The sequence below is a fragment of the Lygodium microphyllum genome, chromosome 13, assembly GCF_053477565.2.
Source record: "Lygodium microphyllum isolate KBCC chromosome 13, Lygodium_microphyllum_v1.1.10, whole genome shotgun sequence".
NCBI classification, from domain to species: Eukaryota; Viridiplantae; Streptophyta; class Polypodiopsida; order Schizaeales; family Lygodiaceae; genus Lygodium; species Lygodium microphyllum.
In genome coordinates this window covers 37,242,188-37,314,276 of record NC_141147.1, presented here as the reverse complement: position 1 = coordinate 37,314,276, position 72,089 = coordinate 37,242,188, and the positions used below count along the sequence as shown (strand labels likewise).

The 72,089-nt window shown below is 41.8% G+C and overlaps 1 protein-coding gene across 7 annotated transcripts; it reads right to left on the bottom strand.

The window, feature by feature from the left end:
• Window positions 1-44,464: 44,464 nt before the first annotated feature.
• LOC148026515 (homeobox-leucine zipper protein PROTODERMAL FACTOR 2-like) lies at window positions 44,465-70,866 on the bottom strand. 7 transcript variants are annotated; one of them, XR_015692844.1, is made up of 11 exons: window positions 70,411-70,866; window positions 69,719-69,836; window positions 69,390-69,572; window positions 68,793-69,185; window positions 68,285-68,389; window positions 67,803-68,009; window positions 67,370-67,538; window positions 57,314-57,585; window positions 57,136-57,225; window positions 56,773-56,974; window positions 44,901-45,039 (listed from the first exon to the last, which is right to left on the bottom strand). XR_015692844.1 is itself a non-coding variant. In XM_087690960.1 (10 exons), the coding sequence occupies exons 1-10, from the start codon at window positions 70,647-70,649 to the stop codon at window positions 44,662-44,664; spliced, it is 2,106 nt and encodes a 701-aa protein (XP_087547086.1). In that variant the 5' UTR covers window positions 70,650-70,864; the 3' UTR covers window positions 44,465-44,661. The 7 variants fall into 7 exon arrangements, 6 of the variants coding, with proteins under 6 accessions (XP_087547086.1, XP_087547087.1, XP_087547090.1 ...); XM_087690960.1 differs by lacking the exon at window positions 56,773-56,974 and having other exon boundaries at window positions 44,465-45,039; window positions 67,418-67,538; window positions 70,411-70,864; XM_087690961.1 differs by lacking the exon at window positions 56,773-56,974 and having other exon boundaries at window positions 44,465-45,039; window positions 69,719-69,843; window positions 70,411-70,642.
• Between the last annotated feature and the right edge of the window lie 1,223 nt (window positions 70,867-72,089).

The following is a 72,089-nucleotide window of genomic DNA, read 5'->3' as shown; positions in this document are numbered from 1 at the left end:
GTGGGGAAAGCATTTAAGTCTCTAGCGTGCATCCATTGGGCCTCTTCAATAGGATGGTTTTTAAACTTGACCAAATATCTAGAATATCTACGGCCAGTTCTAGTGGTCATAAAGTCAGTATCTATAATAGCTTCAGGCTCAAGGATTTCAGTCTCTTCATCTAACAAAGACAGGTTTTCAAAAACAGGGTTTGCTTTCTTCATGTTGGGGTTAACATTATCCCTCTCCTAGAAGAGTGCCAGTCCCATGGCACTCTGCGTCGAAGGTAGCATGCCGAGCTTGCACCGAAGACGTGGGTGGAAGGACTGTTGTGGTTTGCCTTGGAGGAGTTCTGATGTTGGTGCGGATGAAGTTCGTTGGGGGCACTTTGCTGTTTTGATTGGCTGGTGATATGATTGTTGTAGGTGGCGATAGGGCTACTCTGTGTTGGGAATGGTCACTCATAGCTGGCATGGGTGTTGGTGTGCGTGGGATACTCATGGTGGATCCTGCTCGTGATGATTCTCTGGTGGTTTGCATGATGAAGTAAAGGACAAGAGTTTAGAGTTGAGTGTTGATGTAGCGCTGACGGCACTTTCGTTGGAGTCTTTAATACCTGCAATTGGAAAACCTCTCAGGTGGTCTCTCCCAAACTAATCCAAATATGTATTGTGCACGTCGAACTCTAAGCAAGCTTGGAGTATCATCCTGCACTTGAGGACCCAAACTGTGTATAGACTTTGGTGCAGATACTATGTGAGTGCTCGTGCATACTTAGATATTATGTAGGTAGAAGATTGTGGCCTGGTTTCTCATAACCTCGTGTGGATGAAGAAAAGTGATTTATGACAGAAAGAAGTACGCGTGAAGGTGGGTGCAACATCCTGTGCATTGTGATTACACGACGTAGCAGGATAGAACCCAGGGATAGTGTACTATCCTTAAGTGGTAGACATGGGGCTTGTGCGATGAGGAGGGTGTACTGTGCATGGCCATTCGTGCAGTGCATGCCCCAATTGATTGCCATGGTCTTAAGGCAGAGTGTAAGAGGAAATTGTGTGAATGGTTCAGGGTGACAGGTCTAACCACAGGAAAGACAAGCTCCCTAGGGTTGTCCTGCCCTTGATGTGCCCTGAACTATTGTGGGGGATGCTAGGGGGCTAGGGGACTAGGGACGGAGCCAACCGACCAAGGTCACTGGACGCACCTAATTTGAGGACCCCTAGGTGCGGTGCTATGATCGTGGGTGCTTTTTTATTTTTTCGTCTTTTGTTTTCTTCTCGTTTCTTCTTCTTTCTTTCTTTTTTTTTGCCACAGTACAACCATTGCAATATGCGGAGGCTATGAGCCTTTCAATGGGTCGGGACATGTCAAGCTTCGAAGGCTCAGGAAATGGATATGACCATGATAATTTTGCCCAGCCGTTGTTGCCAAATTGGTGCGATTGCAGTGACACCCGTCGTGAGCTCACTATAGAGCTTAGCCCAAGAAGAGAGTGTAGCCCATGACTATGCGTTGGTTCGTGCAATGTGGGCACTCGCAAGGGTGATTGTTCGCATTCAACAGCGTGGCTTTGTTGCGGTTCATGCATGGTTGCTGGTTTTGCGGTGACCCAGGCGTTGAACGTGTTTGCACGAAGATCTGTATTACCTTGTATCCACTTGTCACTTCGTGAGAGCACATGCTTGATTTCATTAAGTAATTCAACAAATGCAGTTATATTAAGGCATGACTTTTCAAAATGCTATGATGTTAATTGCAATGCCCATGCGATTGCTTGTAAAAGACGTGGAATACATTAGCAATAGAGGCAGAAGAAGTTGTACAAGTGGGGAGTTGCCCTTTTACCCATCAAAAGACAAAAAGTTATGTCCTGATAACTTGTCAAGCTACTTGTACATCATAGGGGCTTAGTTGATTTGTACTAGGCAGGATGAGTCTGATTGGTTAGGCGATTCGGGTGGTGCTGGTGCGGGACTCCTGTGAGGTCGGGCAGGGCACATGTCGGCTGGGACATGAATGGTGTAGTCCCGGGCCGCCACCATTTCCAAAATGCCTTTAAATAATTCATTGAACTCTTCCTTAACTCGGGCCGCCTTTTCTGCCCTTGAGCATCTGGTGCTTGAACGTATGTTGGGGGTTTGTGCAAAGAGTGTTGCCACATCTTGTGCGCTTCGTTGAGCTTTGACTTTCCAGGCCCGAGGATTTTTTGGCCTTCGTCCGGGGCGGTGTCGCTTAGATCCTCGTCTCTTTGCATATCTTTTGAGAGTGGACACGTAGCACACCGACGGAGGGGCGTGTGCTGCATGTTCCCATCGTCCGAGAAAAGCGTCTCTGCAAGCCATCTGCCCGTGGTTCTCCATGTTTTCCTTGTGGGGGGCCTGCTAGATGCAACCCAAGGGTTAGGCCTTGATACGGAATAAGATCGTTCGCATGGGATGGATTTGAGTGTGGGTTATCAAACGCATGTGACTAGAAGAGGAGGGGTGGAACGTGTTGTGCTCGTTGTAGCAGAATGGCCCCCGTGATGATGTTGACTTAGCCTCCTGCCATTAGCAGATCTTGGCTCACGCCGAGTTACATTGATCGGTGGTCATGGATTTGGGGCAGGGCTCATCCTCGGAAGGATGGACTGGAAAGGGAAAGGTGTATAGAAAGGGACTGCACCCTGCTTGCATCATTAGAGACGTTGGTCATGGCTTTCCATGGGGTTAATGCGGGGTGCACATCCTTCGCCCGGAGGTGGAAATGCTCATGTGAGAGGGGGACCAGACGAGCCTAGCCTGTTGGCCCCATGTCTTCTATCTGCGCTTGACTATTATTGCCTGTGTGTGTTGACAGTGTCTATACAGGGTGACAAAAGTTATTGTTTATTTATATACATATCCATGGATCCAAGTCCCTTTATGAGGATAAAAACCAGCTATAGAACTCCGGATTGTACTGGAGCGTGGCGCACGCATCCAATACTCGTGGCAGCTTACTCAATACCGATAAATATCTTGCGACATCGAGTAGCATGGAACCTTGTCCGAGTCTACTGGCAACATGTAGCTCCTCCTCAGTGAGGACCTTATCGAAAAGAGAGTCCTCTTGGCTAGGTTCAGCTAGGTCTGTACCCCAAATGGCGGTCAGCACTCAAAGGGAGGTTGGTGCCACATAGGTGGGGTCTCTTTGAGACCGCCACTTCGTCAATCGCTCCTCAGAGACTATCATGATCTGAGCTCCTACTTTGGCCATTGCAACGCGGTTTTCAAACCAACGCTGTTTAAATTGACTTCGGCCTTTTGACAGTCACTTTAGTTGCTCTATCTCTAAGAGATTTGGTTGGCAGAGCGCATCATTGAATGTGATAGTTAAGCGCAGTTCGTCGGCTTCCTCGCCTGAGATGAGTAGCATGCGTTCATGCAGGAGCCTGCTATAGTGCTCGTCAAGATGTTCTTGATCTTCCCAAGATAAGGGAAATGGCAAGTATTCTCCGAGTTGCTCTTTAGGGAGTGCACGCATGTCTTCCAGGACATAGACACGTGCGAACACCTTGAGCTTGGCATCCAACTCAGTTAAGCATTCAGTGACACTTCTATGTTCAACGAGGGCTTTCTCGATTGCCAACTCATGCAAGGTTCTAGAAGTTAGCCTAGGCTTTAGCGTAGCTGTGGGCTCAGGCCTAGATGAGTAGGGTCGGTCCACACTAGGATGTCTGACACTCTTGGGGTTTCCATGTTTCTCCTAAGGCTTCGTTATTGCGTCATGGTTTTCCTTGGATGTGATTGGTACAGGTTTGTTACCCTATTGTGACAGTGCTATATCCACTCTTGATTGGTCAATGCAAGTTCTATTGTCGGTGGATTGAGTGTTGCAAGCAGCCATTGACGGTAATGACTGCTTTGATTTTTCAGAGCACGCGGATGTGTCTGAGGTTCCACCGCTATTAGGGGAGGCGTCAATGGGTTCATTGGTGGGTAGACTCGATGCTTTATTCATCAACTCTCCAGTGCTCCTTGTCTCAATGTTCTTGGGATCCACAACCACCTGCAACTGTTGTTGTTTTCTCTATATTCTCCTCTTTTTCCTGGTCAGTGACGGTGTATCTTCCAATGACTCAGGACCCTAGACTAGGTCAACCGTTGTTGTGCTTGGTTGGGCCTTAGCCTTTCCTTTCTCTAGTATGTCCACATGGGTCATAGCCGTGGCTTGCTGATTAGCATCGCCAGATTGTGAGGGTACAACTATCTCCCTTCTAGAAGAGCCTAGCTCTTCAGCCAATTCCCATGTGTGTACCTCCTCCAGCCTAGGCTTTAGGCTCTTTGGAAGTGCTGGAGTTGTTAATGAAGTTGGTTGCGACACCTCCTCCACAGGTAAACTACTAAGGACACATTCCGCAAGGGGCATTGTCGCGGCCAAGGGCTGTGACTAATGTGATCCTTGATTTGAAGTACTAGCAGCTAGTTCGGTGGACTTGCTACTATTGGTGGAGTGCGGTGTCCGGTCCTTAGGGTGATCGGAAGGGGTCGCATCTTTTTTTTCCCTTTGAGCCTTCATCTATGTAGATCGAGCATGAGTTGATCTGGTCATATTGGGTTGCACAGGCATATCCTTGGGCCGAGAGCTACGGCTAGCGTCATGTCCCCCCTCTTGGACATCTGAAAGCTTTGATGGAGATAGAGATTGGGAGTGAGCAGCCGCTATTGATGACCGTTGTTGTGCTTCCTGTGTTCGTTTGGAGAAAGAGGATGTAGGAGATCTAGGACTCTTAGGTGGACTTGGCACTGGCTAAATGGTTTGCTCGTGATTGTTAAGCGATTGTGTCATTAGCTTTGTTGAGCAATCTGCCTTATCATGAGTGATGTTGTGCCTATGGTGCTTATTATCCTCTTGGGAAGTCAAAGGCTCCTTGGGCACTAGTGGACCTCGTGCATGCTCGACAGTTACCTCTGATATTTGCTTGCTAAGCACGGTAGGATGAGGATCTAATTTTTTATAGGTCCTGTTCGGTTTCTTGATTTCAATCGTGAGGGGCTCAATCGCTCCAATATTTTTGGTTCGAGACTTGAATTTTCGTTCAGGTTTCCTCCCATGCCTCTTTACTTTTGACATTTTTTGGGCTTCTGGCAGAGGTGGTTTAGTAGGGATTTTTGGTACCCAAATCCATTGGTTGCCTGCATAATACCCTTGAGCACAAAGCAACGCCTTGGAAATCCATCGAGGCGTTGTGCTAGCTCTCCATCGATGCCTTCGTCTATAAGGCTTGGGCTTCTTTCGTGGTCTTCTACGATATTTGTAAGTCCCAATTCTATCCTTGGCCTTGTCTCCTGACCTTTTTGTTTCAAGTATGGCCTCACTCACTAGTTCTCTCCGTTCAACCTGTGCTTGCATCAACTCTTCCCACAACTCCTTGCTCTCATTATTAGTCTTGGCTGTTACGTCAACGCCTTCCTTGCCTTTCCCCCGAGGTTCGATGAGGTCACCCTTGCTAAAGGTTGTGACTATCCTCACACCCGGTAGTGTCAGGTGTATCCTCTGAGCTACGTAGTCAACCTCACATTTGGTCACCCTTTTGAAGTGTCTTCCCAGGAGGGTTTCCTTACCATATTTAGCACTATTTGGAGGAACGTGAAATAGGATAAGCAAGCTCTCAGTTTCAATTGTTGCAAGGATATTGCACTTCCCTATGAGTGCTTGTGGAGATCCCCCATAAGGGCTAAGAGTTGCATTAGTCGGTGTCAGCTCTATTTGGCCTAGTAGGGTCCATGCCTCATAGGTCAAGACATTGAAACCCGCTCCTTCATCAATCAGAGCATCGATAGTATGCTCTCTTTTCGCGGTGAGTTTGACCCTAAGATAAGCAGGTGGTACTATGTCTTCATCTTCCAGGTCTTGGCTTATAAATTTAAGCCTTCTGACAAATGCCCTTGAGTCCCCAACTACACGACCGGATGCGGAATTTCCGCTAATGTCTTGGCTCGTCAGTGCAGTGCTATTCAAGGAGCATCTATTGTCAGGATTGTTGTATCTAGTCATTCTTGCTATTATAGCTTGATGTTGTTGCTCTCCGCTTTGACTAGATGCAGTCCGAATGCAATACGTATGTGTTTCTGCAGTGTGGCCTTTCTGCCCTTGTTGGCTAGATTGGCCCATTGAGGTTCTAGGGTCTCTGTTTCTCTCGGTCCGGGCATGGGCTTTTGGTTGCTCTTTTGTCAATGAGAATCCATGTTCATGTAGAGCCCTTACTATGCTAGGGTCGAATTTGGAGGACCTGTCATGATGCGCGTTTTCTCTCCAACCTACTTGGGGGAGGCGCAGAGGGGGCAGAGCCCCCTCTGCCCCCTCTACGAGGGTCCGGGAGGCAGTCCCCTCCCCGGCCCGCAGGGCCGTTACGGTAAATACCATGCACAGTTTGGAGGACTGTTCAGCCAAATCTTGAACTACTTGCTCTAAGTTTCAGCCCAGTGATAGATCTGTGATGTGCCTTTCACTCTATATAGCATGTGGGGTCGATTTCGGGGTTCAAAGTTTTTCTAATTTGTTGCCTCGTTCGTCTTTGGGTCCAATTATGCTTTTCCACTCAGCGGTTTGCATCTAAGTCCCTGGTCTCGCAACTGCCTACTTCTAGCTGCTAAACGGTTGCGCCCTACGATTTTGCCTATTCCGTGTGCCAGAATCAAGTTCTGAGCGTCCTAAGGGATTTTGACAGCTTGCACTGCTGAGTTCTGACTGGGTCAAGTCAATTTTCTGAGAATTTGATGAAAATCTACACTCGGTCCAGCTGGTCCGAATTATAGGGGCCGAGCGTCCGATTCGGTCCAGCTGGTCCGAATTATAGGGGCCGAGCGTCCGATTCGGTCCATCTGAGGGCCGAGTAGAAGGGGCCGTATGTAACTGTCCGAATGACAAATTTGGCCAGTCTGAACCTAGATATCCGAGGGCCGAGTGGGCCGAGGCCGACTCAAGAGGGCCGAGTGGGCCGAGTTCCAAGTTAGTCCAAGTGCTCGATTTGGACGAGCTGAGTGGGCCGAGTTCCAAGTTAGTCCAAGTGCTCGATTCGGATGGGCCGAGCGTGGGCGTCCAACTGGTAGTGGCCGAATGGTTTGAGGACCAAGTGACCGTGGGCCGAATGGCCGAGCGGTCCGAGGGCCGATTCTGGGACTCGGCCCAGAATCGCCGTCATTCGGACATGCCGAATGCGGCTCGTTTTTTTTGCCGAGCTTCACAAAATTCGCCGTGCTGGGTGTTGGAGGCCTTCCCCCTAGTCAAACAGCTCCATATCGATCTACTCAAGTAGGGGAAGGTGTAGAATTACCTAGGTTGGGTAAATATCTCCCGGATGACAAGATCGAAGCGGATCCACTCACGAAGCTTTCCTCTTCTCTCCTGCTCTCCTGAAACCCTACAGTGCACAATGTGGCCTTTCTTGCCACTTTTGGCCCTTATACCCCTTCCGGGGTATGGTATTGATGTCCCCTATCACTCACTTGGTGACCTTAGGCATCACAAGCGAGCTTTTTACCATTTTTTCACGATTTTTGCCCTATTTTTGCCATGTTTTGCAACAGTAAACCCTAATGCTTATTTTCTTTGTTTTTCTTTGTTTTCTCCTACTCAAATGCATCCAAATCACAAAGTAAATACCTACACTACTCCATCTCACAACATAAATCTCAAAAAATAAAAACCTACTTGCCAAGGAGATCGAATACCATCTTCAACCCCCTCCCTTCCTACCTATCTCAAGCACCGGTTTGGGAAAAACCCTTACTTCGATGCTCGATTTGAAGCGCGCAAGCGCTCAAGGCTTGAATCCGTTGTCTCGGCAATGGAACCAAAATGTGGGAGCTTTCGCTCAACCGCCAAGACCCACGGACCGCTTATTGTTTCAAGCGTTCCAAGCCAAGCACTAATGTCTACCTCTCACATAGCCGACCCGCAATCCATATCTACGGGTGTAGTGAGCTTACCTCCATACCATTCGAGTTACCTCCTCTCCCGCGCACTCCGGTAGCTCCACAATCCAAGTGCAAGCTTCAAGCAAGCTCCATCCTCAAGCTCCATGCTCCAAGCTCCATCACTGCGAGCAAGAGAAGAAAAGAGAAGAGAAGAGAAGAGAAGAAAGAAGAGAGGAGAAGATGGAGAGCTTCTCCTCCTCGGTCCCTTACCCTCACACACTCACTTTCTCACACTCTCATACTCCCTCTCTCAAGCACAAGCTTAAGCAAGCCAGAACAACAAGAAGAAGGAGAAGAGGAGAGCCACTTTTTGCCACACACAAGAATGAGCTTCTCATTCACTTTTCAACTTTATATACAAAACCTTAAATCCCTTTTGGGCGGTCATCCCCTTTTCCCTTTTTTACATAGCCAGCCGTAGCCTAGGCCATTTTTCTCATTGTCCTTCTATCTTTCTAGCTTTCTTTCCACCGCCCATCTACATTTACAATTTGCACGGGTGAGAGCCTGGTGCTCCTTGAATTAAACCATGATGCGCTTGCGCTCTTTTACAAAAGTTTTGACTTGCGCTTTTCCTTGTGCGTCTTTGTCTTTGTCTTCTGTTTTAGCTTTCTGGATTTTCCACCGCCTGGCACTCTTTTACAAGATTTCAGGGTGTGCCTTTGTATTTTACAATGCACCTTTCCCCTTTTGCAGTTGCCTTGGACTTTTTAAGATTGCCTTGCGCTTTTGGCATTTTCTCCTCTTCTTTTTTCAGTCGAGCTACCTTTTTTTCGACTTTGCCCTATGTCTTTTTTATTTCCTTTTGCTTTCTTCATGTTGGGGTTAACAATGACTGAAAAGAAATATGTAGGATGAGATGAAGACATATGGTTTGATGGCTGCAAATGAAGGTGTTTAAGGGCTATTTTTAGGGATAGTTCATATTGATACAGTGGCTGAAATTTCTATAGCAATTAATGTTTAAAATAGGGTAGAAAAAGAGGTTATTTATGTTGACACTTTAGAGATGTATGAAGTCATTCAAGAGTTTGTTGAGCATGAATGTTATGGGCTGAAATATGGCTGCAAAACAGGACTAAAGCAATATAGGCCTAACGAATGAGAGAGCTAGATTCTAGATTCATGTGACATGAATCTTTTAGCCATATCTTGGCCCAAATCTTCCCTCAACAAATAAAATAAAGGGAAATGTGGAAAATACAATGCTGACACTTCCTAGAAGTTTGTGACTTGAATTTTCATTTTCTTATTTTTTTATGTTTGACTTTTCATTTCTCCCCTTTTCAATTTCTCCCTCTTTCTTAGGCGGAGCTCAAATTTATCATATCTCTTTCTGCGCTTCTTCTTTCTGACAAAATCTTATAGCCTCATTGTTGCTTGCCCTATTTGTAACCCTGTGAAATTTCATTTCCTCTACACAAACACAAGGTGAGTTTCATATGTTTTATGAGAACGAAGCTTGTTCTACCAAAGCCCTAAGATTTTCTTCACAAAAATTTACAGATTTATTGTTCTCTTCCATGGATGTTCTATGGTAAAGTTTTATATCGTTTGGAAAAAATCTGTGCAAGCTATGTGCATTCTCTGACATGTAATTTCTTTTGTTTTGGTACTCTAGGAGTCTATTACAGTCAAGAACAATGATCTTTTGAACACTCAACTTCTTCTTCAACATCTTACGGTTTCTTTGTAAACAAAGTTTCAAGTATGTTGTCTTGTTTTTTTGCTACTCCATAGTTAAATTTTATCTCATTTGGACAAAATGTATGCAAGCTATATGCATACTGAGATTTCCTTTGTTTTTTTACTCCAAGAGTCTTCGAGGGTGCAGAACAATGATTTTTTAAAAACTTAACTTCTTCAACATCTTTGGGCTTCTTTGCAAGGAGAAACACAAGTATATTGCCACTTTTTTGTATTGCTCCATTGTTAAGTTTCAACTCATTTGGACAAAGCCTATGTAAGTTATATGCATGCTTTGACTCCATATTTCTTTTGTTTTTGTACTTTAGGAATTTATCAATGAAGAAACAATGGTCTTGTTATAAGTCAACTTTTTCTTTAACATCTCTGGGCTTCTTTGGGGAAAGAATTATAGGTACAATGTTTTTTTTCTAATTGCTCCATTTAAATTTCATTTCATTTGGAAAGAACATTTGCAAAGTATACACATGCTGATAGGTAACTTTTCTACTTTGTTATTATAGATATCTTCACAGAGGAAAAACATCAGTAACATACTTGCAATGGAGGTTTTCAATAGGAAATATAGTGCTGGTAATTGAATTTATGATAAGTACTATAAGTTGGATTGGATTTTAATGAACCCAAGTGCTCAAGGAACTTTCAAGATCAGGTGTAAGGATATTGCAAACCATAGCAAACATTAGAAAGGTAGAATTTTAGAGTTCAAAAAAGTGTTTAATGGAACAAGTACATTAACATAAGTGTTGATCCAACATGTTTATACGCACAAACAAATCTCTATACATGACAAGAACTACATTCCAAATTATAAACAAAACAGTAAGTTTTTACATTTTATCATTGTTTATTCTTTTGCATCAGAGTTATTTTAAAAGATCTTTACTACTGATAGCTCTAAATCCATCAACTTTGCATGAATGGCAAACCTTGGAATATTTGAGCGACAAGATACATGTTTGGCATGAAGACATATGTTCTTTGATCTATGATAATAACTCTACAAGTCAATTTGCAACTCAAAATATATATTTTTATAATTCATTGTATGTAGTAGCAAGCCATAGATTGCAGCATGTCCCATTGCTACCACTATCTAGTAGTGAATGGTTGATTGGTAGCTTGGAGTTGTTAGGAGCATGGAAGTCCAAGATAAAATCTGACATCAATAGTGCTATGGAACCCACCATAGGCTCCAAAGATATGCATCTTAGTTGGTTTATTCAATTCTCATTGTTTGCACATTTGTTTGATTCATGTGATGTTCTAAAGAAAATAAAGATTAGTTATTAATGCAAGTGTCCATCCGAGGAATTGATGAGTTAGCTATTGCGTGAGTCTTGGCAAGTCAAAAGAACACATTTTGATGAGACAATTGAATGGAAGGTTAACCAATCTGATCTCACATTCAAGTAAATATTATTTACTACTTTGAATGCCTTGATTTAATTGATATAGGTCTTGTTTAGATGAATTGTTGTGTTATTTGCATTTACTTACAATTATTTTTGTTTTTATTATAGGTATTTCATTGCTAGACAAACTCTGTGCATTGCTTTTGATATAGAACATGGTGACTTTTGCGAGGAGAGTGGATCAACTTGGATTAAGATACCCGAGATGAGACACATACAGCTCTCATAGATGTGGTTATCTTGTGGAATGGTCATAATCCTTTTGTGGTCAGGGCAGAGAGCCATTGGCCCATTTCTTTTCTGAGACAAGAAATCCAATTAATGTCCAATGAGCCCCTCTACAACTTCTATTTCAAGTTGAATAATAGAAAAGTCAAGATTCGTAATGAGCAATCCATGACATGTAAACAATGTGCTTCTCCACATATCCTTGAGATAGTGGAATCCTTTGTTTTTTTTTTATAAAGAATGAATATAAAAAAATTTTAAACTTCTGAGTACTTTCAATTTAGATAATCTTAGTTTATTGTGATCAAGTGTGCAATAATACATACTATAATTAGTCAATCATATTGGTTAAAATTATAATTAAATTGTAAGCTGGAGTTCTATAATCTATGCAATATTGTCTTTGCATAATGATATATTGTAGCTCCTCTCTTCTAAATATTTATTAAAATTAAATATTAAATTGGATCTAAGGGATTTTGAAGGTATTTTAGATTTCTTTTCTTAAAATTTTCCTGGATTTTCAGTAGTTAGACTTGGATATACTCAGCGAATCCAAATATATTTCAGGATATAATAATGTAGAACAAAACATTTGTCTGTATGAGTAATTTTAACGTTTACTTTAGAGTATTAAAATAAAGAAACTAAGGTAAGAGTTTTAATTTGAAACTTTAGGGGTAAAAAAGAACCTTTATTTAAAACCCTAGATATATAAAAGCTGTAACTCCAAACACATTTTCACTTTCATTCTCTACTTCCCTACACTTGTGCTCTCCTTCACTCTCTCTTTGTGTGCCATGGCTAACACTCCCGCCTTTGCCGCATGGATTAGCTCCACATGCTATGCACACATAGGAGACCAGATATACCCTAGGTTTTGCATGACCTTGAGTCTAGAGAGCTTGCTTTCTGTCGTAGACCCTAGCTCTAGTATAGTGGCATCATTTTGTGATGTGGCAAACCCTCTCACTTGGTCTATTCTGGAATCTGCTCTCAGATGGGTCCCCATAGATTTCTTATATAGTTTATGTGCTGGATGATCAAGCCATGCAAAGGTAATAAATGAAGTCCTCGTGCATGTGGAGAAACATCTCTGCACCAGAGCAATGCCCACCACATCCCAGGACCACGCCATGATGGATCTCATCAAGTGCGATGCAGCATTTTCCATGTATGTTTTATGCACTGAGGTGCAAGAGGACAGTGAGGAAGACATCAACACACCCTCTCGGTCACAGCTAGAGTATTTCAAGAGAGATCCTAAGGAGATCACACTCGATTCCAAAGTAGAGGCAGCACAAAGCTTAGCCATTGTGCACCCACCTCCTTGCCCTGATGAGATGCTGATAAGCGATGAGCCACCCCTCGCTTCTATCCATGCTATCATCATCGAGGGGGTGGAATATTTACTTATGTAGGATGTTCTAGAATTTTTGGAGCTAAGTGAAGACAATCTATATTGTATCATGGTGCGTAATGCACCTGATGATTTTATAGATTTTGATATACAAGATGCCCCAACACATGTTGATGAGGTGGCTCGATATGATGGCATGAGTGTCGATGATATCTCTGCCCATTTTAAGCATCCAAGAGCAGATTGAGTTTGCGATGCCACAATATGATATCGTAGATGAGGAGTTTGAGCAAATGCAAGAAAGCATTTGTGGACCTCGATCCGACTACGCAATACCTTCTCAAGAGAGAGACGAGGGCGGCCCATTTGCAAGAGTAGACATGGATGCTCCATTACAACAACAGATAGATGATGTAGAGAAGGTAATGTTATTGGATTAATATTATCGGATTTGCACAAAAATTTACCAGTAGGGCCTTTAGGGCATCGAAAGCATGGAGAAATTATTTTTTCGGTATTAGACCCCCAGAACAGCCCTAGCCGGAGGCTCACGTCTAGGGATCTGAATCTTCATCTAGATAAGGTGGCAGATCTGGTAGCCAAGGAAGGGTACAGGACTCGACATCGAAGGAGTATATCGGCCAGCTTGTGAGTGACATTATTTTATTCCATAAAACATACTCTCTAGCTTTTGATAAGAACTTCTTGAAGTTAAGGGCACTAATGAAGGCTGGCCCTTCAAGACCATCCCAACAAACTCTACCTTGGAGAAAGTAGTGTTGCTTCGATGTTCAAAGCTCCTCTACTTATTCTCTAGTACTAAGTCTAGGCCACTTTTTTCCATGGTGGCCCATGGCATGGTTGCTAGTGTTAAAGATCCCAATGTCATTAGGCAGCAGGAACTACTAGGGAAAAATATGTTGCTGCCTATGATCAAGAATAGCTCTGACCATGGGGAGTGTAGCTCAAAGAAGCCTAGGAGAGAGTAGATGTACTTAGTGTCAAATGATATCTCATCACCAATGTAATGTAATTTATAATCCTCTCTTGAAGTAATGAAAACCAATATTTGTTGAATTTGTGTGCAATGTAGTTTGTCATATGTGTTGTTTATTATTATTTTTTACTTGAATGTTACGTTTATTTCAAGTTTATACACAATACAATTCGTATCCTAAATGTAATACGTAGTGCTTTATTGAGTTCGTGCGCAACATGTATTTGTTTGAATGCATGTAACGATAACTCAAAGATATAAATAAAACAAATAACAAATGAATAAACAGAAATAAGACATGCCAAAAAAATTATATTCATATTCATAACATTTTACATGGGCTCCATTATGACCAGGATTTTACAAAAACTCTTTGGAAGCTACATTCCGTATATGTTTTGGTAGTACACCACTATCATTGTTGATCTCCGCGAGGACTATCCTTACATCATTGGAAGAGTCTCACTATCTGCAAATCCCTATTGGTGACAGTGGCTCTCCTTGCATGTAGTGCTTATAGACTAAGTCTCCGAACAAGTTGATGAGGTAAGCTTCAGCAGCTTTCTGTAGTGCAAGGAGGGCTTGGGTAGTCGAACGATCGAGTTGTTGCAAGCGTGATCCATCTAGGAAGTGCTTCCTATTGTTCTTAATGAGTATGTTTTCCATAATCTCACACTAACTTCTGGAATGGAGCCTTTGGTATCAAGAGATGCATGGTCTTCTAGTAATGGCAGACAAAGAGCCACTATGCCTGGCTTCCATCAACACTTGTGATGTTGGCGTGGTGGTGGTGGTGGTGGAGCTGGGGGAGGTGGCCTATGCATAGGATTTCTAGGGAGGTGTCTCTAGGCCACTTGCTTGGTGTATGCCATGTCTTCTAGGAGAGAAAACTCAAAACTCAAATGTGAAACGTGTAAAGTGAGATGAAACTTTAAACTTATAGCAAAACTTTTTAAAAACCCTTAAACTTGAATTAATGTATCCAAGCTTTGGAAAAATATGACCAGCGATCCGATTGACGATAAATTTTACCTTTGAACCCCTCTAGGATACATCAACTACCAAAAAACAAATTGGCCTCATCAAAAGTCTCTAGGACACCTGTCCAGAGGCTCACATCTAGGGCCTTGAATCCTTAGATTTAGGGCCCCAAACGCAAGCCTCCGAACAGGTTTGTCCCAAAGACTTTTGATGGGGCAAATTTTTTAATATCCATGAGTTTTTATGATGCCCGGCATGTGGGTGAAGTTTCACCAGATTTAGATTTATAAAATTGATGGTTCAATCATTTTTTGAAAATACATTAACTAGATTATACTTCACTGATGAATAAAAAAACTCACCACCACACCAAGTGTGTGTAACTACATATTAAATGTGTTGTCAATCAAACTATGTGAAATATTAAAAACTTAAAAATTCACAAAAAATAATTCATGGGTCAAATGAAATATCGCATATCGGATATAGTGTTGCCAAACCGCTATATGCAATAAAGATATAGTGCGTCGGCCCATGTACAACTAATCACTAATGTGTGCATGATTGCGCATTGAATTTATCCTCAACAAAAGTGCTTTCAAAATAAAAAACTTGAAAATACGCACAATGCAAATCATGGAAAAATAGAATATCAAATATCAGATTTGACATTATGAAACCATGAAATACATGGTAGATAGTGCAATGCACCAAGCACAACTAGAGCTAGGCAAATTTTAGCTCCATTTCATAGACCATTGCTATCAAATGCTTGAAGGTCTACCAAAAAGATAAACCAAAACTAAGCTCCTTACAATCTATAATCAAACCTGAGCTAAAAACATAGATCCAATTACAAGGTAGCTTCTCAAAGCATATTGTTGACATTAAAATTAAATGCATCCTTGTTGTTGCGGATCCTATGAACAAGAACCATATCTGTGGGCTTATCTATGAGCTTAATAACGATACGTCAGGCATGAATGGCTAAAAGTTGACAATCACCCATTAAATCAATCAAGTAACTTTCAGCTGCTTCTTGGAGAGCAAGCAAGGCTTGGCTTGACCATCGCCCTACATTCCTTGCCTGGTTCCTTGAAAAGAACTTGTGATGATGCCCCAATTGCAAATCTTGTAGTATTTCTCGCACCAACCTAGAGAATGGTGCCCTAGGAATAATCAAGTTGGAACTCTTCTGGAATTTCCTTATCTCATGTAGCGCAATTGTGCATGGTCTCCATCTTCACTTCTTATGTGTTGGAGGACGTGTATTACTAGCTCAACCAGTAGTGGGAGGTGGAGCAAGTGGAGCATGTGGACCACCATTTCTGGACAATGGTGAACCATCATTATTGACCACACTAGGGCCACCATTGTTGGACATAGAAGCGCCACCATTATTAGCTACAGTAAGGCCACCACTGTTGGCCACCAAGGGACCTTTGTCACTCACAATACGCTCACTAGATTTAGAAGAGCGTTGAGCTCTTGCTCTTGTAGGCGCCTTCTTGATAGAAAGCTTAGAACGTGCCATGGTTGTGATGATAAAGGATAGAAAGGTGGAGGGTAGAGTGAAGAGTAATGGAAAAAAATGAAATGAGAGACTTAACTTAAGTATAAAACTTTTAAACTTATTGTGGTGTAAATAAACTTTAAAATGATCATTTCATTTCTCCAACCCATCCCTGCCTCTCTCTATCTCCTACCACTCCCCTCATGTCCCTCTCTGTCTAGACCAGTGAATATTCCAAGGTTTGAAATTTTCATATCCTTATCTTAGGATTTTAAAATCTACTTTTCATAATTAAAAAACATAGTTCGAAATCGACTTTGAAAAACATAGTGACAAACCTTCAAATTTTTAAACAAAATTTGCAAGACATCTCATGTTAAAGATAGGAGTATTAATGTGTCACATCCCGGGTACCTATGGTCTCTCGTGGACTCTAAATGCATCAAAAGTATTATCTATATCTAGGTCTCCATTTCTTGCCATCTCTCTCTTGGGTTGCCAACCATTCTGCGTGGCATTGTCTAGCTGTGATGTTTTCATATCTTATTTTTCTCACTTTATATATTGCCCTACTTATAAATCCTGCTTGAGAGATTTTGGACCTCTTTTCTTTTTCCTCGTATCGCATCTCTAATCTCCTATACAACCATTGTAATAATTGCCTCATAGAATTGGAATCATTGATGCCACCTCCATGATCAGTTACCTTTTGAAAAGCACAACGAGCTTACCAATGAGATCAGTCCATGCCTTGAGTTGACTATACTGGCCAAACTTCCTTGATCTGCAAAGTATGGACCATTTGCTTCAAGTATATGCTATAAAGAAGAGAGATTAGGAATAGAAACTAATTCGAAATGACGATATTTTTTTGTAATGGTGACAATATTCACCATGTAGTGTGTTATAATGTTTGTAGTCCATGGCTCCACCACCATGGACTTATTAAATTTAGCAATTGTCTCTTTAAATGTATTGGCATCACCATCCCTAAACCTCAATTTTTGTAAGAGAGCTGCTAATATATCTACATGTGTCCATACTTCTTCCTTTGCAATCCTCGTTCGTTCCCCATTGCTCTAATCCGGAATAGCAAGATGCAACTTTTTCCATGCTTCATACTTCTTTGGTTGCTTTGCAAACATATTGCCTTTCTCATCCGAGGTGAAGACATAAACTTCCTAGCATTGGGTCTACCAAAGCATAGTTTACAAGGTATATTTTCACTCTTTCCCAATTTTTTCTCGTCCTTTTTTATTTCTACTTGGTCCCCGTGCAATCCAACGTCATAGAGGACTTGTTCTACCTTCTTGCATGTAGCATCAGCTTCTGACACATGCTGCATCTTGTGTGCAAAAGCATATGTATTCATATACTAGCTTCTCAATTATTCTAACCAAACAATGCAATGTGCAAAAGTGAACCCTTGTTAGTGGTATTTCCAAAATAGGGCGCCAATTTGGATCCGCTGGAACTAGCATTCCATTTCTCATGACTATTTGATCATGCGTTGGAGCACCTTGTTGTCCTGCTTGGCAAGCCATTCTTTCTTTCCATCTTTCCCTTTCTTCCTAGATTGCATGCAGTATATGCACGAAAATTTTGCATTCACTGCATTTGATAAACCAAAGATACACTTCAATGTTTTTAAATCACCTGCAATATGTCATTCAACTTGATAGTCCCCAACTCCCTCAATGTGTAAAATTTCTCCATTATTTTGTTATTGAATAACACTGGAAATATTAGTGAGGTTAAAAAAAACATTAAGAATTCATGGTCCTCCTTTGGTACTTCAAATGTTGCAAGCCACCATAATTCATTCTCTGACTGTACACTCAATTAGTACAAAGGATGGTTTTCATCAATGTTGGGATTCAATGCTCAATTCATAAGTGTTATAATCACACGTTCAAGTTTTTGCCCCTTAATAATCTCACTCTCATCAAGTTTGAGGACAAACTTAAGCTTGCCTCTTTATTCTTCTTCCATAGACATATTGTAGAACTTGACCATAGCAATTTGAACTCTACATATATCCACTACAAAGTTGTTGGATGCATTCAATACAAATGCAACTTCTTTAGAACCATACTTCAATATGCGTGTATTTTCTAGATACATTGGCTCACCAATTAGTTCTAAAACTTTCTTATTTAGTCATTTTTTAGCCTTCTTCACGTGAAATGGTTTTGGAAGAGGCATTACTCGCTTAGTTTTGAAAATTTGCTTAAATCCTGTATCCAATTGTTGATAGAGCATACTTTATGACTCAAAACTCATTCCCACCTTGTCACATAATCCCCCCCTCCCCAACATAACATGACATCCCCCCTGGTCCCCCCCCATGACATGACGCGATGCGCCCCCCTCCCCCTCCCCAACATAACATGACATCCCCCCTGTCCCCCCCATGACACGACGCGACGCGCCCCCGTCCCCCTCTCCGACATAACGTGACATCCCTCCCCTCCCCTCACACAACACGACGCGACGCGTCCCCCTCCCCCTCCCCAACATGACATGACATCCCCCCCCATGACACGACGCAACGCGATGCGCCCCCCTTCCCAACATAACATGACATCCCCCCCCTCCCCAACATGACATGACATCCCCCCCCCCCATGACATGACGCGATGCGACACGCCCCCCTCCCCAACATAACATGACATCCCCCCCCTCCCCCCCATGACATAACACTATGCGACGCGACGTGCCCCTGTCCCCCTCCCCGACATAACGTGACATCCCCTCCCCCCATGACACGACGCGGCGCGACGTGCCCCCCTCCCCCTCCCCAACATGACATGACATTCCCCCCCATGACACGACGTGACGCGACGCGCCCCCCTCCCCAACATAACATGACATCCCCCTCCCTTCCCCCCTTCCCCCCCCATGACACGACATGACGCAACGCGCCCCCCTCCCCAACATAACATGACATCCCCCCCCTCATGACATGACGCGATGCGCCCCCCACCCCCTCCCCGACATAACATGGCATCCCCCCCCTCTCCCCATGACAGGACACGACGTGCTGCGCCCCCCTCCCCCTCCCCAACATGACATGACGACAGGACACGACGTGACGGGCCCCCCTCCCCCTTCCCAGTATAACATGGCATGCCCCCCTCCAAAATTCGCCCCCCCCTTCAACACACACCACGCCATGTTGCGACGCACCCTCCCCTTCCCCCCCCCCCTTCCCCCCTCAACACACACCACGCCCCCTCTCCAAAATTCGGCCCCCCCTCCAAAATTTGCACCCCCCCTCCAAAATTTGGCCCCCCCCCTTCCCCCCTCAACACACACCACGCCCCCCCTCCAAAATTCCCCCCCCCAAAATTTGGCCCACCCCCCTTCCCCCCTCAACACGCCATGTCACGACGCGCCCTCCCCCCTCCAAAATTTGCCCCCCCCTTCCCCCCTCAACACGCCATGTCGCGACGCGCCCTCCCCCCCCCAAAGAAATTTCGGGCTTTGTAGAAATGCCTTGGCGTTGGAGCCGATTGTACCTATGAGGGTAGTGGTGCTTGCTCCATCAAAAAACTCCTTGGAGATCCAAGGGAGGGTGAGGTGAGGCATATGGTCCCCGCATCCGTCTTGTCCGCGAGGAGTGTCGCGTGAGCAAATGCCATGTACCCCCCGCCGAACGGTTAGGCTCAAGTGACTTGTGGTGATCCTTACGAGGACATCGCATCGTGGCGGTCAACATGTGCCCACTAGGCGGTGAGGAGCGAAGTGCGGTGCCTTGAACACGTGTCTCGTTGGTGGCGAGATCGTGTTCGAGCTTCATGGTTCTCAATGCTAACGGCAAATCTCGTCGTGAATATTGTGCGGCTTGTATCGATACGGATGGACCGAAACCGATGGAACGATGTGATCGAGGTGCTTCTTCGTCGACGGGGCTTGTTCCCGATGGGGTTGAGTGCACCTCATGATGGGCTCTTGTTGACGTGAAACGGTGGAATGCATGAGCGTCTCCATCATCTTTCGACTCGACATGAGCTCGGAATGTGGCAGACAAGACAACGCGGAGTACGCCTCGTGCGTGGTGGTGGCGATGGCCGATGCACGTGCTCGTGTCCGGCTTTGTCGACGGTGGGAAACGAAAGCATGCCCTCATCCCATCCCCATTTGTCGTTTTCTTTTTCTCCCCGTAAACTCTCGAGCCTTCGTGCTCCTCCCCTCTTTCTCTTTACATTAGGAACAACACATTGGCGATGAGGTCGTGCCTTTTTTCCCCGCAGCCACACTTGATGTGGAGTCGGAACGCGCAGCAGCGGTGATGCTCGTGTGATGAAAGATAGCTACCTGGTTGATCCTGCCAGTAGTCATATGCTTGTCTCAAAGTATCATTCTCTGCATGAGGGAACATATTTCTCATTGTAGCAAATTGAGCATATATCCACTTATCATATTGTCCACTTCCTTTGGTTAATTGGTGAATTGGCTTAACTAATTGAATGCACCGATGTGCTTCTTTGGTTTTAAAGTGGGTCCAATCTCCAATTTTTTTGTGAGCTTCCTTTTTATGTTTCGATTCTCCTTCTCTAAGTCCATAACTTTAGATTGTAACTCCATATTTTGCACATGTATAGACATTGCTTGTTGTAGACTCTGGTTCTTCCTATCCTTCTCAGCCAACAATCTATCCTTTTCCATCAAAAAATGCATATTCCCTTGTAATCTTGTTTGCATATTTGTCCAGGCTCTATGGACCCTTGCTAATCCTTGTGTGACAAGTTTGCATGTGTATCCATACAATCCTTCATTACCTTCACAAACAAACTTTACAAAGTTACAACAAGGAGGTTTAAAAGAGCTATTCCAAGCCCTACCAGAGTGTTCTCTTCACTTAACCCTAAAGCAAATTTTGGATTTAATACTAGGATTTAAGGAAATTTTACTATTGAAGATTAGGCAAAAGCAATAGGAAGTTCTTGAAAGTACAACAGTTCAAGATCAGTAAGTTCCTCACTGTCAGGAAATTATACCAATCCAATAAGAAGTTGTGGATTATCAAGTGTCTACCATTCAAGCTGAGCATGCATGAAGAAGACATGATGATGTCTTGTTGGATGGGGTTTCAAGAGTTAATATACTTCTTGAACATACATATTTGGCAACTTCAAAATCAACAAATTCGAGTGGCTGGCCTGAAATTCAGGGTGAGTTTTATTGTCTTAAGAATGTCAAAAATTGGGGATTCGTATTTGCCAAATTGAAGCAGGACACTGGAGGAATGATTATGTGTGTATTCCTAGAGGCCTTAAGGAAATTAGGTTGTCAATAGTTAATAAGGTTATCTTAAGAGCTCCTCTAGACCTGTAATAGCTCAAACTATTAACCTTGCATATGAAGTGGAAGATAATGAGGAGAAATTATTTCTTCAGGAAAATCTTTCTATGGTTCCAATCTTTGAAATAGATGTGGATAGTATTATATTCAAAATTATTAGGATCCTTTTATAAATATAGGGAATGGAGTTGTGAAAAATCAAGTAGTTCACAATGCAGTTCAAAACCAGTCAAGAGATAATTCTAAAGGCCTTCCTGAAGGTCTGCACGACCTAAATTTTAGGATAGGTCAAGGAATGAGTAGTATAAACTAATTAAGGACCAAGGATATAGTCATCCTAAAGTTTCTCAGCAAGAAATATCTGAAAAGTAGCAGACTATTTTGGAAAGTTCTATTGACAATCCCATTGTATTGGATGTAGAAAGGAAAAAAGTCATCATTCAAGTTGAACTAAGATATAAACATACAATAGGAAGATTTGCAAGGGTAGTTGAGGATAAGGTTCAAGAAGTTAATTTAAATATTTAAGGGTTAGCCAATCCCATTAAGGTCAGTATTTTTGTGGAAGAAAAATTCACGCAAAATCTTATTAAGTTGTGCAAAGAATTTCAAAACATTTTTGCTTGGGATTAAACGGGCATGAAAGGATTTGATCCAGCCATATATCAGCACATGATAAATTTGAAGAAAGATGCTAAGCTAGTTATTCAGAAGAGGTATAGAATGAACCCTAACTATGCTGAACACATAAAGGAAGAAATTCACAAGATTTTGAGAGTTGAGTTTGTCAAATCGGTTAATGAGGTTGGTTATCTCCTATTGTTGAGGTGCCCAAGAAGAATGGGAAGATTAGAGTATGTGTGGATTACAAGAAATTAAATGCAGCTAACACTATAGTTCCCTTCCCGATTCCTTTTACCAACTCTCTCCTTGATGATATGGTAGGCCATGAGATGTACATTTTTCTGGATGGGTTATTAGGATACAATCAAATTAGGATGCATGTGAGAGATATGCATAAGATGGCTTTTATCACTGAGTGGGGAGCATATGTTAGTATAGTCATGAATTTTGGACTAAATAATGGACCTCTTGAGTTTTAGGCAATTGCTTATAAGACATTTGAGCCATATCTAACAACCTTTATGTGGGTATTTATTGATGATTTTTGTGTTTTTGAAAACTGTAGGAGAGCATTTAAAACACCTCAGGTTATGTTTTGAAAGATGTCAAAGATTTGGCATGTTATTGAACCCCTTTAAATCACTATTTGCAGCAAAGAGGGGTGTGCTTTTAGGCCAATATTTCCTGAAGAAAGTATGAGTATAGATCCAAGAAAGATTGTAGCTATCCAGAAAGCTAAGGCTCCAGTTACTGTGCAGGACGTTATAAGATTTGTGGGGCAAATGAAGTGGCATAGCAGGTATTTAAGGTACCTTTCACATATTTTTTCTCCTCTTAAAACTTTAACAAAGAAAGGGATGAAGTTTGTTCGGAGGGAAGATCAAGACAAAGCCTTTAATATTCTCAGGAAGATGTTAGTGGTAGCTTCAATATTGCAACCTCCAGCATGGAATCTACCTTTCCATGATTTTGTTGATGCATTTGATCTAGATATAGGATCTATATTGATGCCGAATAAAGTACCTAGCTAGTATAGACCAATCTATTATGCTAGCAGAAGATTGAGTACTGCTAAAAAGAATAATTCAGTTATAGAAAGAGAAGCACTTGGTATGGTTTTCTCTATGCAAAAATTTAGGCATTATTTGTTGGGAAATCAAGTAATCTTTCATGTGGATCATTAGGCACTCCTATTCTTGATAAATAAACCTCAATTAACAGTTAGATTGGCAAGATGGATATTACTGTTACAAGAGTTTGACTTCAAGGTTATCCATACCTCAAGGAAAGAACATGCTATAACTAAATGCTTTTAAGTAGATTACAAAATGACGAGGGTAAAGTAGGTGTTCTTGAATAGCTTCTTGATCTTGAACTCTTTGAGGTTTAGATAATAGACCTCAATTCATATTATGATCAGTTGTTGCATTTCCTAAAAGAAGGGATTATGCCAGCACACCTTACAGCGAATCAAAGAAGAAGATTGGCACTGAAGAGCACATCATTTCAAGTTATTATGAGCACACTATATCTAGAAGGGGAAAAGATAATGTCTTGAGAAGGTGTGCTCCTAAATTTGAGAAACCAGCCATTTTTCATGAAGCTCATTCTGGACTGTTTGAATATCATTTTTTAAGGGAGATTACAGGTAGGAAAATATTGCATGCAGGTCTATGGTGGCCCACTATGTTGAAGGATGCTCATTAGTATGCTAAAGAGTGTTTGCAATGTTTGAAGGAGGATCAACCTCTTGACAAGGACAAGATGTAAGATCATCCTATACTACCACTTGAGCCATTTCAAATGTGGGGGATTGATTTTGTTGGGCCTATTAGGTCAGTTGCAAAAAGAACAGGAAATTGGTATATATTGGTTTGCACTGACTACGCTACAAAGTGGGTGGAAGCTCAAGAATTCAAGGATAATAAAGCATCTAGTGTAGCCAAATTTTTGTATTCTAATATTGTGACCAAGTTTGGATGCCCTATTGAGTTGATCAGTGATAGGGGTAAGCATTTTTTAAATCAGGTTATCCAAGAACTGACTGTCAGGCACATGATTTTGCATATGAAGTCTACCCCTTATCATCCTCAATCTAATGGTCAAGCTGAAAGTTCCAACAAGATTTTACTCTGCATTTTGAAGAAAATTGTTGAGGATAAAAGGGAAGATTGGGACTCTAGACTTGATTCAACATTGTGGGCTTTCAAGACATTATACAAGGTTACAATAGGGCTTACACTCTTCAGACTTTTCTATGGATTAGAAGTTGTGGTCCCCATGGAGTTTGTGGTACCAAGTTTGAGAATTGATGTTATACATAAACTGGATCCTCAAAAGTTAGTGCAGCATAGAATGGAACAACTCTTGAAGAGGAGGAAAGGGTATTGATTGCCTACATTTCAAGAGTCACGCAACAATGGAGACAATAGGCTTGGGTTAATAGACATGTTAAAAAGAAAATTTTTCAAGAAGGAGATTGGGTTGTAGTTTATAATTCTAGACTTGGAAATTTTCCCAACAAATTAGAAACTCTGTTTGCAATCCGATTTGTGATCTTCAAGGATATTAGTCAGGGAACATTCTTATTAAAAGATTTGCAGGGAAATGTGTCGAAGCCTGCAGTTCATGGATTTAGGCTTAAAAGGCATATACAACCATATTATTCGCTTGTTTATTTAATCATTCCAACTGGGAAAAGAGAATCAGTTGGTGACAGTTATAAGTGTGAATTGTCACCCTTTTATGAGTATGAAGTGACATATGGCACGAAAGGGATTGGGGACTAAGTGAAAACTTGGACTGGTGCATTTACATGGAGAAGGGCATTCACTCTTTGGGGGCTTCATCCCTTTCTCCATTCTCTTCTTCTCCTTGATCTGCAACTATTTCCACTATGACGCATACATGGCATTCTTCAACCCACAAGCTTCCCTTGCTGAAGTGTGGTCAATTGGAAGAAGATGACAATGAGCTATATGAGTTCACGGATGATAGCAAGTCGACGCATCAAGGGGGGGATGGGGCTATACCGACGAATGCTACCTTTCTCTCAAGTCCGAGTGCTGTCGATACACCTTTCATGGATTCAAACTTGTATCCTAATGCTGATGCGGAAGCACATTGCTTATGGTTAGAAAAGATAAGGTTGTATGAGTATGCCTGATTACCATGGAGTCGGTGGGCTTCAAATGTACATGCTTCGGTGCAAATGGATGTGTTAAGGCAATCAAATGGTAAGAGTAATGGTCAGGTTGAGTTGATCACTGCAATTGTGAGCCATTTTTTTCCCTCCCCATGAATAATAACCCAGCATCATATCGATGCATCGAAGATCAAATGCAACATGATTTTGGAGACCCTACTGGAACGAGGAATGTATATGTGCTAAAGCGCATTGATGGGGTTCAAAAATTGCAGCTACGATGGTCCATGGAGCGATTTATGATGTTTATAAACATTGATAGCATTGCCATGGAGACTTATGGAACTATTTATTATGCTTAGAATTTGGGGATGCCGAATTGGGCTTGCAATAGGTTAATGGCTGAGATCAAGATCTCAAAATATAAGAAGGTTTTTCAAAAATCTAGGATGGTTTGTTTTTTGGTAGGTCTGTATGAATATTCTTAAGTTTTTATCCTGAACTAACTGTTGAATATTTCTTTAAGTTGGATGTCAAATCTTTGTCAAAGAATGCAGTGGAAACAAAGGTCAAAGTTGATGCTTCTCATCATGATGTCAAAGATATCACAAATGTTCATGGTTTTTTTTATGGTGATTTGGATAAGATGCCATTTATCAAGATTTGGTGCATGTGGGTTATGATGAAGCATATGCTAAATAGATTTCTTCCGAATTTGTCAAAGGGGATAGTAAGGATGCAAGTATTGAGGATGCACTCAATATGGGTAAATAGCGTAATGTTGATGCTTCTAAATTGACACGTAATATTTATGCAAAGAAAAAGTAAAGATTGGGAAAATATGGCTTAGGAGTATGTCTATTCCTAAGGGAAATCATCACAGTGTTTCTCATTATTCTCAAAATCATCCTACTAATATACTTCGTGATCAGCATGTGACTGAATTTGCAGTAGATGCACCATATGTTTTGGTTCATTCTTGGATGCCTAATGTTTGTATTGGTAGTCTTTCTAATGCAATTGGGGTTATGCAAAATCTAATGGCTTATTCTTAGGAGTATGACAAGCAAAATGTTTGGAATGCAATTGGGATTAGTGAGTTGCAAGTTCAATTGTCTGCACAGCCAGTAGAAGACATCTGAGGATTTGACTCAGAAATTGCAGAAAAAGCATGCTAGGTATGAAACCATGGAATCTCAACTTGGGGGAAAATTTGTAGAGTTGCAATAGTTGTTGGATAGGAATAAGATGTCTACTACCTATTTGAGAAGCAGACTAATGAGCTTAGGACCAAATGTTTAGATGAAATGCAAACTTTTATGGGAAAGTATGTCAGACTTCAGGTTGATTAAAAATTGTTGTTACAAAGATTTGAACCACTTCAAGAATGTGGAAGTTCCTGTATATGCTTCTGTGATTTTAAAATCCAAGTTTGAAGATATTAGGAATGATTTAGTGGATGATGTGAAAAATGCATGGCAAATGGTTGCAAATAAGTTTGACAGTATTGTCTCCAAGCCATATCATATGCTTTAGGATGTTTTTGTTTCAACAAATTATGATGATGTGGTGCATGAGAGAGAGGTCTTGAAATTCAAAATGACAGATATAGAGACTAAATGCATGGATTTGAATGTTAAGTTGGAGCATGCTTTGGAGGCAAAAAGACAAAGTGATGAATATGTGGCTTATTTACTCCAACAGAGGGATTTTTGGTCTGATGACAAGGAGGTTTTGCTTAAGTAGGTGCTTCATTTGGTTCATGAGGACTTTAGTCTCATGGATCATGATTCTATTGAAGATCAAGTTGTTGATGATTCGATGTGCCAGCTGTCTTCTTGTAGAGATATCATCCTTTATGCTCCTAAATCCTTTTAGATGTTAACTTTGTTGTACTTTTTGTTGTTACTCATGGCATGTTTTAGTTCATTCCACTAACTCTTGGAGTAAATTATGCAAATGCACCAAAGAGCTTTGAGTATCCTAGAGGGGCTCTACTCATTGCTACTCAGCGTGGCTTGTCAAGGGTTGCAAGGCATAACTGTGTTCTCTGAGTTGTTCTTCATCATACTTAGTTTCCTTGCTTTTTGATAGTTAGTTGTATGCTTGTGGGTTTGGGTCCTGAGACTGTTCCAGTCATCTACCGGGCTATGCTAAGTGTTAAGGATGGAATTCCATCATTTTTTTAGTACTATTTCATACCCTAGTACTTTTATGCATGTTTTTGAATCAGCATGTGTGAAGAAACTTTATATGTCATATGATGTTTCACCTAAAAGTCAGGCATAGGTAAAATGCGTCAGGCAGTTGTATTCAATCAGAAGTTATGTGATCATGGATAGAATATGATTCAGGACAGTGCCTTGATGTGGTTGTTGATGTTTGATTCTATTGGTCTATGTTTGTCTCTTGAGTAATAATGTTGTTTTCTTTCAAGTTATTCAATTAGGAATGGTTATGATGACAATAAACGGTGTGATATTTCTATGGATAGCAATTTCGTGTTGCTAAATATAATATGTGTTTCATATATGGGTGTCTTCCCTGAATATTATATGCTTATATGGATGTAAACCTGTTCAAGAAGTTTCCTACAATATTTAGGTCATTTCGGGAAAATCAGTGTGTCTTGAGAGGCCATAACGTATAAAGTATCCAAAGGGTAAGATTGAAAAATCCATTACTATATAAGGACCTCTCGAGGAGAATTGACCAAATTTTTGAAATGTCCAAAAGGTTAAGTTTGCAAAGTCCATTACTACATAAAGACTTATGGAGGGAGAACTATACCTACTTAAAAGGGTCTAGATATTATTCTTTCTTGAAGCTTTAGGATACTACTGGATTGGTAAAATATGAAAAATAAGGATGAAGATTGCTACTCTTATTTAAAATTGATGTGAGATTCTAAGATGATCAAGCATTTATATTCGTTTGGGATATGTGAGGCTCCTTGCATTGGTATCCTTGTTGGGCTAGGTTTTTAAGCCTTGACCATTGAACTTTATAAATTATTTTTTGATGACCAAGTCAAACTATGCTCATTCACACACTACTATACATGCCAATTTAATACACCACCACAACAAATTTAGGTATTCAAAAAAGCCAAAAAAATATTGGAGCAAATTGTGTGTGTGTGTGTGTGTGTGTGTGTGTGTGTGTGTGTGTGTGTGTGTGTGTGTGTGTGTGTGTGTGTGTGTGTGTGTGTGTGTGTGTGTGTGTGTGTGTGTGTGTGCGTGTGCGTGTGCGTGTGCGTGTCCGTGCATGCGTGCGTGTGTGCGTGCGCGCGTGTGCGCGTGTGTGCACGTGTGCGTGTGTGTGTGTGTGTGTGTGTGTGTGTGTGTGTGTGTGTGTGTGTGTGTGTGTGTGTGTGTGTGTGTGTGTGTGTGTGTGTGTGTGTGTGTGTGTGTGTGTGTGTGTGTGTGTGTGTGTGTGTGTGTGTGTGTGTGTGTGTGTGTGTGTGTGTGTGTGTGTGTGTGTGTGTGTGTGTGTGTGTGTGTGTGTGTCCAAGGTGTGGCGAGGTGTTGAAGCTCATATCCAAGGTTGTGGAGAGACCCCTTCTCAAAACATCAAATACTCACTTCACTTCCAATATCTTTAGAATCGATGTTTCGAATACATGTATTTTTGTTATTTATAGCTTCCTTACTATTTTTGTATAATTTAGATCCTTGATCCTATGTGTAGTTTACACGTCTTAATTTCTACTATATTATGCGTGCATAAATGTGTTGTTATTGACCATTCTAATGATTGTAAGTACTATGTTAAATGTGTATACAAGAATTCATTTAAGCTATTTTTTAACAATGCTATAAATGATTGCTTTGCCTCTATATATAACTATTTTAATTCATGTTTAGATGGCTATGGGAGCAACCACTTTTCATGCACCCCTAAATACACAACAAGCACATGTGTAAACTTGTTTAGGATGTATAAGGCCTACTACTTTTCATATTAAATATCAACCATTACATAACTCCTTCTTCTCAAATTCATCCCTCATTAATTGAGTTTAGAATAATGCTAGGTATTGGAGCTCATATCCAAGGTGTGGAAGCCTTCTTAGCATGGATGTTGGATTAAAGGATACTTGTGTCTAGCAACCTACATCTACTTGTACTTCCTACCAACTCACCTATACAACAGTACAAGTGGTGGCCACCCATCAATGTCACTTTATTCATTACTCTTTACATGAAAATAGAATAGGGAAAGGTAGGTCATACATTGTGATTGTTGGAGTTTCCATATACCATTTTTTTCTCTCTTGCTTGAATCCCCTTGGCTCTTGCTTCTTTCTTGGTTTTGCTTGTGCTTTCACTCTTTCTCCATATTTCAACTAGTATAAAAGCACCATTTGTTGTTTGTGGGAGCTCATGCTTGAAGGGAGAAGCATGAATTGTGAAGCTTTGTCATCAAGGTCAAGGATTTGAGCTTCTTCGACATTGATTCTTGCTACTTGCATATTGATATATAGAGGTACTGTTCTCATTGTCGAGATCTAGATATGAGTCAAATACATGCTTGAGCCATTAAGACTTGATTTGGGGTTGTAATAGCCCATTTTAGTATTGATTTGGGCAACAATTAGTGGCTTGCAATGATGCAAAATAGCTTCGCTTTGGATTCTTGAAAAAATATTTTGGATACTCAAACAGATTGAGCAACCTTGAAGCCTTTCCAAAGAAAAGAAATTGACATTCTCTTCCATTTTCTTCCTCTCAAATATATATACAACAAAGGAGAAAGTAAAGTCACTTTCAAGAATTCAATTTTGAGCCATTCTAGCCATTTTGAGTAGATATAAAGCATGCTATAGAAGTTGTGGATAACTATGGTAGCTTGATAGTACTTTTGTATTTTGGCCATAAGTTATCAAATTGAAATAATCTACAGCTTAAAATGAAAAGCACGATGAAAACTGTAGATCTCCATAATCATAGACTTGATTCTACGTAATTTTTAAATTTCTATTGTACATAGGATAGAATAGTTCCAATTTTGATAGCAAACATTCACACTTAATCTCTATGTATTGAATGCCTACATACTATTTGGGTATACTACATGATTATCTTGTTTCTTGGCATTGTTATTTATGCCCAAATATGCTTATGTTGAGCTCTACACCTTGAATTTGATCTTGATTGATTGAATTTGGAAAGTGGCTATTTGCTTCAATGATTTCCACTCGCACACTTGAAGAATTATTGAAGGTATATGATCTCAAATATATACGTTATATATTTTGGACACATGGATGCTATGAGCTCTATGCATTGAGCTTCCTTTGTTTCTTGCATATTCCAAATTTGCTTCTAGTGGAGTACTTGGTATTTTCTTTTTGCAAAACTTGGTTCGTTTGAGTCAGTGGAAGACTCTCTTATGATTTATTAGCCTTTACGCATATACTGTCTCTTCAAAGGTATATGACTATGGGTTGATTTTCTTATGATTCAAATACCTTGTATCACTTATTTTCAATGGTTTATCAACGGTGGATACATGCTTAGTATGCATTGTGATATTCATCTATGTACCTAACACCTTGGATGTTTTGACAATCTTTGGTATTTGGTAGTTTATGCTTTATCTTTACACTACTAGTTGCATTGTATATCCCAATTGCTACATGGACTCCCCTAGCAATGTTGCTCCTGAATTCCCCAAGTAGTTGAAGCCTATTCTTCTACATGTTTGCCTACAATTACATGTTTATTTTTAGTTATCTTACTTCACAAGGTCTTAAGTTTGAGGAGAATATAATCTTTTTTCTTACTTGTAACACTGCTCAAGTCTTGGGATACATTTTGTACTATTATGAATGTGAACCCTCTTGAAGGTGGCTTTGAGCTCAAGGATGTAGAGGGTGCTTTGCTTATTGAGGAAGTAAAAAGGATGAATATTGATACACTGTACACTTCTCATGCTAACAATGAGAGGCAGAGAAGGTAGTGGTAGAGATCCACAACCTAACATGGGCAAGTCTAATCTCATTGACAATCACACAATAATTCCCATGGTCCTAAGTCATCTCTTACTTGTCATAAATGTAGGTAGCAAGGTTACATAAGGCCGGAGTGCCATAAGATGTGTAATGATAGATGCAAAAAAGGCAAAGAGAAAGCATAGGATAATACCAAATCTTTTCATGGTCACAACATTGATCCTAAGTTTAGTATTAAGATAGAAAGAGATAAATTCCTTGGAGTATAGCTCATATGATTACATACTTGTTGCTTGATCACTTGCTGCTACTTAGTTAACTGATGCTCTGAACTCTTACTCTCAGTGTCAGCTTTTTGATTCCATCACTTCATTTCATGTTACCAACAAGTATCATCATTGGTTTTATATAGGTTTGGTTAGACTAGAAGATGACACTATACTAAATATTATTGGCATAGATAGTGTAAGATTTCAGTTTGGTATCGATGCTCTATGTGTGCTTCATGATGTAGGTAATGTCTCAGCTTTGACTAAAAGTCTTATCTCTATTGGAGAGTTTGATTATGATAGGTATGTCTCTTTTGGTGAGTCTACATAGAAGATTAATCATGGTAGTCTTTTTTTTCATGGAGGTGCCAAGGTATGTAGTACACTCATGAGTACTCAATTGAAAACCCACTAGAGGAGGAGGTATATACAAACCCCATGGTATGTCTCTTTTGGTGAGTCTACATAGAAGATTAATCATGGTAGTCTTGTTTTTCATGGAGGTGCCAAGGTATGTAGTACACTCATGAGTACTCAATTGAAAACCCACTAGAGGAGGAGGTATATACAAACCCCATGTCACATACAATGAAGGGGGAAGGCAAACCTTATGAACTACCACCCAATTCCAATGATAATGTTAAGACATGATTGAGGGAGATGCATGATCCAAACTTGCAAGACCATTGAGTGCTACAACTATAGTCAACCTAGGATTTAGATTTCTGCACTTCTACATATAAGCTAGTCTACATTATTGAAGATGAGTGTTGAGAGTAGTACTGATATTTTCTTTATAGACAAGCCATTTTGCTAATTAAGTTATTAGATACATTATTTGACCTCATTTACTTGGTTCATTAATGTACTTATTTGGATGAAAAAAAAGTATACTCTCTACTCAATTTGTCAATATAGCCAAAGCCATCTTCCATGAATTGAAACATAGCAAGAATATTATTTAATATTAGTCTCAAGTTTCTTCTTCTATCAAGAGGGTAAATCAATCCATCAAATTAGAATTGGAGGTATTGACTCCCATTTTCTCTCATCCATTCAACTTCTTTATGAGACCTAACCTTCCCTTGTAGTGGCAAGTGTATTCTTTTGGAGCCTAGTTTGGATTATATACCTTTTGGAGGAGAGAAACTATAAGTCTCCCCTAGAGAACCATGTTGTTGGGGGTTAAAGGATGCATGTGTCTAGCTACCTGTATTCATCTTGTGCTTAGTGCCCACACATGTGTGTACTAAGTGGTGGCCACCCATGACTATCATGTTTATTCTTTATTTTTTACTATGGAATAATAAAGGGAAAGCAGGTCACACATTGTGAAAATTGGAGTTTCCACATACCGGTTTTTATCACTTGAGCTTAAACCTCCATATCCATTACTCTCACTTTAGCTCAATGTGGTTCTCTCTCACTCTCACTCCTACTCCCCCTTTTAATTGGTATTATAGTGGCCATTCAAGGAGCTTCAATCATTCTACTTTAACCCAAGAAAGAGACATTTAATCAAGCTTCTAGGATAGCCAATCACCTTCTTTCAACTGAGGTAGGCATCATCTTTCCCTCCTTTCCAACTTGTTTCCCAACTCCACGAAGACATTCATTCAGTGTCAAAGCACCCCAAGACATCATCCACCATAGCAAGAGATTGATCAGGAGTAGCCATGCCATTATTTACACAATTTTAGGGTCTACCCTGCTACTTGTGGACCTGAACAATTTCTCCAATCTTTCCCTTCTACTCCTTGTCCTAGCCTTTTGGGGGATCTTTTTGGCTTCTTGGACTCCATTTTGGGCATCATTTTGGGTTGAGATGATCAACTATTAATTCACTAGTTTGGATAAACCTAGTTTCATAATTTGGGATAGTAAAATCCTGAAGATTTATGTCTTTTTTATGCTTGTGCACTAAAGGTTTAATACTAGGATGATATATTAATGCTCACAAAGGCAGTACAAATTGATTAGAGATTGCTTTACTAAGCCAACGATTGGAAGCTTTATTGCTATCATAAATAGTGGATAGCAATCTAATGTATCCAATGAAATACAAGCTTTTATGCTACTCAAAAATGTTCTTGGATCATGTGCATGCTTAATACTAGTGATTATGTTGAATGTTCTCTTGCTTGAGATTTGAGCTTTTATTTTTAGCTCATTAACATTCATATTTGATAGAAATTGCATTGGTTAGTGTTTCTTCACTTATGACCTTGGATATTTAGGTCATTTATATGCTCTCTAATGTATTACTTGGCATTATTGGGCTTTTGGATGTTATGATGTTTATGCTTTAAGCTTTCTCTACTCTTTGATACGTTGATTTGCTTCCAATGGAAGTATTTTCAATTTTGTATTATAGAGCTTGGCCTTTGGAGCCTGTAGGATCCCTTCATGCTCATTGCTTTTTATGCAAAGCTTTTCCTTGTAGTCATTGATCATTGTGTGCTAATCTCTATTCCTCTTATGCTTGCATAGTCAACTTATACACATGGTTACCCCATGGTTGGGATACATCTATATCTAGCATTTTGGATATTCTGATAGTATTTGGTACTTTCAGTTTCATGCTCTTTCTTGGACACTACTTATTGCATTGTAAGTCTTGTTGCTATCTAGACTTCCTTGGCAATGGGAGCACTCTATTTTGGACTTTTTTGGTTGGGATACATCTATATCTAACATTTTTGGATACTCTGACAATATTTGGTACTCGAAGTTACATCTTTCTTGGACACTACTTGTTGCATTGTAAATCTTATTGCTATCCAAAATTCATTGGCAATGGGAGCACTCTACTTTGGACATTTCCTTATAGTTGTCTCATTTTTTATTGTGATTTTATGGCCAGTGTTACTAAAATTCAATTTTGAGTTACTTTACTTAGAGCAAACACTTGTATGACAAGCACTCTAGTGTTTTTACTTTGTGTATAGCAATACATTCGGTTGTTTTTCCCTATCGCATTCATTCTTTAGTGAGTTTTGGGGCTGATTTACTATTATTATAATATCCCATTGTCTATTTATTTGTAGTCATAATGGCAAGTGCTTCTAGTGCCTCAGTAGATAATGCCATCTTTAACATTGATAAGCCAAATGGCAATAAGTTTAACTATTGGAAGACCCAGATATTGCACATTTTGGTGTAAAAAAGGAGTGTTTATAATTCAAGAGGGTGGTTACCGTGTACAAGGTCTTTTGCAAAGTAAAATACATAGTTTTTTTTTCTCTTGATTCTTCTTTCCATCTTGTCTATTCTTCTAAACCCCTATGGTTTGTGGCTTGAAAAAAACCCCCCTCAAGGATACTATAGAGAAAACATCTTTAAAAAGAACTTAAATGCTATAGATATTTATATGACTCATGAGATCTGTTACTTTATGCAAAATTATGAACACATAAAGCATGAGAAAGCCATATTTATGGCTTTACATGCTATTATTGCAAAGACAAAGCGATTTGATGGTAGGAATATTTTTAGGTTTTTGCATGTTTATTAAGAGAAACTTGAGTTTGCAAATGTGGCACTCAATAAGGTGTCATGGTATCTCATCAAAGTTGTAACTTATGAGCTATGAAATTGCATCTAGACTTTGTATGAAAATCATGGTCTGACATGGGCTAGCTTCAAAAAGACTTTGAAATATTATTTTTTCTTAAAAGATGTTGATTGTGTAACAAAGCAATCATTCTTGGAGTGGGTCATGAGTGGGATAAAGGAATTTTAGTTGCACAACTATAGCGGGATTTGGAACAAAGATATGATTAGCTTAATGCCACTAAGCAATTATTTCTACTTCTTGAAAAGGTTTTGCTTTTCCTACAAATGGGATTCTCCACTACAAGTAGAGCTAGAGAAGTTTTTAGAAGATAATTCTATGAAAAATGGGCTGATGTATAAGAAGTAGTTTCAAAGCTGGTAAAGAGACAACAAAGACATGAGCCATTGATGGCCGTGCAACAACCTATGATTCCTCCTTTGTGACCTATACCTTTGCCTAGACCTCAACCTTTTGTACCCACTCTTACATTAGGTATAGATCATATTATTGATGAGCTTGTAAAAGATATGAGAAATCTGAAGATTAGGGTATCTTTGAAATATGGTTTTGGGAAAGCTAGTCCTTGTCAAGCACCATCTAGGAGAGACTATGCACACAAATGTATGCGGTGTAATAGTACCGACCATGAGCAGAAGGATTGTGAGGCCTTCAAAGAGGTTCATAGATAGAATTTGATATTTTTGAAAGATGGGAGGATTTGTTCTATAGAGGTAGGGTAGTCTTTTTCCCTAGACTTTGGAAAATGAGATATGAAAAAGATTTTTGAGGATATGTCCATGTGAACATCTTATATAGTCTCAGACAATGCTTCAACTTATGGTATTCAAATTAAGGAACTAAAATGTAAGTGAAATTTATGCACTTTTGCTTTGCAGACTATAAATAAAAGAAAAGTATAGCAATCTAATTTATCTAGCACATGGAAGAGCATCAAATCAGAGATTGGGTGGGACTCTCTAGTTGACACATATTTAGTTTATGTTTATTTAGCAAAGATCCAAGGCATAGATGTGACTTGAGGAAAAACAAAAGAGGTAGGGTGTTATTCCTAGCACCTCCAAGAAGACTAGATGGGATGATCCTGTAGCACTACCTTTTAGACTGGGGCCTAATCAAAGTAAAGAAGATGTACAAAAGAAGGAGAATGCTAGACCAAAAAAACAACCAGGTTACAAGCTTGCTTTAGATATTAAGTATGTGAGACAGATCTTTAAAATGTGTTGAAAGAGATGCACTTGAATAGCAACGTTGAGTTCACTCTAGGAGAGGTTTTTGAGGATTTTAAAGAGAGAATTTCATAAGGAAATTATAGATATCATTAAGAGGAAGAAACAAGTGATTTAGACTACAAAGGAGCCTATCATGTAGGGTATCATGATTGAGGAGCCGCTTGAGGAGAGTGATGATATTGTTCTTATTGAGGATGCTACAATATGTGTGAAGAATCTACAACGAGTGTACTATGCATAGGATGATGCAGTTGTAATGATTCCTTGTAGCCATTTTTCTAAAAGACATTAGATACAAGGGACCTTTGAGACAGTGATGGGTAAGATTGGAGAGATAGAGAGACCATGTGTTGCCTTGCTAGATCATGGATCAAAGATAAATGTCATAGTTCACAATATCTATAAGAGCACAAAGTGGCCTGTAGATGTGGAGCATGGATGGCAGATGAGAGCTGCCAATAACATTGCAAGAGAGCTTTATGCAAGTGACGAAGGAAATTCGGTATGGCAGCCTCTATACTATGCCAAACTCCCTTCTGCCACACAAAGTGAATGAGGTAAGGGCACCACCTAGTCATGGAAGAGCGGACTAGGACGCTATGCAAGAGGGAGAGGAGCTTGTGAGGGAGAAGAGAGGAAAACTGAGAGAGAGAGAGAGAGAGAGAGAGAGAGAGAACTACAAAAAATAGATGAATCAATAAAACTTAAGAGGGCACAAGAGATGGAGAACCCTCAATACATAACCAATATACACAATATGGACACCAATAGCATGGGCTTATTACACTGTAGAGCATGCATAAGCTATAGTAAGGGAATGAAATGCATAAGCTCATGAGAGAGAATGGAGAAGGCTCAATAGGGCTGAAGAAGGCCTCTTGGCTCTCTCCTTTTTTTGCAAATTACAAAGGAGAAGGCCTCTTTATATAGGCATTGAGGATGTTTAGGGAGGAGGTTAAGATAGAATAGGAATTAACACCACCAAAGTTGCATTAAGGCGGTTCCACCAATGTGGAAGCTCCATCTAGATGTTTTATTGACCAAGTTTGTACTTAATCAAGTTCCATCATAGATGATTTGTCTCCATTATCCCCCCCATAGCTTGAGTCCAAGAGCTCTCCTATAAAAAATATATAGAGAATCTTCATAAAATAAGATCATATCTAGCAATAATGGAGAGAGAGTGGTAAGAATTCATACATTACTACTACAATTAAGGATGATTTGAGGGTGATTTAGGAGGGGAATTCTAATGGTTTATTAGCTTGAGAGAGAGGAGAAGAGAGGGGAAATGGTTGGGATTCTAATGAATGATGTTTTATGGAAGTGTTGTGGGGAAGAAAGTGTCGGTGTGTATAAAATTGGGAGGTGGTCTGCACCGTAGTTGGAAAAAGTTGGTGTCCACCATTTTGGCTATATCTCCCGACTCATAGCTCCAAAAAAGTATAAAAAAATACCAACCAAAACTTCAGCTCACGCGCTACAACTTTCATTTTGAAAAGGTTTTTTGGATCGGAGTGGAAGTATTTTTAAAAAATCTTACAAAATCATGTGCCTGATTTTTTTTCCACTAATGCTTCCAAGAAGGGTTCCATTTGTTTGAATTATCATAAGGCTCCAAAGCCATGACATTATGAGCCTCGCATGCCCTTTGGATGGCTCCAAATCCATTTCATTTCTTTTCTTTTCACATTACACATTTTTCCTTCACCTTCCTCCATTGATCTTTACTCTTCACCCCCCCTTGGTAAATCGGTCCATGAAATATTTCCATCCAGTGATTTCTTGGATTTCCAAGAGGTTGTTCCCACCCTCTTCTTTATTTCAAACCTCCAAATGTACAAAAAATCAACAAAGTGTTAGACAAATATTTTTTTGTGATTTTCTCGGATCACAACATGTTCGAGTACGAGGATGACTATAGGAGATGTTCATGATAATTACCATTTTTGTGCATGATTTGTGTTCTTATGATCTTATTTTGCAATAGCCCTTTATCACCAAGGCACAGATGGGAACAAAAGCTATAGATGATGTTCTTCATATGTATGAGTTTGAACTAAAAGATGGAAAAATAGTTGTGTAGTTTATGATAGTCTATGTGAAGGAAACAAAGCTACATTATAGGATTCCCCTCTCCCCACAGAAAAGTCATATTTTCACTAGGTACCACTGTCTTGTAAGACAATATTGTTGCAGGGAGAGAAAAGCTATCACCTCCTAAAACAATTACTTTTTCTTTAGGATTTATTGGTCGTACACTTGAGGGTTTTGTTTATTTTTCGATAAGGTTGTAGAGTTGCCTAGAGATGCCAGGCATTATTATGTATGCAAAAAAGAGAGGGAGTTGAGAAAAGTAAGTTTATTGCCGAATGATGAGTGCATTGATGGATTGTATGATGGGCTATCTTGTGCGATATTATTGTAGAGTGAAGGTATGCTAAAAATTGAGGTGTAGAGTGGTTCTAGTTTTTTGCAGATTCATTCCTTGGATATGTATCATGAGATTGCTAATTTTATGCAATAAAGGGTTGGATGCTTAGTCTTCTTAGTGAAATGATTCATTGCCTAATGCATCATGAGATTGCTAATTTTGTGCAATAAAGGGTTGGATGCTTAGTCTTCTCAGTGAAATGAGTCATTGCCTAATGTATTTTAGCAAAAAGAAAAGATGGTTAAATTGTTTTAACTTAAAGAGTTCGATGCTAGTTCATGTTAGTATACAAAGTTTAGGGCTAATCATATGTACCCCAAAGAGAAAAGGGCTGATTTATTTCAGCAAATAAAGTTGTGTGTTGTGCATTTGCAACAAGAGTTAGATTTCCTATGGGAGGAAAGAATGAAGCTAGGATTTATTCATACAAAACTTTTGATAAGAAAGTGAAACCAGATGCATGGCTGTTACTCCTAAAAGTGATGAGCAGATGAAGAGGGCTGGCAACACAGTGAAATTTGATGAATCCATAAAGTATTGGACATAATTTTTAGCAGAGACGTTGACAAAGTTAAATATTGGGAATGGGGAGTTCTTACTTCCTTCTGAACCTTCTGAAAGACAATGCTTTATGGAGATGTTAGAGCATCATGGTAGAGCATTTGCATTCTATCTACATGAGATTGGGTGTGTGGATCTAGAGATTGTGGTATCAATGATAATTTTCACTATTCCTCATGTACCTTAGAATCTTCATTATATTCTAATGCTTAGATCTCATCTACCAAAATTGATTGAGCTACTGAATGAAAGGATTGGATGGGGATACTTGAGTCGTCTCCTACACCTTATTTGAGTCGATGGTTCATAATGCCTAGAATGATTTGTAGCTAGTGAACAAAGTGACTATCAGGTGCAAGGCCATTGTGGATGAGTTGTTGAGGCATTTGTAGGGAAAGCTATCTATTCTCTTGGTGATGTTTATTCAAGATATGATGAGTTTTAGCTTGCCTTAGAGAGTAAAGATTTGACTACCACAAAAACTCCATTGGGACTTATCATGATGTGTACTTTGCCACACAAGGCTACAGAATTTGTAGCACATATGATGAATGCCATGAATAAGGGACTACATTATTATATCTCTTAGCTTGCAATACCATTCCTGGAAAATGTGCCTATGAAGGGCTCTACAAAAAAAGAGAAAGATGAGACATTGGATGTTCATGGTTGTTGACACTTTGTTGCCAATCATATTATGGATTGAGAGAAACATTGTCTAGGATAGAAGATGTGAACTTAACCCTACCATAGTTGAAATCCATTTTTGGGGTGATTGAAGTACTTACTATTGTGCATATGTATAGGTACTATGGCAAGATACCTTTGCCTGCTAAAGTATATTTCATAAAGAAGATTGTGAAGTTTTGCTCTTCAATTTTTTAGCTGAGGAGGTACCTTGGGGCATGTATTTTCTAGATAATCTAGATTCCACACTTTGCACATATTGCAAATGTGTTACATTAGTTGCTTTGGAAAGGGAAAAAGGTCTTTTGGGATGAGAAGCATACTAGAGCTATGTGAAAGCTAAAGAGGTTATCACAGTTTGCTCCAACCCTTAGAAGGCAGCCTATACATGCAGGAGGCCTATTGTGATTACAATGGATACTAGTCCTATTGAGATTGGTTGGGCCATTGAGCAAGATGATGAGCACGGTTACACATATGCTATACAATTTGAAGCAAAAGTCTTAAATGAGAGGATGATGAGGTATCCACACATTAAAAGAGAGATTTGGGGAGTCATGACTGCTCTTAAGTGTTACAAAGAATATTATGATTGATGCTTCTATTGTGGTTGACACTGACTCTTTGCCTTTATTGTGGATGATCACTAGTTGCCCTAGTACACCTAACATTGCTATGCTTCGATGGATAACATGTACAAAGTCATGAATCCATAATTTATGCCTCTTGCAGGGAAAGAGAATCTGCTTGAGGATATACTACCTAGGGCCAAAATTGAGGATGAGGATACACTTATTGCAAATGATGAAGAGACTGAGGTTTCAACCATAATTGATCACATATGTTATGTTTCTTTAGTTGAGGCATTTTTAGAGGATCTCTACAAATATGAATGGCTATAGATAGGTCAGTACTTGACAACATTAACCAAGAGAGTTGAATGGTCAAATCTAGAGTTCAAATTGATTAGACGAAAGGTGTATGGGTATATTTCAAGAGATGGGCTACTATGAAAACATGTTTAAATGAGAGGTGGATTACCACTAAGAGTAGTCTCTGTAGATGAGACTACACAATTGCAACTTATGAAAGAGTTTCATGAGAGCCTATGGGCTAGACATAGAGGTCTGTGGGTTACATATGAGAAGATCAAAGAATGTTATTGGTGGAAAGGGATGTACAATGATGTATATCACTTTGTTGAGACATGCAAGGATTGTCAGTTGTATTCTTCAGTGGAGCATAGAGATGAGCTTCATTCAACTTATCCACTATGTATGTATTATAAGTGGGTGATTAATCTGGTTATTATGTTGATTGGTCTTTGGCAAATGAGGTACACTATTTTAACAAGGGAAGACCTAAAGGTTGAGAATAGAGCATTGAGGACAAATGCTACCAATGTCATATGCAAGTTTCTGCTTGGGGAGATCTTTTTTAGTTATGGGTGTGTTGGGAAGATTGTTGCAAAGATCAAGGTGAGTTGGATGCAGATGAGGCTAGGGAATTCTTCTCTAGGCATGGTATCAAGTTGGCCTTGACCAGTTTGAGTTGACTCTAGAGCTTTAAGAAAACAAAGATCAATTGTTGTGACCTATTCGGAGGATATGTTGATTTAGAGGGGGTGAATGTACAAGAAAAAGAAAACATCCATATAATATTCTAGTTATATGCCTATGGGATCCTTACTCGTGATCCTAACAGATTTTCTAGGTCCAAAACTGGTCTTGAGAATAATCTAAATATTTATTATTGAGATGGGATCCTTACTCATGATCCTAATAGATTTTCTAGGTCCAAAATTGGTCTCGAGAATAATCCAAATATTCATTATTGAGTTCTATTAACTTAATGAAAATTTTGAGTGGATAAAAATACGTGCAAGGCTTGATACATACACCCCTCAACAATGCGTGCACAGGCATGTGTGCATTTGTGTGTTTACTATATAAATGTGTCAATAACCACTAAATGGCAAAGAAAACAACTAAAAAATCTACAATCATGATAATTTTATGTGCAAATTAGGGTGCACACAAACACACTAAAAGATGTCGAGATTATTATGCATGGAGAAATCAATGAAGTTTTGCAAATGACAAATGAAGTGTGAGATCAAGGGTAAGCTACATGACTAATTTATTTGAAGCTACTCTTTTGTTTCATATATCATGTGTGTTCATGTGATAGAGACATAGAGGAGAGAAGGTAAGTTGTACCTATTCTTTAATATGCCTTAAAGGCATACAGAACAAGTAGATACACATCAATATTTCCATTTTCACTTTGGGGTGCCATTAACACCAAAAGAAAAACCAATTTTCAAATAAAGCTATAAGAGTTACTAAATATATTATGACTGTAAAACTACTCAATGCTTAGGCTTTCCGAACTATTCTATTATGTGTTTTCTACCTCAATAAATTACCATTTTTCCTTTTTTTCTAGCCACATTCATCCTAGCAATTTCACATGGTTGTGCTTTCAATTTTGTTTGTGTAAGTTCACCTATGATCCACATTTTGGTTCCCTTGAAGCATTTTGATTCTTTTATTATTGTAACTTTATCTTCTATCTTTCTTAACTCCAAGGTTGCTTCATTCACCCTAGCCTTGTCATACACCATGGTACTATCAAATCATATCCTTGCTTTTCCAATGTTGTCCTTATTTTGGTCTCTAACCTATATGACTCTAAACATGTATGGTAGTTTTCATCATCTAGCTCCTCTTGTGTTTCTTCATGCCACATTCTTGGTGCCTTGATTGTTACCTTTGCAATAAAAAACAAATCAAAATTGCAATTCATGGGATCTAATAGCTAATTTACATCATAATTGGCATCCCCAATGTCATTTACATGCAGGAGGGATCTCAAACGATCTCATAAATACTACGGGGACTCCAAGTGGTGCCTCATTCGTGCTTGGTGGTGATACTTTGTTAAAGTTGTTAGAACTATATCAAATGGTAAAGTCTTCTATACAATGCTTTACTACTTAACCCCTAAAGGTCTCCTCTCAATATTCTTTCTTGAAACATGATTGCTATAGATTATAAAGTTTCTGCAAGGTGTTATAAGCCACTTTTTTCAACAGTGCACAATGTAGTTATAAGCTTTTTTTTTGTGGGGGCGGGGGGCAGGTGGGTTTGCTACTGGCTTACCTAGCCTAATACATGACTATAAGCCAATTTCTCATTTAAGCATCATACATTGACCAACACATTGACATGACATATTGCATGAATGACCATAGCAATCAAGAGATGACATAAATTATAAGCTACAAAGGATGTTGTTGTAGAGATAACCATAGCAACCAAGAGATGACAACATAAGTTATAAGCTAAAAAGGATGCTGTTGGAGAAACAACTCATCAAGTCACATAGCTGTAGTTGTCAACAATATCAATCTTGAAGCTACCCAACCCAACTAGCTCAATGTCAATCCCAATTAAGCCCAACTAGCTACTACCAATGTTTGGTGCTAGCATAACTAGTGTGATTATTGTGATTATTTCGACAAGTTGATGATGGTCTAACCATGGTAAGTTTTTTTATCTAAGATTGTGCCTCGTGTTTGAATTACATGTTTTTGCTTCATTTAAAAGGATGCATCATTTCTTCCCTAAAGTAAAGAGTTTGGAGGATGGTAATGAGAAGTAGACAAAAGGTAAAGGCTATTCTATGTTTTCTTTGAATTGGGAAACGATGTAAGGCTCTAGTATAATAGTGGTGCTCAACACATAATCTAATGATCAATTGGGTTGAACACGCTTTTGCATCAATGGCGCATATCTATGGCTTATAGTAGTAGTTACATTTAACTCAATAGCATTGCACAATTAAGCTAGCACTTACAAAAGTGATAGAGATGTGTATGCTGGTTTTTTTTTTCATGTTGTGTTAATTTTGGTAGTCAATGAGGGAAATCATAAATGCCCTAAAAAAGGATGAACCTACAAAGTGCTAGTTAATTAGGGGTACCTTTTGCTCAAGAATACACAAGATCCCTCTACCCATTACCATGGCATGCCCCTATGAGAAAGCTATCAAATTAAGCTAGTAGTATTGAAATTGTAATGAAAGCAAAGGTCTTCCTATTCTATGAATGAGACAATCATAGGCTTTTTGGTTACAAAACTCTCCATGTGAAACCACTCTTATGAAGTGATTGATTTGCATACAACAGTCCATCCATGCTTTTGTTTAGGTCCATGAGGCCCTTTTAAGTAATTTCCAATCTTACTAAGTAATTTGAAGTTATCATGCTTTTGTGTAGGCCCATACGATGCCCTTTCTGGCTACTAGTTTGACATTTCTATACCAGTCTATTTTAAATAACTAATTTAACATTCCATGCTTTTGTGTGGGTCCCCATATGAGGCCCTTTTTAGTGTTTCTTTAAAGATTCCCCAACGCCTTAGGACAGGTCATTGTGCCATTACATTAACACAGGGCAAAGGCCATTGTTTATCACCGTTTACTTAGTGTAAAATTCAAATGTTCAATTCGGAGTTGGGTGTGAGCCAGGTGCCTCTTTATTGGGAGAAGATGTATCTTTAGAAAAGCATTTATTGCATTTTTCAAAATAAATGTTGTAGCCTATGTAATCTCAGTTTACCTTGTCAACCTTCTGATTCTATCATCCAGCTACAATTAGTACTATCCATCCTACTGTTACGTGTTCCTTACAGTCATTGATCTATCAATGTTGCAAAGAGATCCACAAAGAATTGAGTTTGATGTTCATGAGAGTGCACTCTTGATCTTCATTACAGTTGAGGAAATGATGTTATTGACAGTTGCAACAGACTCTAGGGAGAGCTTAGCAGTAGCTGAAGGATCCACCAGTAATTGGAAGGCTACTGTGAGCAAAGACCCCTCTGATTCACCTTCCAGTTTAGGAAAAGGCTGTGGGGTGTGTTGCTGCTGGTAAGATACTGCTGGCATATATGGTAAAATGAAAAAGCCTGAAGGAAGCAGCACAATGGGATCTGGATCATCCCCATTGATTACACCCTCCATTGCTGGGAGATCCACTGAGGCATAAATCACAAAAGAGCACACTTCATCACTGCAGCACTCCTGCAATATCATTTTTCTGTTGTGTCCTAAACCTTCAGCCTGAAGCAGAAAAACAATTCCAGTCAAGTTCAAAATACCTTCAGCCTGAAGCAGAAAAAGAATTCCAGTCAGGGTCAAAACACCTACAGCTCTGGATTAGGCTGGCAAGTATTTTCAAAATCCATACAGTAAAATGATCTCATTATGCAATATAGGCCCCAATTGTCAATAGTGTGTGAGCGTCAATACATAATAGCATAAAATACAGGCATATATATTGCTATGGAGTAATGTTTGTAGGGCATGCAGATCATGAATGACTCTTTATTATTAAGCTTAGGATGACCATTGGCTGGCTGTACTCCAATAAGGAAAGCACTTTGATTCATTTTTGGATGACATAAAAAAACCATGATACTCATCTTCATCATGATCCACAGATTTTTGGATTAGAGTACATCAAGTATCAAAGCACCATTTGCTCATCATGCTGTAAGAAAGTTCCTATCTTGCCCTAATCTCTTCGTTTGGTCACGTGGAGATGGAAGTCCAGTGAGGGTTAAAGTAGCCTGGGATGTTATCATTCAGCCGATCCAGGGGTGTTTTGGGGATCATAGACCCAACAATCAAGAGTAGAGCGCTGTTGGTGAAGCTGATTGTGAGGGGCCTTCTTCCAGGTGGGGAGGCATGGAAGATGATACTATTGTGGAGACTGGAGAGTGTTATGCCAGCTGATGGAGGACATGGTGGCCTAGCATTCACTGAAATTTTTGGCAGATCTAAGCTACAGGGTTTGGGAAGAGTTTAGGAGGCTAGATTTTCTAAACTGTTGTCTGCAGTTGAGGAGGAGATGGTGCAACCTCTTCTCTTCAGCCGTGTAGGACAGATCAAAATCAAACCATCAGAGAGAGGCCACATTTATCTTGGGGGAGACTCACTTCATCAATTGCTTTCAACCACAAACATGATGGAGATGTTAGAGAGATGGTCACCCCTCAGAGAGGAGAACTGATACTGATGTTTCTCAGCTATGGATTAGGCTCTTTACCAGAGGATCAATTCTTCTCACAATAGCAAGTACCAAGAGAGAGTTTTTACCTTTTCAAAACATAAGAATAACATACTTAGGAGAGAGGATTTGGATCAGGCAAAGTATGTAGAATGCTCTTAGCAAAGGATTAGGGTTGTGGCTCATTGTGACAGGATTTGGTATTTAAACCTGGACCCTATGATATGCATGATGGATGGCTGGAGGTATTGGGCATATAGAAGCAATCTCTAGAGATTATAGTGGGACCTTCAGAAGTGGGTTTGGAGGGATCCTTTCCTTTACAAAGGCACCTAGCTGGGATATCCCTCCTTTGGATACACAACCAAATTGAAGAGAAGGCTCCACATTGATTTGTACATGGTTTCATGCCACCTTTCCTTGCTGACTTCTAGATGAAAATGGGCGATATAATTATGCCTAGAAAGCATCTCACTCTTTCTATGGTTACTAGTGTATACAAGCCTAGTAGTTGGCACTTGGCTTAGTTATGGCAGAGATTTACTCGCCAATGTGAAGACATGGGAAGCTAGAGGAGATAGAGGATATGTAGAGGAGTCATGCCTAGCTCTTGAGCAAGATTGCCACGCTAGATTTTTCAGAGTCAGTGTGGACTCGGGAGCATCATCACACGTGGGATCTCATAGACAGCATAGTTACTTGGTATATTTGGACCACAAGATGTACCTGTGCTATAGATCTACTAGACATATCTACTATAGAGAATCTTTAGGATTTGGATAGTGATTGTCCATACTCTTCATGGGAGATGGGAGAGGATACATGGCAGTTTAGAGAATATGAGAGATGCTTTTCCCACAACTTGGAATACTAGCACTCTCTCTCACTGTTAGCCACACACGGCTTAGGACAATAGGGATTTTGATTGGTTATTCACTTGGGCCTTGTAATACACTTCCCTTTGTTGTATATGTTTTGTTTTGGAAGTTCTTACAAGGTTATTTTTGTTCCTTGCCATGGGATACATCTCACTTGCCTTGGAATCATTGCTTTCCCTGAAACAAAAAAAGTCCCACCTTGCCTTTGTTGAGCAAAAATGCATCATATGCTGATTGGACATATTAAATAGCCCCAAACAAGCTTAATTAATGAAATTACCAAACTTTCATTAAAAGAAATGTGTTCTAGAGAGTCTGTGTCCCACAAGCCAAAACTTAATTTGGGAGGACCCAACCATCTAAAAATAGACAGGTTGCCTACTACTTGGTCTTAATCTTGTTCTTGCAGCTTGCAAGTGCCTTCTCTCTACTATCCAAACCCCCTTCACAGGGGGTATCTTCGTTCAAGCTGCTGCCCACTGTTTCCTATCATCAAGTGCCTGCCCTACAGCCTTCTCCTACTGTTCATGAACATTCTCAGCCTTTCCAGCTTGTTGTCCAGCCTAGTGACTGCTGTTCAGAACTTGATCAACTGTGGCATGTTGCCACATGGACAACTGTCTGCATTTGCAGCTGTACAACCAGCTTCCATCTGCATTTTTTTGTTCCTCAAGCAGCCCAGCCTTGCCACAACATCAGACTGCTGCATTTTGATGTTCCTGGAGTCAGTCAGTATGCCACATCATCAGATTGCTGTGTTTGGCTGCTTTGCTCCATCACCTGACTGCCAAGACATCAATATTTGCTACATTTGCTGATTTCCTGCAACAATTGCCTGTTTGACACTGATCCGCATCGGCCTTTACAGAGTTGCATTTGCTGCTGCCAAACACCTTCAAAGGCTTCCAGCTGCATTTCAGAATCCATCTTAGTAGGACACATTCTTCTACTCATGCTCTCTACTGCCGTGCTAGAGACACGGGAGTTCGATAGCCAGTATTTCACCTAGCATAGTGTGGCTATCGCATTGAGCATTGTATTCATCCATTATTAAGATTTCTTTTATCTTCTATGATCATTGTCTCAGTGTTACCCTAACCCAAATTGTGGTTCTTTTAACATTTTCTGCATTTATTATACAATTGTGTTTGTATTCTATAAAAGAGCATTTTTTTACATGATATCAAAGCTAGGCACTCATTGAAGAAATTTAGGCCTTTAATCAGAAAGCCCTTCTTCAAAAACAAGAACAACAAAGGGAAGATAACATCGAACATTTCCAGAGTAATTTAGTTTCCAAAGCAGCCTATGTTGAGAACAAAGCAAGAGTGGGTTCCACAGTCTACCACACAAGGTTCCTATACAAGTGGAGATATTTCTAACTACCTTGAAGAGGTAGTACCTTATTGTATTACAAACGAGGAGCTACAGCTGATCATGGCTCACAGAGCCAAAAAGATCGAAGATCTTAACTCAAGAATAGCAATTGGACAATAACTACTCAATGAAAGTATATAAGATTCTTCCTTGTCAAATGTTGTACATAAATCTGATGACATTGCACGCCCGTCAAGACATCTATCACTGATGGGTTCCCCTGTTGGAGAAAGAGATCTACAGTATGTCTCTTTCTTTCAAACTCTTCCATCTTATATAGGAGGTACCTCACTCGAGGCATGGCTCTCCAAGGTGGCAACACGGCACGGGGCTGTTCTGCGTCACGCTTGGGCATGGTTAAGTGGCTTGGGGCCTCCCGCCAAAAAATAGAGTGGGGAAGGTGAGTGAATTGAGTGAAAAGTGGTGAGGGGGGGAGGGGGTGAAATTAGTTTTCTTTCTGGGGTGAGAGGTGAGGGGGTTATAGAGATGGGCCGGGGTTTTCTTCCCTAGCCCTTGCGTAAGCACCAAAAAGGCTCGTGTTACCTTCAAAAAGGCTCCTTGCCCGTGGGGGGGAGTTTGGAAAGCTTGTTATTGGCCCGAACTTCGCGTCCCAAGTTAGTCCCATCATAACACTTGGTATCAGAGCATACCTCACGAGAAGCAAATTTCATCAAGAGTGAGGGTGGCAAGATGCCGAGGATCCGAGATCGAGACAAGGAAAGAGGAAAGGAGGTGGAAGGAACATTTAGACCATCTAATCATGAGGAAGTAGAACCAGGACCATTGTACATGGATGCACACACAGAACATGAAAATGAAGAGAGCATGGCAAGAAAAGTGAAAGTGAGTAATGCGGATTTTCAAGCCGCGTTTGTACAAATGACCCAGTTATTGGTGAATATGAACCAAGAGCAACAAAAGAGAAGCAAAGGGAAAAGAAAGGAGGTAAGATATGAAACTAAAGATTCTGACTCAGAAGATGGCAAATACAAACCCACGCCTCCAGAGAAGTACAAGGAAGAAAGAGACTCTTTGGTTCTTGAGAGATGGCTCAACCTCATGCAACAATATATGAACATTCTGAAAGTGCCCACACGTAGATGAGGAGAAGTGGTGTCTCAAAATTTGGGGAAACAAGCATATGATTGGTGGTTGGCAAAAGAGAAAGAACGAGCAGGGAAAGACTCGTGTGATGAGTTGGGATGAGCTACGCACAGAACTCAAAAATTATTTTATCCCCAAGAATGAAAAATTCAAAGTGAGAGATGAATGGCGTCCTTTGAGGTAACAAACAGGCAAACTAAGGGACCACATAGTGAATTATAGATCACTCATGCTAACCCGAAGATGTTAAGGCCGCATTTGAGATGGTAGAGAGGTTGGCTAACATGGATGCACATAGGCCCACGGGGATAGGAAGAGGAACATCATTCAGCCCGGCAAGTCAAACCCAAGGAAACTCATGGAGAACACCAGCTGTGGGTCAAGGTGGGGAGATGAGCCGGAGCACAAAAAGCATGGCATTAACACCATCACTGTATAGGCCTCCCAACATACAATTGCCAAGGCTAGGGAATACAAACTCGCAATGGAATAATGAAAGAAGCGGTTGGGGACAAGGAAGGGACTCTTCAACATGGAGTGCACCAATGAGGGGATGTTTTAACTGTGGAGGATCACATGTGGCAAGGGATTGCACATAAGGCCAAGGGATGGGTCGGTCACGAGTGGCAACAACCAGTGCAATAGAGTAAGATTACAGAAATGAACCACAACATAGATTGAGAATTACGGAAGTAGAAGAGGAAGAGAACAACGGGACGGGAGATGAGGCAAAACACCCCAAGGTGGGGGTGCTGCAGGTGCAGGCGCATGTCATGGCAGCAAAGTTACCGTCAATACAACATTTGTATGTAGATGGGATATTGAATGCTCACACGCAAATATTAGTGATAGATACAAATGCGACACACAACTTCATGACGCTGCAGATGGCAAGAAAAATTGGGATAGAGAAATTGACTAGTTTGGAAACTTACACAATGAGTTTTGGTCAAGGTAAAGACTCCAATGTACGTATAGCTTATGGTGTATGGGTACAACTAGGAGACTGGAAAGCAAAGATGGATTTTGTGATTGTGCCAATGGACGAGTTCGAAGCCATCTTGGGCTTAACATGGTATGACAAGTGTGTTTTGGCTATCTTTGGGAAGGGGACAAACAAGATTATTCTTGACATGAATGGGTCGATGAGTCACGGTAAATTACTATAGGCCAAAAGTCGAAACGGCTCCAAGACAGGTAGAGACAATGGGGCAAGAGAAGAAAAGTGGAGAAAAAGGGAAAATGGCTCGAGTGGAAGTAAAACCAACCAAGGTGGAGGGTAGTGGAAGTGTGAATACCATGAGGGTGCAAGGGGAAATGAGCAAGCACAAAGGAAAAAGCCCGCAGTGGTGCAGTGCTAAGCAAGTGGAAAGGGAGTTAAAGAGAGAAAGTTCAGTTCATCTATGTATCATGAGAGCAATGGATCATCTAGAAGAGGAAGGGAAAGACCCCCTAGTGGGAGATGATAGTGTTAGGGGGATTTTGGAAGAGTTCAAAGATGTTATGCCGCAAAAGCTACCTCCGGGGCTACCCCCCAAGCGTTCAGTTGATCATAGAATTGAGTTGGTGCCGGGGGCTACCCCTCCGACCCGCCCACCTTATCATATGACGAATGAAGAATTGGTGGAACTGAAGAAACAACTCAATGAGCTATTAGAAGCAGGATTTATAAGGAGAATTTGCTCGCCCTATGGGGAACCAATGCTCTTTGTTAGGAAGAAGGATGGAACTATGAGGCTATGTGTGGATTACCGTGCACTCAACAAGATCGCCATATGCAATAAGTATCCTATGTCTCTAGTGGATGATTTACTGGATAGGCTGGCATGAGAAAAATTCTTCACGAAGATTGACCTACACTCAAGGTATCACCAAATACGCATATCAGAGGGGAATATTGAGAAAATGGCACGTTATGGTAGTTTTGAGTGGCTAGTGTTGGGCTTTGGCATGACAAACCTTTTGCACATTGGTGGGCAATTCGTTTGGTGACTTTTTGGATGTATTTCTAGTAGTATACATTGATGATCTCTTGATTTTTAGCAAGACCCTTTAAGAGCATAAGGAGCATGTAAGGAAGGTGTTGGAGAGACTTCGAGAACACAAGCTATATGCCAAACCGAAGAAGTGTGAATTTGCGGTGAAAGAAGTGGAGTTTTTAGGCTTCATTGTGAAAGAGGGAAAAGTTCACGAGTAGGCATCCCCCTACAGGTGGCACGAAGAGTGGGTGGCGCTCCACCTGGGACCTTTTTCACAGTGCAGGAGGGGAGGCGTCTGGCTCTTGATAGAGGGCAACAGGATTAGGGGATAGCTATCCTTTCATGGAAGAGGATCCGGGTGATTGGCCTTCGGGGAACGACATGGTGGCTGGACCCTTTGGTCTTTTGGCAAGAGCTCAAGGAGTGGCGTCTCTGGATCTGGAAAGGACGGCCACTTGATGAGCTGGAGTGGGATCCGGGAGAGTGGCTTTGGCCAGCCACTGTGGTCGCCAAGAAGCCACCGATGTTCCTGGAGTACACCGCCAGGATTGGCAAACACGTACTAATGCAGGAGGATATGGATTTGGCACCGTCACGTAGCAGGCACTGGGCGGAGCACAGCATCACGGAGCCATTCAAACGGACCTTCTCGCGCCGCCTATGGGACAGCTGGAGGCCGAGGAGGGTATTGTATTTTTTATGGCTGGTGGCACATGGAGGCTTGGCAGTGGGAAGCTAGCTTGCCCAGATGCAGGAGGGAGTTGGTAAGCGCTGCACATAGCAATCTATGGAAACCCCAAAGCACTGCCTTTGGTCGTGTGAGGCGGCACAGCTCGTATAGAGAGGAGTATGCCGCATCCTTCGCCGCATAGCACCCAGCCTTGGATGTATCTCTTGGGGAGCTTTCTACTGGCAAGTGGGCAGCCAGGGCTATCACCTTCTATATGAGGCCGGGATGCAGGATACGATATTCATTATCGAGGTAGGGTCATGCGCAGTGGTGGGTTTAGAGGCTCTACCCATCCGCTAGGTACTGGAGCCCACAACAGACCGCTCTGAGGTATGGGAAATCATAGGGAGTCTTACTGGTTGGCATATCTGGAAGGCGCGGTATCAGGTGGCTTTTGGTAGAGAGAGACTTTCAGTACAGGCGACCTTAGCAGAGCTCTGGACCTCCATCATCCACTCCCTTCGAGGCTGATGGGATCAGGTGCAAGGCGAGTCCAGGGCCCGTCAGGAGCTCCGATGTCATTTCATGCGTACTTGGGGCGGCTAGGACCTGTTCTTCGTGATGCAGGCAGGCAACCCCAGATGGCAATACACCCCCCCTCCATGGCTTCTTGCCCCCATCCCCCCCAGACTGCCTTGAGAGGCTTGTATATATGATGTATCAGTGACTTTTCATTAGCTCCAGCTTGTATGTTGAGCATGAGTACTCCATTGTAATCAGTTTTTTTGAGTAATATAATCAGCCACATTTTACTTGCAAAAAAGAAAGGGGAAAAGTAGCTGTGGATCCCAAAAAGGTTGAGGCAGTGCAGAATTGGCAGCCATCGACTACACCGTGGAAAGTCAAAGAGTTCTTGGGTTTTAGAGTCTTCTGCCGAAGGTTTATCAAAGGATATAGTGGAATTACATGGCCATTGGTGGCACTAACAAGGAGCAATACAAAGTTCTCATGGGAAGATAGAGAGCAGGAAGATTTCGAGGCATTCAAGAGGGCTATGAGCTCTACGCCAGCACTTAAGATGCCAGATTTCACAAGGCCCTTTGAAATCCACACGGATGCTTCTGATTATGCCCTTGGAGGAGTGTTTATTCAAGATGGACACCCACTATGCTATGAATCCAAAAAGTTTACCCCTATTGGACAAAGATGGTCTACTCATGAAAAGGAGATATTGGCGGTGGTTCACTGCTTGTGCAAATGGAGACACTATGTTCAGGACAAACCCACCAAGGTTCATCCTGATAATATCTCTTTGAAGTATTTTCAGACTCAACCAAAGCTGTCACCCAAGCAAGCTAGGTGGCAAGGTTTTTTGGCTGACTTTGATGTGGGAGATCCTGCACAAACCGGGCTCAGCCAACAAGATGGCAGATGCATTGAGTCGCAAGGCCGAGCTGCAAGCCATGACCTTCACAACAAGTAGCGAATTCTTGGTTGTCGTAAGGCAGTCCACTCAAGCCGACAATGAGTTGCAAAAACTCATGGAGGATGTACTAGAGGGCAACACACCGTGGGGGATGTATGAGATCAAGGATGGATTGCTTTACACACGTGAAAGACTCTACATCCCAGATGATATTGAGCTCAAAAAGACTTTACTCAAAGAAGCTCATGATTGCAAGTTGGCGGGTCACACAGGCCAGATATGAACGTTGGAAAGACTACAATGGCATCTATTCTAGCCAAGGATGCGGGAGGAAGTGATTGAGTATGTTAGAACGTGTCCAACCTGTCAAGTAGTGAAAGCACAACAGCTGAAACCAGCTGGTCTACTACAACCCATGCTAGTACTGTCACGACCATGGGAAGTGATCAGTATGGACTTCATCTTGGAGTTACCAAAGTCCCATGGGCACAATGCAGCCCTCGTTGTAGTAGATTATTTCTCCAAACAGGCTCACTTTGTGCCCACGTCCATTCCACTCATAGCAACTATTATGGCACAACTCTTCTTCAATCAGGTCTTCACATATCACGGATTTCCTCTCACCATAGTCTCTAATCAGGATGTCCAATTCATGAGCAATATGTGGAAGGAGTTGTTTAAATTGCTAGACACTCAGCTTAGATTCTCCTCCACATACCATCCACAAACAGATGGGCAGATGGAACGAGTGAATCAGGGTCTTGAGGATTACATCCGCGCCTATGTTCGCATAGATCAAAAGGATTGGGCCTTACAACTCCTCACTTCATAGTACAACTAGTTTCACTCCGTTTGAGCTCGCGATGGGAAGGAAAGAAATCACACCCTTGGCATTGGCGATGGACCAAGTTCCACGCATGGAGGACCGCGATGCGGAAGAGTTTCTCAATAGGTGCAGGGATAGGCCGAAAGCGGCCCAAGAGAGCCTCAAGGGAAGTAAGATCATCATGGCCAAGCGCTTCAATGTGCGAAGGCGCCAGCTTGAATTCTTCCCAGGAGACTTGGTGCTGTTGAGCTCACAAAATATGGCTCTATCAAAGAATCTCACACCAAAGTTCAATCATAGATACTACAGGCCATACAAGGTGGTGGAGTAGCTCAATGGCGTCACTTACAAGCTCTAGCTACCTCGAGGAGTATACATTCACGATGCATTCCACGTCTCCGTGTTGAGGCGCTTTCATGGTGATACAAAGTTGGGGCGGCAATTCTCCTTTCCTGCTTCACATGCCAACTTGCCCTTTGAAGCTGAGCCAATCCTTCAATCAAGGTTTGTCTCCAAGTGGCGTGAATTTCTAGTCAAGTGGAAAGGCAAGCCCTTGAAAGAGGCAACATGGTCAAGGATGTGCCGGAGAAGGTGCACCATTTGCTGCTCAAATTTGTCAACAGGAACTGAAGGCGCACTCCTCAACACACTTGTTTAAAATATACATACCTTTTTGAGAGCATAACTAAGTAGGAGCATCTTTATATGTACATTCAACTTTTTTCAACCTTGTTACGAGTACTGGGATTAGTCGTATAAATAACTCCATACTTAGACTCGCAACTCAAAGTGGGCTTCGAGTTGCACATCACGCTTGGGCATGGTTAAGTGGCTCCGGGCCTCCAGCCAGAATAGAGTGGGGAAGGCGAGTGAAAAGTGAGAGGGGGCGGGGAAAGGAGGGGGCGGGGGGCAGATTAGTTTTCTTTCTGGGGTGAGAGGTGAGGGGGTTATAGAGACGGGCCGGGGTTTTCTTCCCTAGCCCTTGCGTAAGCACCAAAAAGGCTCCTCACCCATCGCGGGGAGTTTGAAAAGCTTGTCATTGGCCCAAAATTCGCATCCCAAGTTGGTCCCATCATAACACATCTACTCTGGTGCAAGGTACATAAGTTTCAACTTTGGTTTCTTCTTTCTCTTTCACTTCTTCTCCTTTGTAACATTTTAATAAAGACAATGAGGAGGTTAAAGTACCGTATGTTGTATCACAAATTGTGTGGTAGGGGGACTTGCTTGAGGTGCTACCCTAAACACATACTATACACACAAGAGGAAGCTCACTGAAGAATACAAGAAGAGAGATGGAGCCAGAATGTTTTCTTGTTTGTTTTCTTATTCTTTCACACGCAATACAATGTACACAAAGTATAGATAAGATACAACATATAGAAAGTGGCCTACTAAGTCAAGCAGTGTATAATTGACTACACTAATCGATTGGCACTATAACTATGCTAGCTATAGGTAGGTGCACTAAACCAAATATAATGAGTATTAAGTCAATGTCCACGTGAGGACCATAATGACCACCAACATTTTAAGTATAGACATACATACCTATCTAGCCAAGTACTCCATCATCAATATCTACACATTTGTTTCTTTACTTAGTCAATATCTAAATGCACCAAAGATGTCACATTGGATTGCTTATATGTGTGTATTGAGATATGTTTGGTGTACTTATTCTTATGGTCTAATACCAACATCAGACGTTCTCAGAACAGCTTTATCTTCTCTTTGGGCATGACTCCCTTTTCTTGGTCAAGACATAAGCAAGAGATAGTAGCTACTTCCACAACCAAGGCAGAGTGTCTAAACCTCTTGACGGTACCACAAAGGCTATTACTTGAGGGGCTTAGTAGCAGCACTACATTTTTCATGTGCTTCCCTGACTATCCTCTACTACAACAACTAGAGTGCTATTACACTAGCTGATAACCCTAACATCAGTCCACAAGCGTAGTATATTGATGTATTGATGTTCACTACCGATTCATCAAAAAGAAGGTTGAGCTAGGCACCATCTACCTAGAATTTGTATCTTTATCGAACAATTATGTAGACATTTTGACCAAGGCAATCAACCATTCGATTATTTAGTATCTTCTATCCAAGTTCGACGTGGGTGCACTCTCCCCTACTACTTCAAATTCATGGGGGGAGGGTGATTCCCTTGGGCTTTCATTTCCACTTTGAGAGGGATGGCCTTCTTTCCTTGAGAGGGGACATGATTTTAGTTAATTTATTGCTTCATAGAAAATTATTATTTGTATCGTATCATTATCCACATCCCCTAGATGACTATGACTATAAAAGAATGCTTGGGCGAGTAAGCAATTCCCTTGCAAGGGCACTATCCAAGTGGCACCATTATATAGCATTTTGCATGGCCATGATGATTTGCATTGTCTCTTGCATAACCCCATGCATTGGCATTTTGTTCTTTTAAACATGTATTTCTGCACATTTATCCCTTTTTGGTCAAAGAATGGTCGACTCTAGATTCACCATATTCGTGCCAACTCACATGATAATCTCCTAGGGCAGTCTCCCTTTGCTTCCATCTACCTTTTTGCTTCTCCACATAACCCCCAATAGATTTCTTCATCACCAACACCCAATGGTGGTCTGGTTAGCTTGTTCGTTGTGATGTGTTGGGTTTGAGCATCCCTTTATTCTCCCCTCAGGAGACAAATTAGTTGCACACATACAGCCCGTCTGTGAATAAGCTGTATGGGACAAAATCTCACATCAGGAGAAACCAAAAGCATACTTCAAAGCTGGAGAAACCAAAGTGTAAGCTGGCACTACAAGCTATCTCACTCACACATTCTCTGGCTTGAGATGGATGCTTCAGAGGATCAAAAGGAGTGTTAACAATTTCACATACCTGTAACAGAGAGACTGTATTTCTGCAGTCCTGCCCTTTGGAAATGTTTAGTGTCTCCTTCATCACACATGCATCAGAGAGAATATCCCACTGAAATCAAGAAAATCAACAACAAAATTATCACACAAGCACATGAGAGCTAATACAAGAAAAGGCACAGACAGAAATAGCAGTTTACATCTACTCTGCGTTTTTTGTCACAGAAAAAGTCATAAACACTGGCAGGTGGCTGTGGTAAATGCAAGGAAGTTGCTGCACTAAGAACTAAGCCAGGAGATCGTCCAGGATCCTCATTGCTTTGACGAATGACAACCTTGCACTCTTCCCCGTGTGTCCCAGCCAGCATAACCCAATTGTGCTTTGCAGAGGCACCTACACCAGCAAAGAGATTGCTGGTCATCCTCTCTGCCAGCTTGAGAATGTTGTGTTGTCCTTTAGGATACAGAAGCCCTGCACATTAACATTGCATCAAAGGCATCTCACAGACTGGAAGCATTTTACCAAGACTTTAAACAGGCATTCAGATGCAGAAACAAGGCTATACATTAAGAAAGGGTACTTTAGTTCAAATAAGCGTTCAATCCCAAGAAAGAGGAAATTTGAAAACTCGATCCCTTACCAAAAATAAGTATACACAATCGCATCAGCAAAAGGATACTGATAAGAACTGCATCATTGAGAGGATGCTTCAAATCTTAGTCCATTACTAAATATCACTTATTTATATATTCAACTATATGAACAGACTGCAAAGACTAACTGTTTCTTTTATTTCCTGTGAAAGTACCCTTCTATTAATTGGAGTCAAAAGTGAGCACCTTGTGATTCAATAGAAGTAATGAACAATGAAGAGAGGAGAACTACATGAAAGTGACAGCCTCTGATGAGAAGCCCTCACCCTGCAACTGCTCGACAGCTTCCTTATTTACCTTTTACTGGGCATGTCCAGCAATAAGTGCAGTCCAAGGGACTGCATCCTGTACCGAAAGCCCCATTGGACTGTGTCCTGTACTGAGAACCCATCAAACACTTATTGCACTTTTGCAAGCATGCCACAAATGGTATAAATATCAACCAATGAATTGCCAAGCACAGCCTGATCATTATCCAACAACCCCACCCTGTGACTGTTGAAAATGTTGCACCCAAAGCACAAGATCATAAGCATGTAAGTGAATGACAAAGAATAGATGCATGTAAAGATGGAAACTAGGATTTACTTAGTGGATGAGTGACTGTTAAGACTAGTGGACAAGTGGCTTAATGAATTGTTGGTCAAAGATGATCAGATGCAATGCACTTGGATGTAAGCTTGGTCCTATGTAACAGAAAACTAGCACTGCTTTTGTACCATTGTACGATTCCTCCCTATCTCTATTTCACTGCTCTATCCTTCTCCCTTATATATAGACAGAGCCGCATACAAGAGCTCTCATGAGAGCTAGGTTTTGTACAAACGACACCAGCTAACTGATGATATCTCAGTGACCTTCATTCTGGCAGCATGTTGTATTCCACTCCTACCTTCTCTTTGGAGGCTTTGAGGCTGCACTCTTCCCTCGATGTGGAGGACAATGTATCATCTTCTTCATTCCATGTAGATGTCAAGCAGAAGGTATACAGAGAGTACCTGGAATTCATCCAAAGAAGGCCCTCAATGTACTTCTGCACAAGCTATCATCAACTCATCCGAAGTCATAGTAGAGGGAAGTGCATATTGATCGTCGCAAACCAGCTACTGAATGGCCACTTCTCAGCTGGAGGAGGACAAACCACATTCAGAACAAGGAACGACTAGTGATCCAATGCCTTTATCTTACCAAAGGTAGTGCAAGTTCTTCCATCCTTTTGATTAATATAAGCCAAAACCTTTTCTGTAGCTCCTTTTGTTATGCACGAACTATCGCTAAGTTAATTCAGAGACCATAATTAGTACTAATGTATAAATATCAATAAGAGGCTCTGGAAGCAAAAGAACCCAAACAAGTGGGCCTGGTGGTCCTCAAAGATTACCTTTTGTTTCATACAAGCATGGTTTAGGTGCCTTGCATTCTCAAATCCCACCCATTCCACCGTCATCTAGCTTGCATTTAGGCTTGCCTTTACCTTCATTCAGTAGTTTAGATTTAGATCCTACTTTTGCATCAGCTTGCCTACGCTCCTTTTCTTTTCTCAAGCTTGTTTAGACCCTGTTGTAGGTGTCATGCCTTCTTTAGCTTTTCAGTATTTTCCTTGGGTGAGTTATCACTTTGCACCATGGTGCTTCCTTACATCAAATGTCAGATATTGCATTCTCCCATTTACCCACCAGTGAGTACCACTCTCCTTCAAGGTGCTAATTGTGTTGGGCATCCCACTCAAGCACTCTGCACCTCAACCCTTGGCCACTCAAACACAGGCATGTCCATCTCATGCTTATGGCATGCCATGATTTTATCCTTGGGCTACTCAAACTGTTCACTTCTCTACTCAAAACCCTTTACATCACCGCTAGATCTAGTATGCAAACTTTTTTTATTTTTGCAAGTAAAATGTGGCTGATTATACTACTCAAAAAACTGATTACAACAAAGTGCTCATGTCAACAAACTAGCTGGAGCTGATGCAAAGTCACCAATACATCATGTATACAAGCCTCTCAAGGTGGTCTGGGGGGGATGGGGGTAAGAAGCCATGGGGGGGGGGGAGGTTGGTTTATCACCAACTGGGGCTGCCTGCCTGCATCACGAACAGACCTTGGCCGCCCCAAGTATGCATGAAGTGACCACGGAGCTCCTGACGGGCCCTAGACTTTCCCTGCACCTGATCCCATCAACCACGAAGGGAGTGGATGATGGAGGTTCAGAGCTCTGCTAAGGTCGCATGTGCTAAAAGTCTCTCTCCACCGAAAGCCTCCTGACACCGCACCTTCCATATATACCATCCAATAAGACTCCCTATGATCTCCCATACCTCCGAGCGGTCTGATGTGAGGCTCCAGTACCTGGCAGATGGGTAGAGCCTCCAAACTGACCACTGCGCACGACCCTACCTCGATCATGAATATCGTGTCCTACATCCCAGCCTCATACAAAAGGTAACGGCCCTGGCTGACTGCCTGCCAACAGAAAGCTCCCCATGAGATACACCCAAGGCTGGGTGCTATACGGCGAAGGATGCGGCATGCTCCTCTCCACACGAGCTGCGCCTCCTCACATGACCAAAGGCAGTGCTTTGGGTTTTCCAAAGGCTGCTGTGTGCAGCGCTTACAACCTCCCTCCTGCATCTAGACAAGCCAACTTCCCACCGCCAAGCCTCCATGTGCCACCAGCCATAAAAAGTATGACACCCTCCTCGGCCTCCAGCTATCCCATAGGTGGCGCCAGAAGGTCTGTCAGAAGGGCTCCGTGATGCTGTGCTCTGCCCAATGCCTGCTGTGTGACGGCGCCCAGTCCATATCCTCCTGCATCAATACATGTCTACCAATCCTAGCAGTGTACTCTAGGAACCTAGGTGGCTTCTTGGAGACAACAAAGGCCGGCCATAGCCACTCTCCTGGATCCCACTCCAACTCATCAAGTGGTCTGCCCTCCCAGATCCAAAGGCGCCACTCCCTGAGCTCCTTCCAGAAAACATAGAGATCCAATCGCCATGTCTTCCCCTGAAGGCCCACCACCCGAATCCTCCTCCACGAAAGGGTGGCAATCCCCTCATCCAGTTGCTCTCTGTCAAGGGCCAGACGTCCCACCTCCTAAACGGCGAAGAAAGTTCCTTGCGGGGCGCTATGCACTCTACCTACCACCTGAAGGGGGATACCTGCTGGTGAAAACCCAGCTGCCCATAGCTCCCCAGGCTCTATCAACTCTCGTATCAGGGGAGCAAGTGACTCTGGAGGTATTGCTGCGTCTATCTCTCTTCTCCACTCCTCTCTGGGAACCTAATAGTCACTACAACACCTCATCCACCATCCTGTACACCTCTCGCCATGTCCTGATGGTACGAGCCGGGCTGGCCTCCCACCTAGCCTACTGGATGTGGGGGCGCTCACCTATCTGTGCTCCTTTCCGATCTTTGACCTGGGGGTTCCAGATCACCGGCTAATGGTCTATTTCCTCCTAGCAGCCTAGAGGCTCTGGATTAGGGCCTTACAAAGGCCCTGCCATATGCGGAGTAAGCTGGGAAGGAAAGGTGATCTGGGCTGACGTGAAGATCCATCTCAGGGACGGCCTCCACTCACCGCTAAGCCTCGGTCTACAATCCTGAAGGCCCTCCTGCAATAAGACCTTCCAGGTCTGCCCGCTTGGTGTGAGACCGTGGACAACTAGCTTGCCCAAGAGAGCCATACTCTGATACTTTGGGTCTATGATCTCAAGCCCTCCCTCTGACCTATGTTGTATAATGGTTACCCACGCCACCTTGGCCTTGGAATCCCTGCAACTATTAGACCCTGACCAAAGGAAATTCCGCACTAGGCGGCAAAACTGCACTATGCACGATGAGGAGAAGCACCAACACGAGGCAATGTACCAGGCCGTCGCTAGAAGGACCTGGTTAACCACCAGGGCTCGTCCAGCTAGTGAGATGCGAACCGTGCTCCAATAGGTCAATTTCCTCCGAATAGAATCAAGGACAGCAAGAAACTGCTAGGCAAGAGTGATGTCGAGTCCCACCTGGAACCCTAGGTATCGGACGGTCTGCCCTCTGCTCACTCATCTAAATCCCAGGTGGACGCCCCACTCTGTGCTGGAGTCTGGGTCTGTGAGGAAACCAACCGACTTTCACCAGTTGATTTTCGCTCCCGCTGCAAAGTAGAACACGTCAAGAGCCACCCTCACTCTCTCAAGCATCAACTCATCGTCCTCTATGTAGAGGGCTGTATCATCTGCGTACTCTGAGTCTAACAAATCAATCTCCTCTCTCACTGGAAGTCGAAGGCCGCATAATTCCCTCACACGTCACCTAAGGAAGTGAAACATCACCTCTGTGAAGAGTAGGAACAGGTATGGGGCCAGGGGGCAGCCCTGTCGAACCGATCTCTCCAACCGAAACTCCTCCCCTCGCCTTCTGCCTATGAGAACCCTACTGGTGGCTGATGTGTACAAGCCGGAGACCCCACGAATCCAAGCCTAGGGGAATCCCAACCTCACCATGGTGCCCTCTAGGAAATCTTCTCTGTGAAGGGGGTTAGGAGGGAGCGTCCCATCTCCTCTATGAGACGAGGGCCGTGATGTGATTCCATACCTGTTGTCTACATCTCTGTCCTCTAGCTGAAGCTGTCTCCTGCTGGAAAAGGCGCGTGTAATAGCCAGTTGCAATCTCCATCACCTTATCTGGGCTATAACGGGTCCTCCCATACTGATCCTGAAGGCTGCATATTTACTCTCCTGCGGTGCAGGGCTGGTACACTTGGAAGAACTCCCTGCACATCATGTCCCCCTTCTGCACCCAAAAGGCTGCTGAGGTGCAGAAAGAGAACTCCGAGCATCTGTCCTCTAGGCCAGCAATGGCTGCTCGTACGCGCACCTCCTGTGCATGGAGGGTGGAATCCCCTGGTGCCTCCTACAATAATCTCTGCATGGCTGCAAGGTCCCGCCACAGTGCTCTCTCCTCCTCCCAACACTGCTGCTTGGCGTGTATGGCTGCCTCTTGGCAGATTCTGCTCGACTCAATTAGGACCTCGGCAACCTCCTCTACTATCCAGTCCCTCCTGTCCCACTCTCTAGTGCAAATCTGCTCTATCTGTCTCGTCATCTCCTCCGTCCTATAGATCGAGCCGGGGATCCAACATGACCGTGTGTCTAGGGCGGATGTTGGGGGGTCAAGTGTCACGAGAACCAGACAACATGGTACCTGCCAACTGCTCAATCTAGCCTCCACAAGAGCCTCCCCAGTCTCCCACATAAAACCTGTCCAACCGCTCAGGCAGGACTCCACCTAGCCGCCTGTATCCCCAAGAGAAGTCCAACGACCTCTCCCTCCACTGAAGGTAGGGTCTTTCCACGCATCACGTGCTCCGACTGCAAGCAAAAGGACCTCCTATGTCTCTTGCTCCTCTCGAGCCATGCCCTGGTAGTTTCTGCCTCTGCCCTACTGGTCCTCCAAGGCCTCCAGGTTGTTGAAATCTCCTCCAACAATCCAGGAGTCCACCTTTGGGAGTCCATCTGCGATCTCTACACAAAACCTGCTGCGTGTCCACCTCCATAGGGGCGTAGACATTGAGGAATCCAATACAGGAGTCCCTTATATCCAATCTGATCCATAGAACCCTTCCTGCAACTATCGTCCCGTGGTCTCCTACACAGGCGGTGAGACTTGGGCCAATAGAGGTGCATACACCTCCACTCCTGCAGTGGGCCCCTATGGCGTGCTTCCAGTAAGTGTGCGAGCTACCTGGAAGTACCTTCCCAACCCACTGGGCCTAGGTGGGGGTGAGCTTGTGCTCTTGCAGAGGCAAGATGTTGATCCGTCCGGCAAGGACAGGCTGCAACTCCTGCCGAACAATCAACTTCCTAGAACCACATGCCCCACTGTAGTGGAGACTATTCACATTCCAAGATGCAAGGTGTAAGCTCATGGGGAAACCTATGACTAACCGAGCAGGCATCTATTCTGTGTGGATGCTGCTGATGAGGAGGAGAAACTGTGAAGCATGCAAGTGCGCTTTGCCGCCGGTCTGGATGGTGAACTCCAGTCCCCCATGGTGGCCCTCAGCTAGACCATAGGGGTGATAGATGCTCCAAGTGGTACTGTCAATGCATCTATCAGCCATGCTGAGAATCGCCACTCTGTATACTGGTAGAAATGGGCTGCCTGTGTGCCAGGGGCCACTCGATCACGTCCCTCGGAGCTCTCCACTGTGGAGGGACTCAAAAGATAATGCTCAAGTGTGGGACCTCGACACCAGCCCACCAGTTAATGTCCATCATTCAACCTAGCCACTGTTGTGCAAATAGTGCTAATCCTTCATCTCCCATCCACTAGGAGATGTGATCCGCCACCTGACTCTTCAACTCCTCCTCAATCTGTGTAGTCGTCTACTCCCCTGAGTAAGAGGACTGAAGAAAAAAGGTGTAGTTTGGTCCATCTAGTGGTGCTAGTAGATGGAACTTGCCCCTCCTTGACTTACAAACCACAAAGATCCCCACCTCTAGAGGTAGTGGTAACTCTCCCCGCTCTGCAACTCGTAGGTAGGTCCATGGGCCACTGCGGAAGAAATCCTATGGCAACGTGGCAACAACTGTCCTGTCTCGGGAAGGTCTGTGGCGCGGGTGGAGAATGTGGGGGGCTGCGGTCCTGTCGGGTGGAACGGACAGGGGGGGTTTGTGGAGTGCTCTGCCGAGGGGGGGTCGCTCGCCTGCCTGCACCCTACTGACGAGGCTGGGTCTGAGCAGCTGGCTGCACCCCCCCTTGCCGTCTCCCTCTCTGTCGTCTTTGGACCCGTGTGAAGACCTTAGCGTCCATCTGTGGACCTGTAGGGGGAGCCGCGTTGGCTCCGAAACGCGTAAAAACTGTTGTCTGATGCTCAAAGTCGTGGCAGCAGAGGCACTGCCCTAGTTTCCCAGTAACAATGACCTTCTGCCTAAAGCAATGCCCGCCTACCTCAATCTCTAGGAACTGTCGGATATTCTTGACCTCTTTCACTGCCACCCGTACCTTTGGGACTCCTGCTGCTATCACTGCATTTGCGAAAGACGTGGAAAGGACAGTGTCAAAGAGCCGCCCAAAGTCTTCCACCAACTGGCAATACTCAATCGCCAGGCCGGGGAAAAGAAGGGTGACCGGGTGCCGAAGAAACCTATTGTGGAGTGCAAACGCCTCCACAGTAAAGCCACTGTACCAAGGGACCATGTATATGACCCCCTTCGTGGACGCATATGGTCAATTGGCGAGTAACTCGCGAGCTGCATCTGCCGAGCTGAGCCAGACCATGAAGATCCCTTGGCCCAATAGGACCGCCTCAATGATCTACGTTGTGCCGATGCGCAACATGGAGTGAAGCTAGTCCCGAAGCTGGGCCTTGGCTAGGGAATGTCCCACTACCCGACCATAAATCATTGTTTTCATTAGCTCCAGCTCCTTAGCTCGGACCGCTAAGAGCTACTCCTCCGAGCAGACTACACACAAGGTGTTTGACTGGGGGACACTCGCTGAGTATGCCAGCGTTTGACCATAGGTTTCCATTGCACGTCCCTTCTGGGAGAACCTACCTATCACGCTGCTATGTTACTGGAGGAGGGAGTTGCTGCAGGGGGAGGGAACAACTCAACAACGGGTGCTAAAGGAGCAGATGAAGCAAGAGCAGAAGGCATAGCCCCACTAGACTGTTAGTATGCAAACTTCACCTTTGCATGGTGGAGATTGGCGAAAATCCCCAAGTATAGTCACTCCCTTCCCCTAGCCACCCTATTCCACAAAGAGCACTCACACTCCAATTGTGCAATGGTCAATCGTACCTTTAATAACAAGACTTGGTCTAACAAACCATCATGACTTGTTTGAACCTCATATAACAAGTACTTCAGTCCCAGGGACTTTGGAAACTAACCATTAGTCTAGAGCTTATGCTTTATCCTCAATTTTCCCAACTTGTTCTCATTTGATGACTCAATGGCTAATGTCGAGAGGATACAATGGTACTTACCTAAGCCTCACTCTATATTATAGCACTTTACCCTTGCATACAATGAAGTATATGTGCTCAACAGTCTAGCTAGAGATGTCTACAAATTAGAAAACAATCATATATATAAGCCTCCCAAGGCAGTATGGAGGGGTGGGGGAAGAAGCTAAGAAGGGATATATTGCAACTTATGGTCACCTATCTACATTGTGAAAAACAAGCTTTATCTAATGTCTAGTACATAAGGGTACCCAGTATATATCATCCTACATTCTAGATGTATAGGCCAATCATATTAAGATGGCAAGCTCAACACCTGCGGATGTTAATGATAGACTGCTTGGTTAGATGGATCCGCACATCTACGCTTGGCATATCAATGGTCCTTGTGATCCTCATATATGGCCACTAACTTAGCAATTATTGAATTTAGTTAGTTACACCTACCTATAGCAAGTATAGTTATAGTGCGAGTCTACTAGCATAGTCAATTATGCATTGTTTGACTTAGTAGACTACTTGCCTTTATATTATATGTTATCTATACTTTGTGAACATTATATAGTGTAAGAAATAAGAAAGAAAAACTAGCAAGAAAACATTTTAGCCTCCATCTCTCTTCATGTATTCCCGAGTGGGCTTCTCCTTACATGTATTATGTGTATCTAGCACACAATAGCTCAAGCAAGGTTCCCCACCACAAGATTCATGACATCGTATTAGAGCCACTTAGAGAGGCTGGTTTTGGAGATTGAAAGGAAGAAGAAGGATCAAGAATTTGAGCAACCAAGCAACTGGTAAAACACTCTCCCATTCTCTCACTCTTTCCCTTGGATAGTGCTTGTGAAGACACCGAAAGCAAAGCAAAGCAAAAACCTCGGATCACTGTGAGATTTGGTAAGCAGAATGATGTATATTTTGCAAATAAGCCATTTAGGACTTTCCACTATAATTTCAATTGTCTGCTGTTCTCAGGTGCACAAGTTACAAATTTCAAATTTGTAAGTTCTGAGGTATTTGTCAAGAAGAAAACACAAGGTTTATCTATAAATAGGTTGCTGATTGTATGTACTGTTGAGCAATCAACAAAAAAGAATACCTAGTTTATTGTTGTGCACTTCTTGTCAAAGATTGCAGAAGACTTGGTTACTGTTTGGTACCTAGTTTTAATATAATGATTGAGAACCATGAAAATCCTATTATTAAGAAATTGGATAAGAATAACTACCCATCATGGAAGGTCCGTGTAACAAACTTCATTATTAGAAAAGGCCTCTATGAGTTTATTTCAAGTGAAGAAAAGGAACCAAAACTAAGTGATCCTCTAATTGCAGACATTAGTGAAACTAGTACCTCTCTCTCAAAAAAATTATATTGGTTTCTAATTTTAAGTTTCTTGTCCTCTCATCCCAACTACATGAACATCATGGAAATATTTGATAGATAGCAAAGTAATGACTTGTCCATGGTCCTTATTCCAATAAGAACATCAACATCAATTTCATTAGGCTTGGCCTGCAAGCCTCATATTTATTTCAGATAAGATGCTGGTTGAGCACTTTAATTGGAAAATGGTAATAATTCATTAGCATATGTGCCATATCTTGGAATAACAGTTTTATCTTATCAGCTTACCAGGACTAGGGCTGTTGTTAGAGAAGAGAAGGCTACCAATGTGCTCACATTGTCTTTGCAGAATAGTAAGCCAACGTTGAGATCCAAAACCCATGCCACTCTTTACAAATGACTGGAAAGAGGGCTCTATCCCTGTATTGTCAGCCTCCATGTGCTCCACCCAAGTGACCTGCACTGCACACAAGCAGAAAAATACTAAATTTTAATACGATGAATAATGTTCCCATTTCAGCTCTCTAGTTTTCATGCATGCCTTCTGATACTGGACAAGTTGTTGCTTCAGTTCAAGTGAATACTGGAGTCCCAATCAGAGTTTCTGTGGGTGGACTATTCCTGTATTAATTCATTCCGTATGTTGTAGAAAGCAACCTAACAGGTTAGGGTGTGCCTGAATTTCATAAGAGTTATTGTATGTAAAGTAAAACTGCCAGACCTTGGAGGAGCCGCTCCTAGTTTCTTCAATTATACATCCAGAAGGGCGTTTCCTGCATTTTAGTAAAGAAGGTGGTGGATCTGCACGCAGGGCATCTACAGAAACATCAACCACCACCCATGAATGATCCACCCTTTTCGAGTATCTCAAGAAATACACCTCCCGAGTGGGTACTAAGGGTGAAGGAAGATGGAGCTCTGCATACATCTAGCAGGATGATTGAACTGTTTGTCAGGAAAATAAATGTGGAGGACTCATATATCATTATTTCTAACCATTTAAAGACTCATAACCTTCATACAAAGGCATATTTCAACATAAGTTGTGTGGTACACAAAAACTTCCTACTGATTTACTTTTGTTGTTTCAAATCTTCTGATGAACTTCAACTGACCATGTACTTAATCAGGAAACTTTGTTGAAAATTATGCGATGGTTTGAAATATTTTAAAAGGTGTATGTGCTACATATCAGAAGCATACAAGTTGCATTCTGCCATCAAAGCTACCATCTGAATCTCCATTCGATAAAACCTCCACAGTCAGAGCTTTAGAGATCATAGCAGAGAACATTTGAGCCCAGAGGTCCTGTGAAACACAAGAGAGAAGGTGTACAAAGCCAAATTCTAAACAAACAAAAGCTAATCCTCAAACTTTACTTATTTTTACAATATGGGTGTAGACATGTATGCCTGTGTACAAACAAAGGAGATATCATATTCTATTTATCTGATTCAGGGCTCAATTTGAGAACAGAGATGGTTCAATTCCATGTTTCAAAGGCACTTCACATGAAAAGCTTATAAATGGAACTTTAAATAAAGCAACAATTTACTTTCACCTTGGTCTAAGACAGTTTCTCTAGGATAAGTAAGGCTCCAAGCTCAAGACTTACCTTTATAAACAAGACAAATGCTGAAATGACGAAACAAATTGCATGGGAGTCATGCTATATTTGAAAGTAATTGTGGCGCATAGAAGTAGTTTTTACCACATCCATGAGTGTCTCCACAAGTGTAGAAGCATCCATGATTACTAATGATGTTCCCCTTGATGCTTCAATGTCCAATCCAGGGAGAGCTGGGCTAACTGCAGTTGCACCAAACTGGTTAACATACTCTTCACTGTTCAACCATTCCTTGTTTGTAATCACATCTTGCAACCACAGTGGGTGGCCAGCCTGTGCAACCTCAGCTAATTCCTCCATGGCAGACACAGCAAGCTCAACTACCATGGGATTTTCTCTCTCAACTAGATGTAGAGGCTGTGAGGCAATCTCAGCAACAGAAATCCTGGAAGAGTCACACACAGCCTTCGGCATGTTGTCCAGCCAACTTACTAAATGAGGAGACACTGTGTTTTGAAGACCAGTAGCAGCTGCATCCTGAACAGAGGGTAATCAGCAACTCCTTATTATGAAGGTTGTTCTCATAAAATGGACAGAGCCAGAGTCAACATAAAAGGCTTTGATCTGTTCTCGTCTCAAGCCATTCTACAAGTGGTTATGATTGAACCATTGAAATTTGAACACACATTGCAGCATTTGACACAGTTTTCTAAAAAATAGCAAGGAGTAGTCAGCTCAAACCTCTTTCACTTCAGCATTATTTGAGTCTAAACCAGTCATCTCCACCTCAGATGTAGTCTTCACAGGCATCCCACAGTTGAGGCACACAAGATTCCGTATGGTTTCTTGTAAGACTGCATTCTCTGCCTTAAGTCTGTCTATCTCACTTCTCAGGAAGGAGTTGTCTAGACGGTCCTGTTGCATCTGCAACAAACATCATACAGATACAATCATGGAGGCTTGCTCTGCTCTCATCCGCTTACAAGGTCAGGAACAGTCAATTCATTCAAGCCTGTAACATGCAGAGTGTGACATGTACAATACGACAAGTCACTCGAGTTAGGACACACCTTAATCTGAGTGCGCTTGTTTTGAAACCAAAACTTGACTTGCCTTGGGCTTAAATTCAGCTCTCTGCTCAGCTGTAGCCTTGTATTCTCATCTGGGTGAGGACAATGCTTAAACAACCTGAACCCTATCAACGAAGATTGCTAGCTTCAGTAACTTGTAATTGAAAAATGATTCTGGATAACAACGAAGGAGGTCGATTTGATGCTATAATGTGGGAATCTGAATTGCATATTCTAGGGGTTCATGATGTTATGACATTAGGTGATTTATGTCATCAACAAGTCTTTTCGAAAAATATTGAAGAAGGTCTGTGTTTGATGCTAAGGTACAAATCTGAAATGCACACCCCATTCCAGGGCATCAGGATGCTATGAGATAGCCTTCAAATGCAAGAAGCTTCAGACAAATGCCTAGCCGGCCTGAGGTGGGGACCGGCAGTCCCCCTACCCCCAACTGCACCCAGCTAGATGTGATTGTGCCTCCCGCACAGAAGCTTATGATGTTGAACACTATAAGCCAGTGATGCCTCCCAAGCAGAAGCTCATGATGTTGAACACTATATGGGAGAAAAAGGGAAAAGAACCCATTTCCCAATGTCAATAACTTCTTGTGAGAGTCAAATGGAGCAACAATGGAGGGGTTACGTTTGATGTTAACTGACAGTGGAAGAAAGAAGGCGTCAGGATGCGACCTTTCCATTTCCTGTATTTGGTGCTGAGCATGGCGATAGCATGCGCTGTTTCTCTTCTTCTTCCTTCGCTTCCTGGAGGAAGCGGCATCCATGTCCTCGTCCATGGAAGGCCCTTCGGTGGAACTCAGGATGGGCCTGCTATCGGCTTCCTTGATCTTGAGAGCGCGCACGAGACTGGATTCATTCTGGAGGGGGCGGTCTGCAGTGCTACTGAGGGCCTCCTGGCTCCCGTTAGCCATCGGATGATCGTCCAGGTGTTATAAGCACACCTCAGGATGGGGTATTGTACTGCAGACTCGTGAGCATGGAATCGAGTCTTCTTAGACAGTGAAAATTAAGGATCGTGATGATCAGATGGTACGACATGGGCGGGAAGAGTTCCTGGAGTAAAAGGGGTTCGCGAATCGCAAAGAAAGTCCAATTCACGTCGGGACTCGGGGCTCTCTGCATGGCTCACGCAATCCATCCTTGTCATTTAATGCACTCGTGGTAAGTCGTCCATCATGAACTTTCCCTTTCCATCCATCTCTATATTATACTTTCCACCCATCTTTTGGGCAACGACCTAAAGGGCGAGCTGGGTTTGTGCCTGCAGGCCGCTACATATGTTTGTGTTCTGGTTAGGTTCGATTCTTGTGAACGAGCCGTCATATACCTCACCTATATGGGTGGTCTTCTCGGGAACGAGCTTTCATTTGCCTCACCTTTATGGATGGTCTTCGTGCCATAAAAATCTTACCTATATGGGTGGTTGATGCCATAAAATTTTCACGTCTTCATCCAAAAAAAAAATCTCACTTTTTTTCAAATTAATAAAAGGGATATTTCAAGATGTCAATATAAAATGAATATGAAAAAGGTGAAGCAAATTTGTGAATCCTACATGTATTTTTTTGCTTTGCCTTAGGAAGTCCTCAATAGCTCACGTGTTTTTGGGCAAGGTATTTTTGAACTAGCTTTTGAATTTAACATGCAATTTTTATTATCCAAAAAGGTTTTATAGAGTCCATGAGTACAATAGGCCATGCCATTGAGAAATAAGCATCTCTCTCAACATGAAGACTCAATAGGCATGTTGTGTCTTATTAAAGTGAAATGTTATCTATATCATTTCTTTATAGTATGCAAAGCTTCGAGGACAAGTGCCATGCGTTTCATTCTCCTTTGAGCAATTCGCCACCATACCCATGTGTGGGTGGCCCTTCGCTAAACATCTACCCATTCGACGGCCCGCTTGCTCAATCACCAACCCACCCTTAATCTCTCTCTCTCTCTCTCTCTCTCTCTCTCTCTCTCTCTCTCTCTCTGTGCACCTTGTACCACGAGGCCTTTAGAATTATGATATTACAACATATAGCATATATATGATTTATAATATATGACATATATGATATATATAATGATGTACATATACATTACATACTATAATACAATTAATTAATGTATATATTAATAGTTGTGATTGATATCTATTAAGTAAAGTGTATGATTACCATATTCATTAATGTATTAACTAATTTCATATATTTATATTTATATATTTATTTACTTTTGAGTATTAAAAATAAATAAATCATTTATATATGTTAATTAATATGAATATTTTATTAAATTAAATTAATATATTATTTTTACTAACATAATTATTTTACTTACAATTGCTATTATTATTATTATTA

What these genes read in the sequence shown, in the direction of transcription:
- LOC148026515 (XM_087690959.1), bottom strand. Translation starts at nt 70,649, where the DNA reads ATGGCTAACGGGAGCCAGGAGGCCCTCAGTAGCACTGCAGACCGCCCC. An exon ending in TGGAGACACTCATGGATGTG is followed by an intron (nt 68,390 to 68,792) that starts GTAAAAACTACT and finishes TGTGTTTCACAG; the next exon opens with GACCTCTGGGCTCAAATGTT. An exon ending in ATACAGTCTCTCTGTTACAG is followed by an intron (nt 45,040 to 57,135) that starts GTATGTGAAATT and finishes TTTCTGCTTCAG; the next exon opens with GCTGAAGGTTTAGGACACAA.